The following is a 59,987-nucleotide window of genomic DNA, read 5'->3' as shown; positions in this document are numbered from 1 at the left end:
CCTCCAATCTGACAGCATGGCACAGTAAGGATCAAGGTGCAAAACACAGGAGCAGTGCTCCACAGGAGACTACAGTCCTGGTCAATGGGTCACTGTTGCTACATTTTTGTTTTTGCTCTTATCATGACACAGCATCCCTTTCCCTAGATTTGTATAATCTGCAACTGCTTTCAGGACAATCTTGGAAGTAACTCATATTGTGCTCCTTGGTGCTTGGACTCACGTGGCAAGTCATTATGGCCATACCTGGACTGGCAATCTGTGGATTCTGGCAAATGCCAGAGGGGCTGCTGTAAGATGCCATAGGCAGTCACTAATTTGGGGCTGTTTGGGCCTCTGTACTTAAAATATCAGGGCCTATTTTATATCGCAGTCCAGGCCTGATTACAGCACTTTACTGGGTAAAACCCTGTCCCTGCATTTTGCGGTAAGTGTAGGGGCATTTAGTCAGCCCCCTCTAGAAGACTGGTTTGGCAGTGTAAAATGCATAATGGCGCTTTGTATAATACAGTGGGCCACATACACTACCTTACCAGAGGGTGCCTGCCGCCAAATACAATAGACAAGCTTTACGCTCCAATACTGCAATTACTGCTGCAATATGTTATCTACTATTTCATAGTGTTGCAAGAATAGTGATGCCTACCTTTCTAATGTAAATATGTAGTGCAGCCAATGGAATTACTTAATGTAGAGTACAGGGTCAACCCCAATGAACCTCAACCTTGGAAGTTTTTAAGCTGAAATATATTTAGTAGGGTTGCAACACTATTATTCTATGAGTAGTTCAATGGATGCCCTTAACTCAAGAAGCCCCCAAAATGTTGGGCCATGTTTCTGCTCCAGTAGCTTCACCAACAGTTGCAAACCCAGACTTGTTGTGTAACTCCCTTGTTTGTATGGTTACAGTTTCATGTAATAATTGATTGAACTTTCGTGCATATTAAAACATTAAAGGGGAACTCCACCCAAACACAACTACGTTTTTTTTTGAAAATTAAACATAATTTCAAGCAACTTTGCAATATACATCAGTTACAAATATGCAGCCTTTTCATGATTTTTAATGTAATAATATGGTTTGGAACAGTTCCCTAAGCCCCACCCCCTGTTCCCCTGCTGATCTGGCTGACTGACAAATAAAATGCCTTCAGCCTGCATCTTCCAAATCCCACAATTCCCTGCACATGTGATGTCAATAATGAAAGGCACATTGCAGTGCAATGCAGTGTGGGTTATGTAGTTCCTGAATGCTATGAAGAAGTTGTAACAATTTGTAACATCAGTTTTAGTCCCTCCTCCCCTGTCAAATGATGCAGAAAGAAAAGAACTGTTTTACAGCTGGATTTACGCATTTAAAAATTGTATTTATTCACACTTTTTGAAGGAACAGATTACAGTGATTATGGGTTTCTGTGTTGTGTGGGGCTCTTTGGTTCAGAAGCTGGAGTAGATCATCTCCATCCACAATAGGCAGGATCATCTGATCAGTTACTGGGCCAGATTTATCATGGAGTATAGGAGTAATTAACAAAGGGCTAGGCAAGGTGCAAATTGCCATGTCTTTTGCACTTGTGTGCCCTGCAAAGTGCCCCGAAATAGAGAGGAGAAACCCATGTGCCACATGAATACAGTGTTGCTTGCATTTGGCAGCACTGTATTCATGAGAGACCATCATACTTCTTAACTTGAGTGTCATTCATTTTCCATCTGGTGCTAGGTGCAAAGCACAGCCAGGCCCTGGTAGCAAGTGCTTTTGTGAATGAGTGTGCCAATTAGTGCCGAGCATCCCTGGTCATAGTAAATGGCCCCTTTTAACCAAAATAACTCCCTTGAGCAAGCAAAAGGGAAACAATAGTGATGGGCTTGCTTGAAAAGAAAGACCTATGTTTATTCTTATATAACAGAATGGCATGCAACACAGACAGTGTCAGATTGGGGTGTCCTGGGACCAAAGCAGCTGCCACCCCAAGGCCCACCGTCCCAGTAGTGCCACCATTACTAACACTTTTGTCAGCGCACACACACCACATTGCTTTACTTTCCATCTGGGTGGAGTGCACAACTTCCAGGCAGGGAGCAGACCTGGGCCGGCGGGTTTTTTCCTAGTACCCCCCCCAGTCCAACCCTGCGTGCAGCAGAGCAAAATAAACCCTGTGTGCCATATCCAGTACATCCAGATATGTCTTAGAATAGCAGCTTTGATACGGAGGGACTAAGGACATATGTTATTTTCTTCTTTCCAGTCTATTTATAGAAAACAGAAGCACCCTGCCTCGCTGTGTTCTTTCCAAGCTCTTATCAGCACATTCAGCATGACTTCTCTGACATGTATCATTTGCCACCCTCGCAGTGACATAATAACGATAATAATAATAAGTAACATTTGGAATGTCTTAGGCAGAGGCCCTCAGCTTTTTCCACCCAAAAGGCTATTATTTTATAATAATTGTTGGAGCCAACTGAGCATTGAACTTAGGATATTACTGAGGTGTTTCATGTTACCATGCTGGCTGCCTTACTGCCAACATATAGGTCTTTATGGTGCATAATGAGCCATGGGTGCAGAGCTGCATCAGCGCAGTTAACAAAAAGCAGCCAATCAGCAACTAGTGCCACCTAAACCGCTATATTTATTCTGCAGAAAGCTTTACCATATCTGAGTAAACAGCCCTAGAACCTCCCTCTGTTTGTTTAAGATTGCAGCTGCCATTTCAGCTTGGTCGTACTGAAGCTCTAGCTGCTGGTAGCTCAAATCACACATTCTTATGGCAGGGTGAGTGAATTCTTATGGGAGGGGGAGAAAAAAAAGGGAGGGGGAGAGAGGAGATAGCTGTGCAGACTTGTGCCCTGACCCTGAAGGAGCCCTAATGGAGAGAAAGTCTGATACTGAAGAACATGTTTACACAAAAGAAGACAAGAAATCCTGTGTTTCTTTTATGGCTGCATTTACATAGAGCTTTCTGATAAAGCTTACTTAGTTTTACCTTTCTTTCTCCTTTAAGTATAAAAATGTGTCTGGCTAGACTGTTAAGGTCCCCATACACGGGCCGATAGTAGCTGCCGATATCGGTCCCTTGGAACGATTCGGCAGCTAATTGGCCCATGTATGGGCACTTCCGACGGGCCTGCGCGACCGATATCTGGCCTGAAATCAGCCAGATCTCGATTGGGCAGGTTAAAAAATCTAGTCGGATCGGGGACTGCATCGGCTCGTTGATGCGGTCCCCGGACCAACTTTTCCTATTGGCCGTTGTTATAATTCGATCGTTTGGCCCCAGGGCCAAACAATCTAATTAGCCTGGATTCTCCCGATGTTGCCCACCTGTAGGTGGGGATATCGGGAGAAGATCTGCTCGCTTGGCGTCATCGGCCAGTGTATGGGGACCTTAAGACATTACTAATTAGACTATACCCAACACCAACCAGTTGGTACTATGCTTATATTCCATGTGCAGAGAGGGTTGAGGGCAACTTTTTTTAACCTTATTCTCAGAAGTCCCATTTAGCCAGAAGTATCAGCTTTCTAGCCAATGACATAAATGTCACTGACAGCAGACAATGACAGATTCAGTTGGTTTTTGGGATTTTTCTGCAAAATGCCTACTGGCTATAGTAGTAGAGAACATTAGGTATTTGTTCTGGGTTTACAGCACCACAGGGCCTCTGATTAAAGCACAAGGGATGTACAAACAGCTGGCATACCAAAGTCATTTTACAATAATGATTTATTTTGGGCACCTACTATCTATTTATTATTTTAGTTGTCAGACTGAAGCATTGCACCCACTTTCTCTATAGGATTCCACAGCTGTTATATTACACTTTTATTGAGTCTCTTATACAGGTATAGAACCCGTTATCCAGAATGCTTGGGACCAAGGGTATTCCGGATAAGGGGTCTTTCCATAATTTGGATCTCCATACTCCATACTAAAAAATCAATAAATCATTAACTAAATCCAACAGGATTGTTTTGCCTCCAATAAGGATTAATTATATCTAAAATTCTGAATTATTTCATATAAATGGAGTCTATGGGAGACGGGCTTTCCATAATTCGGAGCTTTCTGGATAATGGGTTTCCGAATAATGGATCCCATACATGTATACTTATTTAAAGAGATACTAAACTCAACCGCTGTGTCCCCTAGTTCTGTATCAAAATTGAAGAAAACCTGTTTGCTCACCAATGAGATTTCTGCTGACCAAAAACTTAATGATACAGTAGATGCATCAAATGCACCAATGAGAATGCTGATTCCCAGCACTGTATAAGGAATCTTGCTCTTATCTTACATACTGAGCTTATTGTGTATTTTTGGCTTCATTTTATGTCACTGGAATTGGACATGGGAATAAACAACAGACGTGTTCAGTGCTTGGAAACTCTGCTTAAATTTAAAATCTCCAGTTGCAGGAACAAAGAACACGGAGCCAGATTTACACAGATCAGTTTGTATTCTCATTGGACGATTATTTTGCATTTTAATGCAGCCCCTGGAGAGCTGAGAAAAGTTTTACTGAGCAATATTGCTCCCAGCATGCCTTAACCTTGATAACATGTTAAGTGTCTTGTCATTTGTAGTTCAGCAACAACGAGTTAAGTTTGGTTGAACACTGCAGTACAGTAGGGTTAAGTGTCCCTTTAAAGGAGCTGTAGTTTAACAAACGATGGGTTGAAGGTTGGCAGTTGCTGAATTACATTATTGTTTCCCCTTAGTTTGGGTTCCTTCAGTGCCAGGACCCCCCCCCCCCCCCCCCCCCCACATGTCTAGTTCCTAATGTTCTTAATCAGGTCTCAAAAGACACAGACATCCCAGGCACCAGGGAGGTTAAGCATGAACTTGTTAGGGGGTTAAGAACAAAAAAGGCCACTTCAGCCTGACCCGGCGACACCGCTTGTGCTTTCACACACATCCACAAAGTCTTGCATTACATCCCATGCCATTTTCTGCTTCAGCAGCCAGAAGAATAGGAGGCGGGAGTAACAGAGAGAAGAAGGCAGGAAACATTGGGTTTAGGGAGAAAGAGGCTGGCTGGAACACAGACATGTATTTAGTCCCTGCCAAGCCAAAAGCAGAGCCGCCAGAGAGGGGAGAATGAGCAGCCCACCCTAACTGCCCACTCTAGCAGCCCACTCTAACTGCCCACCCTAACATGCCTCTTGCTGTCACCACCGGCTAATACGTGGAGCACAAGGTCGACCCCACAAGTACAGCATGACTTCTAACTTCCCACTCCCACGCACCCTCAGAAGATCCTGGAGTCTCGCCCCGGCACGGACCATGCGGATTGTAGTGTTGGGGCAAAGTGCTGTGGGCAAAACAGGTAACTCTCTCTTTTCTCATGTCATCAGGGCTTGGCAGTATTAAATTGCATGATTAAATAGCTAGTTTGATATGTATGTATGTATGTATGATGATGATAGATAGATAGATAGAGTTAGATAGAGACATAGATTGATTGATACAGATAGATATAGTTAGATGATGATAGATAGATAGATATAGATAAAATGATACATATAGATAGATAAAGAGATAGATTGATTGATACAGATAGCGATAGATGAATAGATAGATAGATAGATAGATAGATAGATACAGTTAGATTTATACAGATAGATGATAGATAGATAGATAGATAGATAGATAGATAGATAGACAGGCAGACAGATATAGATAGACAGATAGATAGATAGATAGATAGATAGATATAGATTGATACATATAGATACATATAGATAGATACATATATTTAGATAGATAGACAGAGAGACAGACATCCCCTCAAGATCGGAGTTGTACTATCTACCAGGGCTATCCCCAAATTTCTTGAAAGTAGATATAGCATGGGCTGATTATGTGTAATTATGTTATCAGTTCTTATGTCTAATTAAATGTTTGTTAAAAAATATTGCATCGACCTTTAGGCATTTTCTCTGCCAGTGTACCATGTGCCACCAACCGTATGGCATTGCCTTGAATTGCAACCTTCTGGCTCAGTGTGTGAAGTGCGCACTTCAGTGAAACCTACACATATGAGCAGGGACAAGTGATTGCCATTCCAGTCAGTGGCAGTCAGTATGGGCGCTGATAGGTGCATCTCCATTCCTTATGCCAGGCCAGCCTCACCCCAGCATCATCCGCCTGTATTAATAGGATCAAAACTGCTCTGGGGGTGATATTGGTTGTTGTTTCTCCGCCGTTGTGTGCCCTTTGCCTTGTCTGTGTGTTTATTTCATATGGGTGCCTCAATGATATGTATTTTATAATATGGGCAGGCTTCCGGCACAGGGATGCACAAGATGCAAGGTACTTACTCAGGTCAGCCATGCTGTTTGCCTTTAGTAGAACTTTGGATTTGGGCTAGTAAGTGACAGTATGTCTACAGGGCAGTGCCAGGCCAAAAGGTAAAAGCCCCAAGGCAATAATTCACCCTTAAGTGACCCCCCCTCGTCATCTAATAATCACCACAGTTTCCCCTATTCGTCATGCCTCCATCCCGCTTGCCAATGCATGCAACAGTTACAGATGGGCAGGCAGAAAAGGTATGTACCTAGCCCTAAGCCCATGCCCCTTCAGCCGACTGCTAGTCCCAACCCTGTTCCAGCATAGACATAGACAAGGTTAGTACTGCTGGCACTTACAAAGTAGAGCTGGCCAAATACTGGCTGTTAAAAACTGCCTGCCCAGCGCCACTAGACCAAGTTGGCAACTTATGGGGCGTTTATCGGGCACTTGGGACTTCCTGTCTGACAGGAAGGTTTGACAATCCCATTGGGCAAGGACCGCATCTACATATTGACGCGGTGCTCACCAACAATCAAAACTTCCAGATTTGGCCCATTGTGTGCGTGGCCAAAGTTTGTTGAGATCTGCTTTTTTGGCAACCTCGCCAAGCTGGTGTGGCTTTACTATAAATGAGAAATGATTGCTATTGATCACCATTAAGGAAAATGCACACTGGAAACCAGAACATCATTGGCTTCCAAAGTGTAAGCTCCTTCTCGGCAATCAATACCAGGGAGCCTGGGCACTGGAGACAGTCAGACATGGTGCTGCCATCCCCGCTGTGCTTCTCTGTGCTCTAATACAGAGACAAAAATGAAAGGGGGGGGGTTGAAGGTATTTATATTATACAAGAAAAACAATAGTTGCTTAATGGCAGCCAATAATTGTGACAAATGATCCTATCACTATGGATGTAAGGTTAACAAACCACCGGCAAATCCAGTGGCATTACTAAGTACACACACAGAGCTACTAGTAGAAGCTACTTGTCACGGCTACAAAAACAGACAATACTGATCATTTACTCATAATTGTCTCTGTATGTTTTAGCAGAGGTAATTCTCAGTACTGTGTATAGCAGGGTATTTACTGGCCTTTAGTAGCCATGAAAAGTAGCTGCTGCAAAGTAGTAGTGTATTTGCCCTTAGGGAGAAGGTGCAGACTTCCAATTACTGTGACCAAAATACTTCAGTTTACGCATAACGTTTCACTGGGCACTTTAGGTGATGTATCTTTAAGAAGAAACAAATTCTTAAAATCAGGGTAACATCTATACCATATCCTTACTATCATCTGAATAACAGGAGCAGACCAAGCTGCACATATTTCTTTATCTCTTTTTTTCTTCCCACTCCCCCTCCTCTCATTTGGAAGGTCCCAGCCAAAATCATCTCCCACTCAAAGGCAGTTTTACAGCACCAGGCTGCCTCGCCAGTACCACCCAGATTCCCAACTTCAGCTCTGTACAGAGACACATGCGTTCAGGGAATCCTAATTTTTAGAAAAACATTCTGTTTTATTTTGTTTATTCACTTAATTCCTTTGTGACTGTGAGTTAAATGGTGCCTATACGATTCCCATTCCATAAAATTAGATATTTCATTTGTAGTTTCTGTATTTCTTTTTACCTTTCCTAATTTCTTACAACACTAATAACTATAGGTCAGATAACCCCAAACAATGAATGCATTTAGGGTGAAGACACACAGAGCTACTAGTAGCAGCTACTTGTCACGGCTACTAAACACCAGAAAATATCCTGCCATAGACAATACTGAGAATTGCCTCTGCTAAAACACATGCAGAGACAATTATCAGTAAATGATCAACTTTGTCTATTTCTGTGTCAAGTAGCTGCTACTAGTAGCTCTGTGTGTCTTCACCTAAGGGCTGTGACACATGGGGAGATTAGTCACCATGTGACCTTAAGATCCGCTCGCTTGGCAATGTCACCAAGGGAGCAGATCTTCTCCCGATATCCCCCACCTACGGGTGGGCGATATCGGGGGAATTTAGGCTAATTCGATCATTTGGCCCTGGGGCCAAACAATCGAATTATAATGACGGGCATAGGCATACACGAGCCGATGCGGTCCCCGATCCGACTAGATTTTCTAACCTGCCCGATTGAGATTTCAGGCCAGATATCGGTCAGGCAGGCCCGTCGGGAGTGCCCATAAACGGGCCGATTAGAATCAGCCCTTGTATGGGGACCTTAAGACACCCAGTTGATGGGGCAGATATATTATTCAGTGGGGCTGGGAATGAACCTTCTGCTTGGCAGTGGTGTAACTAAGAAGTGCCCAAAAAGCCCCCTGTCTGGTCGTGTCCTGCTCTCCCAGCCTGCTTGCTCTCAGATAGAAGGTTGGGTGGGGTGGGGGATGTCTCTACAACTATAGAGGAATCAGGCACAGCAGTCCAGGCCCCCCATCCTTTCTTCCAAGCCCCCTAAAACTGTGGGGTCTGCTTCCCCTATAGCTATGCTACTGTGTCTTGGTACATGTTGGAATGAAAGACAAAAGGTAAATGGATACGTTTGGGAATTGAGGATCTTTTTTCTCATTTACTAAAAAACATTTTCCAGTGAAATTTTCCGGTAAATTGTTTGACAAATTGACTCATTAATTGCAGTAGACAAATGGTTAAGTTCATCAGATTCATCAGAGTTTAATTGTTCTGAGTAGTGGAACACCATTTTGTTCAGCAACAGCCCTGAGCTCTAACACCCTACTGAATTGCTAATCTTCAATGCAAAAATAATGGGGGCATTAGCAATTTGGGCAAAATCTTTTACCTGCAGGAGCACGAGCAGTGCTGCGAGTAGGTGTGTGCTCAACCCAACCTATGGTCCTGGGCTAGTGGCCATATTCCTGCTTGTCAGTCACCATCATTTAAGAACAGAAGTGACACCGCCATTAATGGCGGCCACCAACACTGCTGCAGTTCAGGGGGTGTTTTTGAGAAACATCAAGTTGAGAGACTTGGAGGTGGTGCAGGTGGGGACCAAAGGGCAAGTGTACTAGGGCTAACAGTTCAAAAATATGTAGTTAGGGTTTAGTTGCCCTTTTTAATGTTATTTTATATATTTAAAGCTAACAGTTGTATATTGTATAAAGTCAAATACAGCCTTTTAATTTATCACATTTAATTTGACACTAAGCACTCGCTTTTTCTGCATTTTGAAAGAAATTGACACAAGCTGTGAGTATTTAGCAACTGTTCTCCCATCTGCTGGCGGATTCTCATTAGCCGCACACACATGTGAAAACACAGACAGGAGCCGGCTGTTGGCTGATATGGAGATTTAAATGGGAGCGATCATCTTCTTTCAACTCAGCATACCTTGCTATTAATCAGAGGCTGGGATAGGCAGCTACATGGAGCACCCCCTCCCAATACAGCTGACTGAGGGATCCCAAACAGACTCTGATACTATGGCAGAAAGTAAGCATTCTCACGGAAGCTCAGACTATTTGTTATGGCTTCTCAGTGAAATTGCGTGGGGAGCTGCAGAAGAAAAGGAGAGACTTCTTTAGAGTAAGGGTGGCAGATACATGAAATAGCCTTCAGTTACATGTCACATACATGAAATAGCCTTCTGCTACATGTCAGATACATGAAATAGCCTTCTGCTACATGTCAGATACATGAAATAGCCTTCTGCTACATGTCAGATACATGAAATAGCCTTCTGCTACATGTTAGATACATGAAATAGCCTTCTGCTACATGTCAGATACATGAAATAGCCTTCTGCTACATGTTAGATGCATTAAATAGCCTTCTGCTACATGTCACATACATGAAATAGCCTTCTGCTACATGTCAGATACATGAAATAGCCTTCTGCTACATGTTAGATACATGAAATAGCCTTCTGCTACATGTCACATACATGAAATAGCCTTCTGCTACATGTGCTGGGGGCTCATGCAATAAAGATATCCAAACACAAGTATAACAGGCATAAATCAGAACTAAAATAAGCCATTTAATGGGAGAACTACCTGGTCTAAAGCTCATGTTTCTGTGAGTGTTTAGGTCAAACTGATTCACTGTCCTTTGCTGATCCTGTACCTTTCAGCATTATTCAAAGAAATAATGACAGCGCCAAATGGCAAGGGTGCCAAAGCAAGCCCAACTCATATTCGCCTCTCCCCTTCTAGTCATTATTGAGTGGGAAAAGTCCACACTGCTACCTCAGCCAGAGTTACAGAAGGACCTACCTAGGGGTAGAGAGACAGAGAAGATATGTGCTTGGTGCCCCCACTGTTGCACCCTTTGTACATGCCTCTTCTGCCCACCCCTAGTTCCCACCCTGACTAGAGCTTTTCTCAATACTACAGGTCTGTAGTGCTATAGTTGCAACCGCATAACGTCCAGTATTCCCAGAGCTGGGCCAAGGGGCTTTGGCCTCACTGCCAAGGTGGCAGTCAGAAAGCTAGCAGAGAAACAAGAAGCTGTTGTTGGTAGAGCATTGGATTTGGACAACAAAATAACAATAATCTCCCTTTCCCAAAATGCTGGCACCCTGGGCAAGTACCTCTGCTACCTGTGTCTACCTCTGGTTCTGAGTATTCCCCACTAAAACTCACCCCCAAAGCCATTCTCTTCACTTGTCTCTGCTCCAGGCCCAGAGATTTAGAGGGTCTCCATTAGGGGAAACCAACCAGGACTGGATCAGGGCCAGCCAGTACTATGGTAGGCAGAAGAGGCATGTGGCTAGGGCGCATATGGGGGGGAGGCTAAGACACTAGGCTAACTGTGCACGCGGTGGTTGGGTGGAATCAATGTCCTGTGGTGGTGAATTCACAGCCATCTAGCAGGGAGTGAGACCAAGGTGCTAGACAGCAGGGGAGGTATGGGGAGGAGTTGGTGGTGCAGGCAGTTTGTGGGGGCCAATTACTTTTGTCTTGGATGCCAATAATACTTGGCTTAGCATTGGATGGGATCCTTATTAGCAAGGGAAAAATTCCAGGCTACTGCTATTAATATTCTTAGTGAATTGCTTATTTAGGCACTGGCCTTGTTACTAGTGATGAGCGAATCTGTCCCGTTTCACTTTGCCGGAAAATCCGCGAAAATGTTCCATGTTAAAAAAAAAAATTGTTGTGCGCGTCATTTTTTCGACGCACACCGAATTTTTCCATACAAATCCATGCCTCACTGCATCACTACTTGTTACTGAGTCAGGAATGAATTATTTACTGGTCTGGGGCAAATTGCAGACAACTACCCAGGGTTCCTTGCTTCTCCCTATATTAGATGGTAGGCAGGGTTTTTTATGAGCAAATGGTGATGCTGACAGATGCAAATGTTTTGCAATTATGTAATTATGAAAGTAAGCTGATGTCTGATGAAGCACAGAATGATGGTGGTTTTTACATATCCAGGAGTCGGGTTCAGGGTCCCATAAAACAACAAGGGATTACAGTCAGCAGGCTGCAGTTATGTGGAATAATCCTTAAATCTGTTTGTACTATTGCCTCAGTTTAGGATTATGCTTACCAACCAATCATTTTAATCATCAGTCGTAATCATATTTATGTAAAGCAGGACTCTGTAGAAAGGAAATATAATAATGCCAAAGCTATTGCTCAATGCTTATTGTATTCACTGTACCCTTATGGTGTAGGTAAAATAGGCCCCTGTATGAGTGCCCTACACTAAGGTAATATAGGTAGATAGCACAACTAAGGGCAAACCTTGGCTTCACTAAGGACATATAGGCTCATTTATAACATGAAAGGCAAGGAGCAAATTGTAAAAAACAGGCACAAATCCTCCTGGCAACAGTGTTTTTATAAGGGCCATGGGGTGGCACATAGATACACCCCTTCCTGACGCCTATCCCTTCCCTACCTTGCTTGTCATTCAGACATTGAGCCCATGGATGCAAGTTACAATATGATTCTGTATTTACCTGCACTTCTGCACCTCAGTCACCCTAAGGGCGAAGATTTTTGCGTAAAAACGCGAGTTTTTCGTAGCCATTACGAAAGTTGCGTAAAATCTGGCGATTTTTCGTAGCGTTAAAACTTGCGCAAAAAGTTGCGCTTTTTTCGTAGCGTTAAAACTAACGCGAAACTTTGCACCTTTTAAGTTTTAACGCTACGAAAAATGCGCAACTTTTCGCGTAAGTTTTAACGCTACGAAAAAAGCGCAACTTTTTACGCAACTTTCGTAATGGATACGAAAAACTCGCGTTTTTACGCAAAAATCGTATTGGTAACGAAAAATTCGTAAAGAATCCGAAAAAATCGCAAAACATACGAAAAAGTCGCAAAATGTTCGTTTTCAAGTCGGAACTTTTCCAATTCGGGTCGGATTCGTGGGTTAGTAAATCAGCCCCTAAGTGAACTGCATAATATAGAATGAGCTTTCATAATCAGAGCAACTTTGTACAGGTATGGGACCTGTTATCCAGAATGGTCGGGACCTGGGGTTTTCTGGATAAGGGATCTTTCTGTAATTTGGATCTCCATAACTTAAGTCTTTTAAAAATCATTTAAACATTAAATAAACCCAATAAAAAGTACCCAAAAAGTACAGGTACTGTTTTATTATTACAGAGAAAAGGGAATCATTTAACCATTAAATAAACCCAATAGGGCTGTTCTGCCCCAATAAGGGGTAATTATATCTTAGTTGGGATCAAGTACAAGGTACTGTTGTATTATTACAGAGAAAAGGGAATCATTTAACCATTAAATAAACCCAATAGGGCTGTTCTGCCCCCAATAAGGGGTAATTATATCTTAGTTGGGATCAAGTACAATGTTCTGTTTTATTATTACAGAGAAAAAGGAAATCATTTTTAAAAATTAGAATTATTTGCTTATAATGGAGTCTATGGGAGATGGCCTTTCCGTAATTCGGAACTTTCTGGATAAGGAGTTTCCGGATAAGGGATCCCATACCTGTATATTGCCTTTCCTCTAATGCCACAAGATTCACCTTCTGGATTCACAAGATAATACAATATGCAGTTGGTTTTATTTTCCGCTCCGAGAGCGGATCTGATTACTAAATAATATAGCGACAAGAGCATAGAAGTAACAAGTGTAGATTTATGATCTGTTTCTGATTAGAGCTAATTCCTAGCAAAAAGCCTATTTCACATTTAATTAATTTAATTAGCAAATCAGTGTAACTGCGTTCTGGTTTTGATATTAGTAACAATATATTCCATCGCTGTCATTTGTCATAGCTTCACCCTTCTGTTCTGATTCACAAACGTGACGCGCCTTTTAGTTTGTACTCATCGGTAATTATTGCCTGACACGTTCGTTACTCCGCTCAGTAGATATAATCATTGGAATGTAGAAATGGTTCGTGGGCAGAATTGTATCCAGGGGCATATTCAGATGCTGCAGCTTTAATCTTCTTCTAAAAACCAAATAAAAAAATAGGCCACTGAACGGTAATATCTGTACAAGTTAACCAAGTGATGGCCTGTAAATCAGAGCTTTCCGGATAATGAGTTTCTGGATAATAGATCCTGTAAACCTATTACACTGTATCTGTGCTGTTGAAAGTCCTAAGCATCTTTGGATGACTAAGGCTATATATCATTATATATCATTGGGGTGACATTATTGGCTCTCTTTTTTATTGTACCCCTAGGACAACAATAGGCGGAACCACTTTTATCAAGCCAAAAGTATATTTTCACCTCCTCCAAGAGATGCTTAAAATCAGAAATAAAGAAAAGCAAAGAAGGGCTCACTTATAAAAGCAAAATTGACCCCACATTGATTCCATTCAGGGTCAGATTGGCCAACCTGGATGCTGGGAAAAATTGTGGAGGGTCGCAGCCTTGGCCCTCCCCAGCTAGTCCTGATGTCTCTACCTGTTATCTGCCACCAGTCCACAGCACCATAGTAAGAGGGGGCTTTGGCTGAAGTAGTTGCATATGGCAGGGGATGGCTTGTTGGGTTGGTGCAACGTGTGGGGGACCTGCATGGGTTAGTGAGGGCGTGGGGCCTGGTGGGTCCAAGTACATCAGTCTGACATTAATCCTATTCACAAAGATTTTGCATCCATACATGATAATTAACAACATATGGCTAATGCCAATGCAGTCTCAACAGGGTTCCCTTAGCAGCCTGGGGCCACTGACACAAATGACTTGCACCAAATTAATGGGACACTAATGACTTCATTAATGTTGCATGCATTCCAACTAGGGAAATTGTTGCCCGAGACAACAAGGCCCCAGTTAGAAGAGTACTCTAAATGGACAACCCCTTTAGTGAAGTCAGAAACAAGGACCCCATGAATAAGGTAACTAGACAACACTAGATGGACTACCTCTCCATAGACATAAGAGTGTAAGTAAGACATAGAAACAGCAGCACTAAGCTCCAACGTAGGATTGACATCTGGGGGTAACTCTTACAAGGTGATACTGGCCTTATAGAATAGGGACCGCAGTCATGGAAAGGGGCTCAGGCTTGAATCTACTCCCTGAGGTTTCTGCTGGAGGGGATTTGGACCACTAGCTGGTATTTCATACAAGATGTACATTAAGCCTGCCGAGCCGCCTCAACAATGGTGCCAGTGTTCAACTCTGTACTTAAATATTGATTCTACCTCTATAATAATATTAATACTATGTGAGTACTTATCCCTGTATGCTAAATAAACCTGTTTCATGTTTAAGAGCCTCTGGCATCCTAAAAATCTCATTTGTGCAGCTGAGTGAAATAGTTTGCCCCAGTCCCTTCCTCCATATAACATCGTAAGGGCCCAGCTGATAGAGTAATCTATTGTATCCAATGCTCCATCCATTGCTCCATCCAGCTAAGCTAGAATCACATTCTGGGCCAAGGGTTATGCTGCCTTCTGATATACACTTGGAAGTAAAAGAACAGGCCTACTTCTACATGAAAATATACAGTTTCTGAATGATAATATACTTTAGCGTGCAACATGCTAAACATTCTTGTGAAAATGTGATGAATGAATTTTCCACTGATCATATTAACTTTGCTGGAATGTGCATTTCTCTAGGCGAATAGGAAAAGTGCCAGGAGTCCATGTGTTTTTGGTGGTTGATAAAGTGAACTAATAGCAATGACTATCAGCACTATGTTTCCTGGTGGTGAAATTTCTAAAAAGAGAATTTTGTTAATTAGGAGTTATTCAAAAAATGAAAGATGTTAATAAAATAATCAAATCATTGAATACTGTGTAAAATATATACAACTTTCCTTCAGTATTTATGCCTGCAGCACAATGAGGTGCATTCTTCACCTAATTCTCACTCTTAAATAATATTTTGCAAAAAAGATTTCTTTACAGCAGTGATTCCCCAAATGTAGTGGCTATTCCCCACTAGGTGTATCTGAGAGCAATAAATGGGGAGGTCAGCAGGAAGAACAAAAAGAAAGACTTTCAATGTGACTGTTTTTGTCTGTGCTGGATACTGCTGGAACCTCACTAGGACCTTTGCAAGAATAGCAGAGGATCTCTAATGAGCCCTGGATACTGCTGGAACCTCACTAGGACCTTTGCAAGAATAGCAGAGGATCTCCAATGAGCCCAGGATACAGCTGGAACCTCACTAGGACCTTTGCAAGAATAGCAGAGGATCTCTAATGAGCCCTGGATACAGCTGGAACCTCACTAGGACCTTTGCAAGAATAGCAGAGGATCTCCAATGAGCCCAGGATACAGCTGGAACCTCACTAGGACCTTTGCAAGAATAGCAGAGGATCTCTAATGAGCCCTGGATACTACTGGAACCTCACTAGGACCTTTGCAAGAATAGCAGAGGATCTCTAATGAGCCCTGGACACTGCTGGAACCTCACTAGGACCTTTGCAAGAATAGCAGAGGATCTCCAATGAGCCCAGGATACAGCTGGAACCTCACTAAGACCTTTGCAAGAATAGCAGAGGATCTCTAATGAGCCCTGGATACTGCTGGAACCTCACTAGGACCTTTGCAAGAATAGCAGAGGATCTCCAATGAGCCCAGGATACAGCTGGAACCTTACTAAGACCTTTGCAAGAATAGCAGAGGATCTCCAATGAGCCCTGGATACTGCTGGAACCTCACTAGGACCTTTGCAAGAATAGCAGAGGATCTCTAATGAGCCCTGGATACTGCTGGAACCTCACTAGGACCTTTGCAAGAATAGCAGAGGATCTCTAATGAGCCCTGGACACTGCTGGAACCTCACTAGGACCTTTGCAAGAATAGCAGAGGATCTCTAATGAGCCCTGGATACTGCTGGAACCTCACTAGGACCTTTGCAAGAATAGCAGAGGATCTCCAATGAGCCCAGGATACAGCTGGAACCTCACTAAGACCTTTGCAAGAAAAGCAGAGGATCTCTAATGAGCTCTGGATACTGCTGGAACCTCACTAGGACCTTTGCAAGAATAGCAGAGGATCTCCAATGAGCCCTGGACACTGCTGGAACCTCACTAGGACCTTTGCAAGAATAGCAGAGGATCTCTAATGAGCCCTGGACACTGCTGGAACCTCACTAGGACCTTTGCAAGAATAGCAGAGGAGCTCTAATGAGCCCTGGATACTGCTGGAACCTCTGAAGGGTTAGTGCTAAAGTATCAGAGGATCTCCCATGGGTCATGCGTCTTAAACCTATTACACAGCCATACAAATGTCTATCCCTTCTGCGGAAAATCAAAATGTAATTTCTTTTATTCACTCTCATAAAAAGGACATTCTCTTGGTTTTTCTTCAGATAAATACCAAATTACAAGTGATTTGCTTTAAAAGAGAAAAAGAAAAAGACACTCTTGGAAATTTCTAGGAAGAAGAGCGTAATAAAATTAAAAAAAAGAACAAAAAGAACACAGTGCAGATATTGTCCAATCATGTGACCTGGTAAATGCTAAGCGGCAGATGACTCACTGTTTGATAAATAGCAGCTTGTTGGTGCGCTATGAATTGGCACAGTCTGGAGATAGCCAGCCTTGGGAAGGAATGCGTGACTGGTCACCAGGAGATAGCCGTGGAATCAGCTGACAAACTGACTATAGATAGACATGTTGTGGTGTATTCGCTGGGTTGTGTGGCCATCAGTACAGAAACAGAACTAAAAAGGAACATCATTTAGAAAGGGCTTGTGATTAGAAAGGGCTTGTGGCCCTTCAGTTTCCTATCTGTTCTCTCTAGACTACAATCTATATAAATGTAGCAGAACCAGTTCTCCATCATTTAAAGCTGCTTACAAACAACATTCTTTAATCTTTTGAAGTCCTGATCTCCAATTCATAATCCTACATTCCATCATTTGTCTCACTATGCTTTCCTGGATATCATTTACAGGCCACTGAACCTGGAACCTTAAATCACTATATATATATTGCTTTGTAATACTGTACCTATCTCATCAACTGAGCAGACAAAAAATTTGTTAATTAACACAGTATTTGTGGCTGTTATTTATCATTGGATTATTCATGTTGCCTTGCAGTGCTGGGGTACTCAGTTCAATCCCAGCCATGGGCCCTTTATGCCTGCTGCGTATAGTTGAATAGAGTGGAATTGTCACAACTGTTATATAATGTATTCCTGCCAAGGCTTACTACAGGGTAGGGTATGGGCATCGCTGGCACACCCCTGTCCTGTGTGTCATTAGGGTTTAGGATTTCTATGTATGGGCCCTAAGGGATGCAATGTATGCCCTCTTAGTACCTTGCACCCTGTACCTGTACTCACAAGAACTGAGCCCTTAGGAGTTACCAGGCCTGACAGCAAAACAATTTTTAAAGGGGCACTCAACCCTAGAACCATTTGAAGTAGGATTTATTTTACACATATTGAAACTGCACATCAGGCAGGGTGAGCACACTTAAGTAATTAAAGGGGAACAGAGGTGGAACCCCTATGCTTGGTACATCTGATATCAGGAGCTACATTGCAGGCAGACATAGGGGGTTACATATACATCCTAAGGCTAATGCCAGACGAGGCGTAGGGCGGATATTTTCGGCAAGCGGAAAATCGATTGCTGAAAATACTGCCCTATGCCTCCTACTTGTGCCTGCACCCGAATTAATGCAATACGCTCGGGTGCAGGCACATGTAGCCAAAATACGCATAAAAATGCGAGACTTTCAAACTCTTGCTTTTATGCGTATTTCCGCTACATGTGTCTGTACCCGAGCGTATTCCATTCATTCTGGTGCAGGCACATGTAGGAGGCGTAGGGCGGAATTTTCGGCAATCGTTTTTCCACTTGCAGAAAATATCCGCCCTGCGCCTCGTCTGACATCAGCCTTAAGGTGGCCATACACGGGCAGATTTCAAATGCCAATTTGGGTCCTTTAGCCCGATTTGCCAGCTTATCTGCTCATGTATGTGCACCCCGATGGGCCGAAAATTGGTCACTGGTCCTTAGTAAGGGAATTATGGCACAATAGAAGAGTCTTTTCTCCTCACTCTCCAGGGCACATGTAGTGCTGTCTTGGGGATCAGAGAACCCTGGGTAAAAGCTTAACTAACAAACTGCATCCTGCCCTGAACTATAAAAAATTGCTGCCCAGAGACCTGCATTCCCCCCAAATAATATAGCGCTTGGCTGTGTTGTATTCATGAGGGGTTGACGGAGGGAGGCATATACAGTAGGTAGGGGCAGTAATAAATGACCTATACAGTTTCTTACATCGAGAACGATTAAACAACATTCCTGGTGATACACAAAGACGGGTTTCAAATTAATTGTTACTTATTCACATACCTAGAGAGCAGAGGAAAACTGGAGCAACTCACTGGTCACGGAGGAAACCACCTCGGTGTGTCATGAAATGCATAGATTCGGCTTTCTGATATCTGAATTCTGCCTTTTAATTGGCATGCTGGTGCCCATATGTCTGGCTGTGCCTCGGTGTGTGCGGCTGAAGATCAGGTTTAATTAGCCACTGCCTTAACAGGTCACCGTTTCTGCAGGGGATTACCAGATCCAAGCAATCATTGCTGCTTCTGCTAATGGATATGAACTCAAATATGCAGATACATGAGAAGAACTTGTTCCAATATTCCAGGAAATAAATGTAAAGTCTAATTATAAACTGAAGAGTTTCCCATAGGAGATAATTTTCAAAACCATATACAAAATATTATTAAATACCAGGCTTATAAAGACCATGAAAGGCAAATCTGGGGCCACATGGAAGTCACCCAGAGCAGTGGCACGACTACAGAGGAAACAGACTGGGGCCTGTGGGACCGGGGGGCCTGGACCCGTAGGTCTGCTTCCTCTATAGTTGTAGCAACTATAGTACCCCATGTGCCCCAGTAAAACTGCAGCTATATTGGCTGCCTTGGCTTGCCTTACTTTAAAAGACCAATAACAAAAAGAATCAATATACAATATGAAGGGTTGCCACATTTTCTTCTGTTGAAAGCCAGAGACCAGGGTTGCGAAACCAGAAAAGTCAATATGGTGAGCTAAAAACCTAGGGAACTTTCTAAATATAATACATGTTCTAGGCACCTTCTGAGATCAGTCTTTCAAAATAACTGCTCTGATGGGAACCCTGTTTCTCTGCATGCAGGGTGTGTACTAGATCAGTTATTTGTTATTTAGACGTATTACACCTACCTGTCAAAATCAAATCAAAATCGGACACAGACCTCAGCATGAAGAGAGACTGACAGGTTGCTGAGATTGAGATACTGAAGAATAACTTGATTTCATAAACAGTACAGAATATTCAATTGATTATATTTGCGAATCTTCTTATATCAGTGAGATTAAGCTTATATTAAATCTTCATTTTCGCATTAGATAAAGAGTACCTGTCACCATAAAAAATACTTTTCTGTCATTTTAGTGGAGCAATATAAATGTTACTTACACTGTATAAAGTATTACAATTTTGTTTCATTCTGCCCTGGAATTCACAACGTTAGCAAGCGCAATTTTGGGGGCACTGTTATTAAGGAAAGTTTTGTATCACCCCAAAATCTTGTGTATATGCCAGAATGGGGGACCTGATGGCCATGGAACATTTTCTAATTGGACCAGTGTTGTTAGTGGAGTACCGCAGGGGTCAGTCCTTGGTCCTTTGCTTTTTAACTTGTTTATTCATGACCTGGAGGTGGGCATAGAGAGTTCTCTTTCTATTTTTGCTGACGACACTAAATTGTGCAAAACTATACGTTCCATGCAGGATGCTGCCGCTTTGCAGAGCGATTTGACAAAATTGGAAAACTGGGCAGCAAACTGGAAAATAAGGTTCTATGTGGACATGGGCAAAGTTATGCTCTTTGGAAGAAATAATATAAATGCAGGTTGTATACAGTACTAAATGGTAGTGTGTTGGGGGCATCCTTAATGGAGAAGGATATGGGGTTTTTTGTAGATAACAAGTTGTCTAATTCCAGGCAGTGTCATTCTGTGGCTACTAAAGCAAACAGCAGACCCCACGGTCCTGGCCCTTCAGTTGCCCGGCCTCCCCTGACCTCAGGGTCTGCTGTACAGATAGTTACGCCACTGCTAGAGGTTATCTTGTTTTTCACTGATAGGGCTGCTTTTGTAATGATCCTAAAACCTGACTGTCCCTTCTCAACCTGTCAGTTATAGTTTCTAATGCTAATGGACTCCTGCTGCACTAATATGGCAGCCCCCTCACAGAAGAACTTGGGGGATCTGATAGGTAATGGAAAAGCATCAGGAATCTCATGCAAAGACAATGTTATAATACTGTAACCCCTATTTGGCTGTGAAAACAGGCAACACCAGCTAGAATGGCTTTAGAGCATGGGGTACATAGGACTCTACACATCAGATGGGCTTTCGTTAATTGGAAATATCCCTGGGGTGTAGTGCAACTACAAATAACTTATGCTGTGTGCAAGCAAATGAAAGAATTGGCACCAGAAGGTTCTTTTGAGGTAAACCGGAATGTAACTTGTTTATTGTCCAAGACAATTATCCACAGGGTTATAGTAATACTCACACAGAGGAGATATCAGGCAATTGCTCAAGTAGAAAAATATGGAGTCCACCAGTTTAGCCCACCTCAGCCGAGGGTGGAAACGGCAAGGAGAGCCAACCAGCACGGCCTCTCTGCGGAGAGTAGGCTGGCCAAGTATCTGTATCCTCAGGGTGCCTGTAGGGAAGAGTATTTCCAGCTAATCTCTCCTGGTTGGAGCCAGAAACTCCCTTTCCTAGAAAGTGCTCTTATAAATTATCCTGATACTCACTACTCCTCATTCACAGGGTCCAACAGATGTCAACAGATGCAGCCAAAGAGGAAGACCCACCCCCCTGCTAAGCATTATATTGAAGTGCCAAGGGAGTGGTCTCCCTGTTAACCAATAAGGCACATATGCTAATGGCACACTAGATACATGGGTCTCTGCCCAGTAACAGGAAGATATAGGAAATAGTAGGGCTTAAAGCCGTAGGGACATATTAACCCTATGGGTCCCTACAATACATTTAAATAAGAGTTTAATTTCAGGTGTCAGTATCTCTTTAAATAAAGGGCTGTCTGGTGAATAGGCTGCAGGCTACGTGCCCCAGGAATGACTTACCAAGGATTCTGGTAACTAGTTGAAGGACACAAAAATTCATTTGTTTGACTCCGACGAAATAATGGTAAAAAAACTTGCAGGAAAAGTACAAAATAAAAAACCCTAACCCAACCAGCATAACAGAGGGAGCCAGTGCATGTTTTGAAAGAGTTAAGCTCAGCTTAAATTGTAGGATAATTAGTTACATAATTAAACAAATTGCTACACCAAACGTGGGTATGCAGTACATTTGTTAATGTTTAAACAGTGACATAGGAATTTAGGAGAGCAGCTGAAACTAAAGCCTGCTCGCTAATAGGCACGCATTTGTGGTTTTGGTGAAAATTTGGTTTTTTTTCCTGGTTTCTAAAGTGGTTTCTAAAACCACTAAAATCAGAATGTTAATTAATGGGCCACTAAATGTTAGCATTTAGCTGCATTGGTAATAAAAATGCCTGTAATTGACTTGCCTAGTTCCAAAGTAAATGAAAAAAAGACACATGATTATCAAGTTCAACCTTTCACCCAAATGAAACCTGTATAACTTCTAGTTGATCCAGGTTCAAAATCCAATCCATGCAGTTATCGTCAGTTAAGATGGCCATACCTGGTAATATCTGCTCATTTGGTAAAGGTTGCCAGTGTTGGAGCAGTAGTCAAAAAATCAGTGGCCAGATCAGGTAAGGATCTGCTCGAGTGGTGATTTCATCCAATGAGCAGATCCTTACTCGATTTGACCACCTATATGGTTGGAAAATCCCAGTTGGGATAATCCAATTATTTGGCTACTGCGCCAACAATTGGATCATAATGGGATGGGTCTGTGAAGGTTCATAGGGAGAGGCACCGATTAGTGATGTGCGGGTTGGCCCAATACCCAAGGGACCCACAGGTCGGGCAGGTTCAGGCTGACCTCTATAATTTGTGGATTGTGGGCAGGGAGAGCAAGCAGAAGAGCTCAACCCGAACCTTCCTCTAACAAGGAAACCTGCACGCGACCCACAAATGTGGTGCCAAGGTTGGGCCAAAGCTGCCCGACCTCAGGGTCCTGTGGGTATCAGGCCGGCCCGCACAACACTGCCGGCTTCCATGTTCTGGCTCTCTGATTTATGGGTGCGCTTTCGCCTCTGGCCTTTTTGTGACATCATCGGTGGGCAGGTCGGGCTCAGGTCTATAAATAGAGGGGACTAGCCGGGTCAGGTCCTGGCTGGGAGTGGGTTAGGTTTGGGTGCGGGCCAAGTTTTAGTCGACCCACACATCACTAGCACTGATGTAGTCCTCATCCAACAGGATTTTCAAACCTGTTAATCAATATCTAGCTGATTTTCAGCCAGCTATATCGATCAGGCAGGTCCAAACACAGGGAGATAAACTGGCAACTTGATTTTGACCCAAGCTGGCAGCTTTTAAATGCACTGGAGTGAAACATTTTGTTGTAAAACTGCGGCGCTCTAATGCATGCTCCTTTATAAACTGTGCACTAGGCCTTAATATTGCAGAATTTATGCAACAAGAAAAGCTCAGCATTAGTGTAACCCTTGCATCTTTACTTAATTAGAAAAACAATTCAATTAAATTGTTTTTTTTGGGGGGATAAAATAAAAAAGCAGCACTCGTGTTTGCAATCACCCCATTTGAGTTTGAGACCTCAGTTATTTTTGGATTAAGGGAATGGCGTTGTTTGGGCAGACTCCTTATTAATCTATCAGATAAGAGATGTCCTTGTCAGAGTCCATATTGCATTGCTTTGATCTAAAAGCTCATTATTTCTTAAATTTGAAGGTGTCTTTAATGTTCCAACAATGTTATGAATTTTCTTTTGATTTTCTGTTTTTTAATTAAGAGAATATTTCTGTCTCTGAGCAATGAGACTGCAGAAAAAATGATTTCCGTGCTGCCCCTGGAACAGTCTCCTATGTGGTCTCCCTCCACTGCCATAGTCATAGTAATTTGGGTCTTTCAGACACATTTGGCATCTTATCTGACGTATATGGGCACCCCTGACCAGCCTACCCAACCACCATCTGGCCTAAAATTGGGCAGATCTCATTTTACGCAGATTTCGGAGACCGCATCGGCTGGTTGGTGTTGTCTTTGGTCCGATGGCACCTATGCCCACTTTTTTAATTTGAGCCAAATGATCAAATTACCCCAATATTGCTCACCTTAGCTGGGCATATTGAGAGAAGATCTGCTCGAGTGGATTGCAGCATGTATGGCCATATGAAAATTGACACAGACAGAGTATTTAAGACCAAAGGAGCCAATAGTTATTCAAACTTAATTAGCTGATGTAAACATGATTAACCTATCCGAGACAAGAGTCAACCACTCTTGTCTCGGATTGGTTAATCATGTTTACATCAGCTAATTAAGTTTGAATAACTATTGGCTCCTTTGGTCTTAAATACTCTGTCTGTGTCAATTTTCATTCAGCCTATGATTAAGTACCAGGAAGTACGAAACGCGTAAGGCTCTTTTTGTATCATGTGTTAAATAAAAGGTTTTTGATTTTACTTTTACCTCTCATGAACAATCGCTATTCATATTTGACTATACCGGAGTGCCTGCCCTCATTCTATATCTGAGATGTATCCATGATGGCTCCCTTTGGCTGAAGGTCTGGGGCATGAGCACCTGGGCCCACCTATACTATGGGTGAGATCTATTCCTATAAGCATATGTACCACTACAATATGTTATTTGTCTATAGCATGTATGGCCACCTTATGTAGCATGGGACAACCAACTCTTTCTCCTCAGGTGCCAAATTCTTAAAGGAGCTGCACAGATGTGCGGGCAGCTGCCATGTTTGCCTGCCATCATTTCCGAGCCCCCACTGCTGTCATTGCCAAGCTGGAAGCATGTGCAAGGAAAGCCAGGACCCAAGTCAGCTAGTAGTACTTCTTCTCACTCCCCTTGGTCCACACCCCATCACTTGACCACCTCTCCCCACCTCGTCTGCCTACTACTTGTTGTGCATCTACTCCTGGTTGGTGATCACAGCAATGGGGGCTCTGATATGATGGACACAGCCAAAGCTGTCTGGGTCCTTAGGTCCAGAGGAACAGTACCCTTTTTAGCAGATGGGCCTGTTTAGAAGTTTAGACCACTTGTTTCAAGACCTGTTACCCATAATTATTGTAGAATTGTAAGTATAAAGGATTCATCATCCAATGGGCTGTTCTAATACTGCTCACCTGTACTCTTATGGATCTGCTTCACAATGTTAGATTTATAAATATGATCAGAAATTATTATTTTGAGACTCTGTTAAAGGTGGACTTTGGCTTTGCAAATAATGCAGTTTTTCATCCTTTCCCTACCCAGCACTCACCGTGAGGTTCATCACAAAGCGATTTATCGGGGATTACGACCCAACACTAGGTGAGTACATTAGCAATGCCTTTTACATCAGATGAATAAAGTAAATAAAATAAAGGTGCTCTGATGTAATGGTAATAATTCTATGACAATGGTTTCTATAAAGAAGGTGCAGACACCGCTCTGGTCTATAAAAAAAAGATAAAATCCCCACATATCAGCTCTCACGCATCTCTTAGAAAGTAAATTGCATTGTGATCTGACTGCCCACAAAGACGAGGATTGTGTATCCAGTTATTTTCCACTTGAGAACCACTCACTGCTTCTTTTGCCAGCTTCTCTGTGCTGATTAAATTATCATGCAATTGGGCACTTTCCCTGGGTAAAGCAGGAGCCAGCGCCTTCCCCTACCAACAAGTACTTTCCAGGGATGTAGAGGGCAGCAGGCACTTGAGATTTTATCGCTCCCATCCTCGTCTATATTTCTCAGTGCAGAGAGAGGCCAAGGGCTTAATTATGAGGGTTGCAATCACTTACAGGTCTGTAGGTCAGTGCTTATGTGCTAACAGAAGAATGTAGGAGCCTGGTAAAGTATTAACTACCTTGCAGGACTATTAGGAGCCAAGAGCTTAAGATGCCATAGAAAGTCTATCTTCATTAGGCCTACAAGGGGCTGTTTGGGTCTTATTGTATTTGAAATGCTAGGTCTTATATTAACTAGTGATGAGCAAATCTGTTCCGTTTCGCTTTGGCAAAAAATTCTTTCAAAAGATCCGCGAAACGGCGAAAAAGTTGTGCGGCAAAAAAAATTGTTGCACAGCTATTATTTTGTCGCCCGCGGCTATTATTTTGTTGCACGGCTATTCTTTTGTCCCCCGCGGCTATTATTTCGGCGCGCAGCTATTCTTTTGACGCCCGCGAATATTCTTTTTTGATGCCGGCGATTTTTGGACGTGCGCCGAATTTTTCTACGGCAAATTTTGTCAACCGTTTTGCGAAACAATCCGCCAAAGGCGAAACGCGGAAATTCCCCGCAAATCCATGCCTGGCGAAACATTTCGCCCATCACTAATATTAACTATTAATCTATTGCTGACACCATATTCAAAAAAGAAATGTGGGCTACCTACCTGAAGGCCTGGGGACTGGATGTAGCCTTCTACAAACTCTGTTCAAGAATTCCATACATAAAGGGAACTTAAGTGCTAAATTTCAAAAGTGCAGTTTCCAGTTTCAAGTTAGCACTTTCTTTAGTAAATGAGTTAAATATTTTTCTTACGACCAGTAAAAACACTTCCATTTTTCTGTCTCTTGTTACAACTTCCAAACATACAGCATACAGGGGGGTTGGAGCAAGGTTTGGATCACACCATTTTTGCTACCCTTGTGGTTCAAACCTTATTGTTGGGTTGCAGCACCGTGGTGTGCTGGGTACTGGTGCACATGTACACTTAATACCTGGTGCCTGGGGCCCAATTAGTTCGTTCTACCATTTAAAATGTTATTTTTGAATCAACAAATGTATTTTTAGCTGTAATATTGGTGTGTAGGCGCCATCTCAGCGCATTGTGCCTGAGTCTGAGCTTTCAGCCAGCGCTACACATTAGAACTGCTTTCAGGTAACCTATTGTTTCTCCTACTCCCATGTAACTGGAGGAGTCCCAAGCCGGACTTGGATTTCTTACTATTGAGTGCTATTCTGATATCTACTGGGAGCTGCTATCTTGCTCCCTTCCCATTGTTCTGCTGATCGGCTGAGGGGGGGGTGATATCACTCCAACTTGCAGCGCAGCAGTAAAGTGTGACTGAGTCTGAGCTTTCAGAAGGAGCAAGCGCTACACATTAGAACTGCGGCGGGGGCCATTGGGGGGGTGCAGGGGCCCCCGAGGCAGAAGCCCCGGTGGGCCCTGCACCTCCCAGTCCGACCCTGTATCAGAGCACAAGTCACATGGCTGAGGGCACCTAGGAAACTTCAAAATTAAATACAAAAAATCCATTTGCTCTTTTTAAACTGGGTTTTAGTGCAGGATTCTGCTAGAGGAGCTCTATCATGTTTCATGAAAACATGTTTTTCTGTGGCAGAATCCCTTTGACAATTTTAACTCATTTTTGTTTTGGGCAGAAATGATCTACAGACACACAGCGGCAATAGATGGAGAATATGTTCATTTTGAAATCTTGGACACTGCTGGTCAGGTAGGAATGTCATTATTAGTTCCTATGATTAATGTAGTACAGGTATGGGATCCCTTATCTGGAGACCCCTTATCCAGAAAGTTCAGAATTATGGAAAGGCCATCTCCCATAGACTCCATTATAACCAAATAATTCTAATTTTTAAAAATGACTTCCTCTTTCTGTGTAATAATAAAACAGTACCTGTATTTGATCCCAACTAAGATATAATTACCCCTTATTGGGGGCAGAACAGCCCTATTGGGTTTATTTAATGGTTAAATGATTCCCTTTTCTCTGTAATAATAAAACAGTACCTGTACTTGATCCCAACTAAGATATTATTACCCCTTATTGGGGGCAGAACAGCCCTATTGGGTTTATTTCATGGTTAAATGATTCCCTTTTCTCTGTAATAATAAAACAGTACCTGTATTTGATCCCAACTAAGATATAATTACCCCTTATTGGGGGCAGAACAGCCCTATTGGGTTTATTTAATGGTTAAATGATTCCCTTTTCTCTGTAATAATAAAACAGTACCTGTACTTGATCCCAACTAAGATATTATTACCCCTTATTGGGGGCAGAACAGCCCTATTGGGTTTATTTCATGGTTAAATGATTCCCTTTTCTCTGTAATAATAAAACAGTACCTGTACTTGATCCCAACTAAGATATAATTACCCCTTATTGGGGGCAGAACAGCCCTATTGGGTTTATTTCATGGTTAAATTATTCCCTTTTCTCTGTAATAATAAAACAGTACCTGTACTTGATCCCAACTAAGATATAATTACCCCTTATTGGGGGCAGAACAGCCCTATTGGGTTTATTTAATGGTTAAATGATTCCCTTTTCATTATAATAATAAAACAGTACCTGTACTTGATCCCAACTAAGATATAATTACCCCTTATTGGAGGCAGAACAGCCCTATTGGGTTTATTTCATGGTTAAATGATTCCCTTTTCTCTGTAATAATAAAACAGTACCTGTACTTGATCCCAACTAAGATATAATTACCCCTTATTGGGGCAGAACAGCCCTATTGGGATTATTTAATGGTTAAATGATTCCCTTTTCTCTGTAATAATAAAACAGTACCTGTATTTGATCCCAACTAAGATATAATTACCCCTTATTGGGGGCAGAACAGCCCTATTGGGATTATTTAATGGTTAAATAGTGCCAAGGTGCAATGCTGGCATCCAAACCCTCAAATAATCCCAACTATGCTTTAAAGGATAAGTGAAGCGTAACAAAATGTAATACAATATTGCTCCATACTGCCAATATAATACATTTGATAGCAGCCCCACCTGCTGGTCAGTTTCAGTATTTGTGCATTCAGAGAGTTTTACCTTCAGTGCAGTGTGATATCATAACAGTCTGGGGCCGATTCACTAAAGGTCGATAAAACGAGCGCTATTTATAGCATGCGTTAAAAATTTTATTGCCTCTTATTTTTTGCGACATAACACTCGATTAACTAAAAGGACACATGTCATAATTTAGAAGCGATGTTCTTTGCATTATTTAACTCGCAATGACCAATTTTACACAATATTTACCGCATGCGTGAAAATTTACGCTGCGCATGGAAAGGCACAAGCTATATTAGCCATACACACCATATTAGCGCTCGCTATTACGCACGTAGCAGTTACTTTCGGAAAAACTACTGTTTTAAAAATGCCAATTTCCCTGCAAACTGGCGGCTGCATCACTCTAGGGCAAACACAGACTTGAATAAATCCCACTGCAAAGTCCATATTGTGTTGCCAAAAGCTCATTAACTGTACTTTTCTATAATTACCGCCCCAAGTAGGAGTTAATTTTCGCACAATCTAATGCGATATTTAGTGCGTTTAACGCTTCATATGTGTTTGTGAATCATGCATTAGTACTATTTCTATTCGCTAAATTAAGGCGAGGTAAATAACACATTGCGATGTGCAATATGTGTCTTAACGCATGCGAAAATGACTTTGATGAATTGGGACTTAATTACTTTATAACGCAAAAAACCATGCGATAAGTGTTATCGACCTGAATCGGCCCCTCTGTCTTCTTTCTAAATGTATAACTCTCTGAATGTGCAGATACTGAAACTGACCAGCAGGTGGCTGTTTGGTTGTTACAAAATGCATTATATTTGCAGTTAAAAGCACCATGAACAATTTTACATAGCATTTTTTTCAACGTTTGGTTATCCTTCTGTGGAAACGAGGGCCAGAATTTTTCAGGCCTACATGGTGGAGGACCGATAATGGAAGCCAGTTGTGACCACACGCTTCAAACCACACCTATGTTATCACAAGAGCTTTTAAGAGCTATTATGACCATACCCAGATTAATGGTGGCAGCGCATCTAAAACCCAAATGGTTGGTGCTCGCTGTAGAGATATCACCCTTCATTCATATGTGAAATAATTATATTATGTCATATTAAGACACACCCTTAAATCCATATGCCGCCTCCTTCTCCCTTGTGGATAGCACAGCAACTCCCACCACACAATTACACACCTTAGGGACCATATAATGACTATTTCCAAATGCTAACAAACTCCCAAAAAAAACCCTGCCAGGTTCATCTCCCACAGGCAGCATAGGGCAGGCAGAGTATGGCACACACAGGCATCATAGGGAAGGCAGAGTATGGCACACACAGGTAGCATAGGACAGAAAGATTATGGCACACACAGGCAGCATAGGGCAGGTAGAGTATGGCACACACAGGCAGAATAGGGCAGGGAGAGTATGGCACTAACAGGCAGGGTAGGGCAGGCAGAATATGGCACACACAGACAGCGTAGGGCAGGCAGAGTATGGCACACACAGGCAGAATAGGGCAGGCAGAGTATGGCACACACAGGCAGCATAGGGGGCATAAATATGTCACATACAGGCAGAGTATGGCACACACAGGCAGCATGGGGCCGGCTGAGTGTGGCATACACAGGCAGGATAGAGCAGGCAGAGTATGGCACACACAGGCAGCATAGGGCAGGCAGAGTATGGCACACATAGGCAGCATAGGGCAGGCAGAGTATGGCACACACAGGTAGCATAAGGCAGGCAGAGTATGGCACACACAGGCAGCATAGGGGACATAAGTATGTCACATACAGGCAGAGTATGGCACACACAATGGCAGACAGATGTATAATTAGACAGAGAGTACAGTTCCGCCTTTCTGGAAAATCACAGAATTTTGGGCCAATCCCTAATTCTGCCTGGTTCTGTTCATCCTGCTTTACTGTGCCCATAATCTGCCCCTATAAAACCCAAGTCTAAGGGTGAAGACAAACAGAGCTACAGAACTACAGAGCTACGGCTACTAGACACCAGAAAATCCCCTGCCATTGGCAATACTGAGAATTGCCTCTGCTAAAACATACAGAGACAGTTATCAGTAAATGATCAGCATTGTCTATTTCTGTAGCCGTGACAAGTAGCTGCTACTAGTAGTTCTGTGTGTCTTTACCCTAAGGATATTCCTACTGATTTGTATCATTAATACATTTATTTTACTTTTTTCCCAAAGGAGGAGGACTCGCTGCAGATAGAAGAGAAAATAAAATGGGGAGATGGCTTTGCGGTGGTCTATTCTGTAACCGATCGGTGTAGCTTTGACGAAGTGATGAGGTTGTGCTTCCTCATTAACCATGTCCACTCCAACGCACGGAAAGGAGCCGGGGAACTGCCGCCTGTGGTTATTGTGGCCAACAAGAAGGACCTCGAGTTTGACCGCATGGTAACCACCGACGAAGGAGAAAAACTCTCCAAGTCCTTAAAGTATCCCTGTTATGAAATCTCCACCAGAGACAGCTATGAAGAGACAGCACTGGTCTTCAATAACTTATATTATGACCTGCTAAAACAAGGAACCGTTTCCCCTGGAACGTTTAAGAGGAGGGGCGTCTCCAAGCAGATGGAGAAGATTCCAAAACTTTATGCCAACTCAGCCATAAACGCCAGTGGGAGGAGTTTAAGTTTCAACTCATTTAGGGACTACATTCCAGAGTGAGCCATTGCTGCACACTATTATGCGTTATTCGGATAATCACGAAGGCGCTAAACCTTCGGAAAACAATTTTCTAGCGCCATAGTCGATAAAAGAAAGGAATTTGTGTCTCGGCTGCAAAAATTGTGGTCACATTTCCATGAATTCTGGAGATAATGTTTCACAGGCTTTCTTGCTATGGAATGGATCTTCTTCTAATGAATTCCAATATAACAGCCTTAAATGTACTGCTACTATAACACAGGGAATAATATATCTGGTAGGAGGTGGCCGGGGAGTGGGGATCTCTATAGTTAAAAAGGAAGCAGACCCCATAGTACGCACCCCCCCCCCCCCCCCCGCCACAACTGCTGGGTCTGTTTCCTCTATATTTTTGCCACTGGAATTTTTTATATAAATAAGCACACATTTGAGTATGGTAAGTTTCAGAGTTTATTCAAATTAGGAAAAGAAAAAAAAATCACACTTTGAATTTTGGTAAATAGGCCTTCCCATGTCAGATGAGGACAGGAATTTCAGTGTATTATAGAGGAATACAGAAGCATAATGGAGGGGGGACATTATAAGACAGGAAAGGGGATATAGTGTTGGATGCAGCTCAGGTATTAAGAGATACAATTGCTCATTTACCATGTGCAGGGCAGGGTCCAAAGTGCAAAGGAATGTGGAAAAATACTGTTTTTTCTTGAGTCCTGAGTCTGCCTCATGAATACAGTGCTGCCCATCTGTATTCATAAAGGGCAGATGGAAGACACTTGCTTGCAATTCAGATGCACATTGTGCTATGGACCCCTGTCCTTACCACCTGACCTAGTGCATTAGCCAATCAGAACCATATTTAGCACTACAGGCCTATATTGCTGATGTTGCCCCACACCCCTAATATAACAAACACTGTAATCTGTTCCTTCAAAAAGTATGAATAAATACAATTTTATATGCTGAAATCCAGCTGCAAAACAGTTCTTCTCTTTTTGCATCATTTAAAATCTGGTAAGGGAGGAGGGACTAAAACATTCATGTAACAAATTGTAACAACTTCTCTGCAGCTTACAGACAGCATGCAGGAACTACATAACCCACAATACATTGCACTGTGGTGTTCCTTTCCTTATTGACATCACAGGGGATTGTGGGATTGGGAGGATGCAGGCTGAAGGCAGGCTGAGTACAGGTGACTACTGTTTCATTTTATTTGAGTTTCGAAGTAGCCAGATCAGCAGGGGAACAGGGGCGGGGCTTAGGGAACTGTTCCAAACCATAGTTTTACATTAACAGTCATGAAAAGGCTGCATATTTTTTAATTTATGTATATTACAACGTTTCTTTAAATTATGTTTACTATTCAGAAAGTTTAAGTTGTGTTTGGTTGGAGTTCCCCTTTTATTTAATTGGAGCTAGCATTATAATATACTTGGAGATAGCATTATAACAATTATGTAGACATGTACACTGGAAATAATATAGTTTGGAAATAAAATACAAATTGATACTGGGTACATTTCCCTTTTAGTGAATGAGTACATGGATGGGATCTATTATTTGATTCAGGGCCAGATTTTAAAGTCCCCAGTGCAGAGGCGGTCAGCATACTGCCCCCAGATCTTTGTCAATCTAGGCCCGGGCCTTTGTGGCTTGCCCACAAATCCATGCCGGACTTGATTACATGCTTAAGACCTGGGGATTAACAGAAAATAGAGTCTTTCTGTAATATGGAGAAATAAGAACCCCAATAAGATAATTTTAACATTAAGTTGGGTTAATGCCAACTTCGTACAAAGAAAATGCAAACTACTCAAAAATGAAGAATTATTTGTTCAAATGGGACACTATAGGAAAAGGCATTGCCATCTTTGTGGGCTTACTGGGTAATGTTTTTATAGCTAAAAGATCCCATATTATAGTTTGAACTGCAGTTATCAGTGCAGCCTCACATTATAGCCAGCAAGTAGGCCTTACTCATTATAAAATCACTTCCAAAGTCACAGTGAGGTTGACAGGCGCCTGCTATTGTTTATATTTGAAAGGAGAGTGAAATCCTATACACTGGCTAGTGTCAATTTATTAGGCACCATCTTTGTTTAAAATTGCTTCCTATCTACCCTGGGCTGGTACCTGCCTCTTTAATTAGCCCTGCCTGGGGTAATTCCCTCCACAGTACTACACTGCCATTATCTCCCCCCTCCTGGGCATCCCTTGCATTCACTGAAGGTGGGAGCTAGAGTCCTGGGGTCAGGTACCTGTGGAATCCCTGCAAAAAGGTTAAGGTTTCAGGCAGAAAATCCCTGATTCCCTGACCATGCAGTCAGACAGAATTTCTGGGGAGATTAAGCTGTTGTTTAAATGATTGTTTTCATTTCATTAGTATTGAACATAAAACTATTATTCATAGGTACTCTAATGCTCTTAAAGGTGTTGTTCACAGACATCTGTATTTTGAGACAGTTTGATATTTTAGCAGCTATCTGGTTGCCAGGGTCTTGTTTACCTCAGTAACCAGGCAGTGGTTAGAATGAGAGACTGGAATATGAATAGGAGAGGAACTGAATATAAAAATAAGCTGAAAGATGTAGAAGAGTAAGGAAAATATTGTAAAAACTATAAAATAAATAATGAAGACCAGCTGCAGAGTCACTAAGAAAAGGACTTTCTATAATATACTAAAAGTATATTTATCAGCAAACAAGGTTTTACTAAGTAAGTGTAAGAGATATTTTTTCTATGAGCTGCACTTGCCTTAGGTTAAATAAATCATTGTCTGAATCAAGAGTATTTTTCTGTCCTGATTGTCATGAGCTCATCATTGAGTATATGTAGATAAAGTATTAAAATAGCAAATATTATATATGTGTGGTATTCTAACACTAACTAGAACTGTAGGTTGTAGGGGCAGTTCTGAGAGTCTTATATGTGGGGCAGACAAAATGCCCACAGCTGTCACAAGCACCACTGCCCTTGTGCAGACATTAGTATAATTCCCATCATTCCCTGTCCCAGCAGAGTCTGCAACAGAAGGTCCCTTGGGTGCAGGCCCGGATTTGTGGCAAGGCCACAAGGGCCTGGGCCAAGGGCGGCACAAATTTAGGGGCGGCATGCCGCCCCGCCGCAACAAAATTTTGGCTCCCATACGGAGCAATGGGGACCTCTCCCCACTGCTCCGTATGGGACTTTAAATGTTTGCGCTCGCGGCCGCGCGGGGGGGGGTTGGGGGTGGCCGGGGTTGGGGGTGACCGATGGAGGCGGCCTAGGGGCGGCCTAGGGGTGTCTGTAAGACAAATCCGGCGCTGCTTGGGTGCCCAGGTAAGAATCATAAATCAGGACCCCAGCACTGCAAAGTAGGAATGCTAACTAATGCTTTACTTGTGGTGACACAGTAAAAAGGGAATTAACTGTAAGTAAATTAAACATACACTAAGTTAGATTAATAGGTGAAAGAAAGAATTTAATTTTTGGAGGTTTTTTTTGCTATGTTGGGGAATTTATTTGTAAACTGATAGCTTGATTCTGCTGTTTAAATGAGGTTTAAGCAATATAGTACAGCACTTTGGGATAAAGATACAGCAGAAAAGACCTGCACTAGATGCCAGGATAGCAAATACCTCTACAGCGACCATGTATTTGCCTTTAGCACTCAGATAGGCTGGGATAAAGGAGATCCAGACACTGCAAAAGAGCAGCATGCTGAATGTGATATAATGAGCTTCATTAAACCTATCAGGTAGTTTCCTCACCAAGAATGCCAGGGCAAAATTAAAGAGTGACAGAGTGAGAATATAACCATGTGTTGTATAAAATCCCATGCTGGAAGTTGCAATGCATTGCAGGATGATTCTGTCAGTGTAAGTCTTTGTGTCTCTGTTGGGGAATGGGGGGAATTGAACCAAAGACCATGTGCAGATACCAAGTTCCACCAAGGTGCACAGAATGATAATAAAGGCGGATAATTTCTTCCCAGTCCATTTACTCAACTTACTGCCTGGTTTTGTGGACCTGAAAGCTATTAGAACTGTAATGGTCTTTGCCACAATTGAAGAAATAGCCACTGTGAAGATGAGGCTGAAGGCAACTTGTCTCAGTAGGCAAATCGCAGTTGTTGGGTGGCCAATAAATGAGAAGGTACAGAGGAAAGACAACATGAGGCAAATGAGGAGAGTGTAGCTCAGGTCTCTGTTATTGGCTCTTACTATAGGTGTGTCCCTGTATATAATGAAGATCACTAACACTGATAAAGTCATGAAGATAAGTAACAGGGCAAAGGCTACTAATGTGGCTCCTAACGCATCCTGACTTGACAAGAAGTCAATATTCTTCCTTACACAAGTATCTTTTTTTGAGTTTGCCCATTCTTCTTCTGGACACGACATGCAGGTTTCCATATCTGAAACAAAGACATACAGATATTTTCAGACATAATATCTCAGTACATTTCAGATAAGGCTAGCCAAGCCATATAATAACATAATTATAATTGATTTTAATAACAAATTTTAAAATAACTAGCACTTTACAAAAAAGGCAGATATTTTGGGTATTCCAAAGATAGCTGTCTGTGTTTCTCATTTGATACAAGCTTGGCAGGGGTGCCTTAATCAGGTTCTGTGTAAAAAAATAATTATATCAATGTCTGTTATGGGGAACACTATAACCCTTGAGTTTTTGCTATTCTACTGTTACTATTCTATTATTTATATATTGTGGTTCATCGCCTAAAGCCCAGATTCCAACTGACGTTGGGCAGTCTGTTGGAAGAAATGGCATCAGGGTGTTCTTCCTTTTGCCAAAAAAAAGAGTCAAAGGCAATTTCACAGCTTTACTTACTGGTTACATTTGAAATTTCTCCCTCTGCGCAGGGAATGCAGTCATAGCAACATGATGGATTTCCATCTGGAATAACTTTCCTATATCCTGGGGAGCAGCTTTCACTACAGGTAGATTGGGGCACCTTAAAGAAAAAAAATATTCCTGCAGTTTTTAACAGCCCAATAGCATAATACTGTTGAATAATATCTTAATAATGTTTGTAAATCTGATCTTATCATCATTAAAGCACATTTTATTAAATTGAAACTTTTCTAGAAAAAAAGGCAATTACTAACATTCATAATTGATTTTTTTTCATGATTTTGGTTTTTTGTGCTCATACTCAACTTTTTTTTGGTAACAAAAAAACTGGGGGGATTTATTAAGCGCCAGAACCACAAAAACTTTGCCATCTAAAAGCTGCCAAGGTTATGTAGAAGTCATTGGGTAGCTGTCCTGTTTCCAACTGGAAGATCTTTTTTTGCTTTGGGGTATTAGAGGTTATAGTTTTTGAATGAGTTGACTTGTTTTTCTGACTCTTTCCAGCTTTCAAATAGGGCTCACTGATCCCAGATCCCAGTTGTTGTTGTTATTTTTTATTGCTTATCTTTCTATGCAGGGCCTTTCCAATTTATATTATAGTCATTCAAACCACTGCCTGGTTGCTAGGGTAATTTGGATATAGAATTACTGTTTCTGACCCCTTACATCCTGCTCAGTGGAGCCTCAGCTGCCCAGCTACTCTGCTCCTGCTCTCTTCCACCACTTACAGTGTGCTCCACTGAATCTGGCCTACTACTAGCTTGACTACCTATGTAGTTTTTCTTAGGCCCCTTGGATTCAATATATTCTTCATCAGCCAAGAGAGAATGTCACTGCTACAAACTCCCTTATAGAGACTTCTCAGGGCAACTACCTTGCTTCCTGATTGATACAGAGGCACCACTTCCTACCAGAACCTTCTACTCGGGAGTCCCTGCCCGTTTAATTACTGCCCTATGTAATAATAAAATAACATAATATTAACTACTTTCAGGATGTACTTATATGGTTGCATGGAACTCGGGGCCCCAATTTGTTTTTGATTGATTTATGATATGTAACCACTTTTTGGCTGTAAAATAGACAATGTACAGGTAGATTGGTTAGAGCAGTGATCCCCAACCAGTGGCTCATCAGCAACATGTTGCTCGCCAACCCTTTGGATGTTGCTCCCAGTGGCCTCAAACCAGGTGCTTATTTTCAGATTTCTGGTTAGAAGGCAAGCTTTGATTGAATAAAAACCCAGTGTAATTGCCAAACAGAGCCTTCTGTAGGCTTCCAGTCAACATAGGGACTACTAGATAGCCAATTATAGCTCTCATTGGCATCTTCAGGAATTTTTTTCATGCTTGTGTTGCTCTCCAAAAACTTTTCCATTTGAATGTGGCTCACATGTATAAAAGGTTGGGGATCCTTGGGTTAGAGCATGGGGTACACGTACGCACGGTACAGGCCTTGGCTATGTGGAAAGATTGAAGGGGAGGGGTAGTGCAACTTCAATTCACTTATGATGTGTGCAAAAATAAATGAAGTATGCCATAAGGTTCTTGCTGCAAACAGAACTCAATTTATTGTCCAAGACAATAAAAGGCAGGGTTCATAATATTTACAGTCCAGAGTGGCAAGATACGATCAATAAATAAATGATGATACAATTGTCATGACAGTAGAGGAGACAGCACAATGTCACACCATGCAGAGACAGCTAGGGAAGTTTAAAGGTTCACCTTTTAGGTTTTCAATGCCTCATGTGGTCTGGATTCTATACAGCAGACATGGATAGGGGAGTAGACTATGCCTGATTCTCTCAGCAGTACTGGAATTCCTTTACTTTGGCAAGCAGTGCCTAGGGGAGAGCTACTCCCTCCTATCAATCCTAAGTGGGAGCACTGGCTGCTCATACTAGCTAAATCTACCTATCTCACTTTCTTAGAAAGTGCTATTAGAGTTATTAACCTGTCAGTGTCTAAGCCTCGTTCACGGGGTCCCTGCTCCCTGACTTCATGAGAGGTAATGGTCAGTCTAGGGCAGCACAGTCTTACTGGGGCCTTTTTAATTCCAGGATCCCTGAAACATCCACCTGGTTCAACAGATGCAGCCCAAAGGAGAAAGGACCGCCCTTAACCAAACATTATATCAAAGTGTGGCAGGAAGAGGTTATAAACCTATGGGTCAATAATAGAGATATGCTAAATAGCAAAATAGAAACATGGGTATGTATCCAGAAGCAGAATTAGCACCTACCTTTTACAGTACTTTTGCAGATAGCAACAAAAAATAAGAACATACATGTGAGTTATAGAGTCTTATAGAAGGTGGGGTTGCACGCTTGGGTTAGGTGGGTTGCAGAGCAGCTCAGATCAGTACTGTAATTCACTATAAACATAGTTTTATTTATACCCAGTCTATGAACGCAGGCATGGAAATTGTCTGACTGCCCCACTGGAACTTTAAGCTAAAACATTATCATCATTGAGAGCTGATTGTTGTCTCTTTTTTCAAAGCAAAAAGCAGTCACTTACCCCATTTATTTTTGTTTCCCATGTTATATCACTGTCATTAATAATAAACTGGTGTGTCCCACTGGCAGACATACGATAGTGCCCAACTTCAGTGACTGCTACCGTTTCATTAGGGTGCTGCACCCAGTTTAACAGATCCACTTGCGCCGGTCGGTTTCCTTCTTTATCAAATAGAATCTCATCTCCAGCAGACGTGATAAACTTCACACTCTTAAGGTACTGGCTCAACTGAGATGTGCAGAAATGGATTAATTAATACAATTAATAGCAGCAATGGTTGAGTAGTACAATAGGTGACTGAACATTATAAGTGAATATTTGAAATTTATGCTAAAGATAAATCATAGCAACAGTGGTGATTTGATTTATTGATGCATTAATCCTGAAACAAATATATTACATTTTCTTGGGGTCAGCTTTAAATTTGTGCTACATTTGTCCAGTGACCAGATGTGCAACTCCTACTCTCCCACTATATGGGTTCAAGGAACCAGTTCTGTAAATTAGACTTAGATGGTAACATTCTATCTTATTTCATTAGGGGAATATACTGTATAGAACACATGTTCCTGGTGTGATTCTGCAGTAGGATCTGGACATTTTTTCTATATTTAGTTGGTTGCTTTTATACTTATTACTGTAGATTTTTGTGACTAAGGGGCAGATTTCGTAACATTCTTATTTTCGTGGTTTTTAAAACCACATTTAAACTGACTTTCTCTAAAATCATGTATGCCAGGTGATTTCTCCCTAAAACATGTATGCCAAGTGATTTCTTAGAAAAAAGTACAAAAAAATTGTCACATAAATGAAAGCTTCAAGAAAAACCTGGAAACTTCTAAAACCACAAAGGAAATAAAGATATTCTAGTTGTAAAAAGAACTCCTGCCATTGGTTTCTCAATCACCTCGACAGCTTTTATAAATAATAAAAAATAACTGACGAAACAATAGCCAGTATTACAGAAACATCTGGTCACCCTGGATAGATTACCTACAGAAGTTAAGCCAATAAGGTTATACACAATACACTGCTATTTGCCCAGCTACAAAATGATTCCCCCCCTTTAGGGCTCTGGTACACGGGGGATTTCGCGCAAATCGCCGAAAAAGACTCACGAGGCTTTTTCTGCGATTTCCCGAAATCGCCCCACCGCATCTGCCATCCCGCCGGCGACTTACATGTTCGCCGGTGGGATGGCAGGGGGAAGGCAACTCGGGGAGATTAGTCGCCCGCGAGCAGGGAGTTTTGCCGCGGGCGACTAATCTCCCCGTGTACCAGAGCCCTAACAAAACATAGATAAAGGTATAATTTGAGTCGCACGAAAAGAGTACATTCAAACTGTTTGATTATGTTGAACTGATAATGTGAATGTGGAATAATACTTGACAGTAACGACTTGTTATCAGACTTTGCTTTAAGTCCACAAATGAACAATTATTTGTATATCTCTTACCCTCCCCTCCCTCCCTTTCCTTCTGTGCCCCCCACCCCAAATTCATTGTTAAAACCAAAATAAAGAATTATATTAAAAAAAAAAATAATAATTAATGGTAAAAAAATTGGCTAAAACAAGATGAATTGAAAAACAAACCAACAACCTGTAGTAAATGCCCCCCTAAGTATTGCTATTCCTCCACTGTTATTAATAGCTGCTGGGTATATTGCTTCACCAGCACATAAAAGGGCTCATTTACATCTGTAGAGGCATTGGGGTAACTTGTGCTTTTTTTCCTGCTGTTGGGTCTAAAACCATTTTCATTAAAGGTACTTGTGTCTAAATGCACTCTTTGCAATTATAATATAATTATATAATTGAGCTCAACACTGCTGAGTCCTTCCTGCCTTCCGTTGTGATTTGGGAGCTACTGAACCTATTGATGCAGGGAATCCCTGGAGGTACCACCACCTCCAGACCAGGAGATAGCTCCAGAGTTCCATCAGCCCCCTGTGTCAAAAAACCCTGCACACTTGTATCATTCACACACATCACTTGCACACCAAACACCGCAAATAGTACAAGCAAACACCAGGTAGGTACACCAGGTAGACTTAAATAGACTAAAAAAGATGGTGCAACTGTGCCCAATTTGCTATAAAGCTCATGCGCAGTTGGGTCCATTTTGGACTCCGCTTGCCGCCACAATAAAGGTTGCATTGTGGGAAAAAAACATGGCAGCTGTGATCAAAATTGCACTTTTCTCACTTTGTGGATGCAAATGAGCCCTATATTATGTCATTTATCATTGTCGTTCTCACTTATGTCTCTTTTTAATTATTTAAAATGTGTTGTTTTGAAGCTACAGACCAGGATCAGTGCTGCTAAGCTCTCGCCCATCTCTCTCTGCTCTCAGTAAGGGATTTCTCAGATTCATTGAACTGGAAACTGCACATGCCTTCCATCTCCTGCTTTATTTGCATATCTGTGATACAACTGGCAGCCAATCAGATCAGTGAAATGCAATTGAAGCAGGAGAGGGAAGGTGTGCACAGTATCCAGTTCAGTGCCAACTCCTTGTTTTGAGCAGAAAGCAAGCTGGAGTCGGCAATCCCTTCAGGAGACAGAGGAGATCCTATCAGCAGCACTGATCCTGGTCTTTAGCTTCAAAACTAAACATTTTAAATAGTAAAGAGGAAATACAAAAATGTTTTTTTTCTAACAGGAGCTGTTTAAATTCAGACTGAAGGTGAACATCCCCTTTAAAGGAACAGTAACACCAAAAAATGAAAATGTATAAAAGTAATTACAATATAATTTACTGTTGCCCTGCATTGCTACAACTGGTATGTTTGCCTCAGAAAGACTACTATAGTTTATATAAGTTAGCTGCTGTGCAGCCATTCAAAGGAGAAAAGGCACAGGTTACTTAGCAGATAACAGATAAACCCCCATTATATGGGGCTTATCTACTAGTTATCTGCTATGTAACCTGTGCCTTTTCTCCTTTTTTCCAGCTTGAATGGCTGCCCCCATGGCTACACAGCAGCTCATTTATATAGTAGCTTTTCTGTAGCAAAAACACCAGTTTTTTGCAGAGCAACAGCACATTATATTTTAATTACTTTAAAACACTTTAATTTTTTGATGTTACTGTTCCTTTAACAATAAATTACAAAAGAACCTCCTATTTTACCATCGTTGTGTAACTGTAATCCCAAAAAACGAAGGAGTGCGAAATAACTGCAGAGATATATCCAAATTTATAGAGAGCCTCATTCATTTTCCATTTTCATCATGGGTTTTATGCTTATGGGCAGTTTATGCTTATACATACCCTCCAGATTTATAGGCACAAACAAAGGCAGGTGCAGTGTATTATGGGGGAAAAAACATGTGTAGTTTTATAGGCAGAAAAAGGGCATTATTATTATCTGTAATAATTATCTGTAATAATTCAGAGAAAAGCTAAGTGCAAACATACAGTGCGATTCTGTGCCAAACATTGTAACTAGTAACTCCCTTTCTTGTTAGATCTCATCATTGCAAGGTACTGGAACTTGACATTTAACATGTACAATTCAGAGAGTAACCAGAGGACGATTGGTTTATGGTGAGATAAAGAAAAAAAAACATAAAAAAAGCCAAAAAAAGAACCAGTATTAGTATGTACTTGTCTCATGCTATACACACAGCAGTGTCTTAAATTTTATCAGCTTTATCAGCTTTCTGAATAAACACGCAGGGGCTTTGCCCCGCTTGCACTTTACTTGTTATGCCGGCTGATTCAATTTTTTGTCAGACTGTATTGAGAGTGCCGACTCTCTCGGCCGTGCACCAAGTGGAAAATTCTCTGGAGGAGGTAAGGGTGTGCTGGTGTTTTGAACTTTTCTATTCAATTTTATCACCCCATTCCTTGTAACCAGTTACCTGTTTATAAATTGATACATTTAGAGCCATATATAGAAAATTGGTTGGACTTTTAAATTTGCACCAGTAAGATCTAACAAAAGGGCAGGGGGCATATAAAGCTGGATGTACCATCATATCTGGCTTTGTGCAGGCCAATGCACTATACAATAACCTCAAATGTTTTCATTCCTTTTTTGTGTTCTATGTAAATTTCATGAGTTCAGGTTTAGTGGCAGCAAAGGGACAAAACACATTAAAATTCCAGGTTCATGGTTCAGAGGCCTCATGTCAAATCACCTTTAAGTGCAGTAAGATGTAAAGGCCATGTGTTGTAGCATACAGTATGCCGTTACCCATAGCTATGAGCAGAAAATACCAGAACACTTGCTTACTTTCATATAATTGACCTCATGAAGATCTGATGCTGAAAATGGTTGTTTCTGGAAATGATCTAATAGCAACTGGTGCAAAGCGTGTGCCAGAGCATATACAGCTATGTACACATTGTATGTAAGTCTGAAATTGTCAACATCAAAGTGAAATGCAGGTAAAGTTCTAAAATATTCATATCCGGAGCAGGTAACATTATCTTCAAACTGATTATCTGGGACAGAACACTTAAATAATCGTTGCCAGGTATTCTTCAGTATATAATTTGGGTATGTGTCTGGCGTCACTCTGTAAAGAAATTCCTTGAGGCCTGGAATGACGCCTTTAGAAGGACGGAGCAATAAACAAGCACTTATGGGAGGCAACTTGAACTCAGGATCAGGAAATGCGGCGGCAGGCAAGCAGTCAATAAGTATCAGAACCTTCTCCCTGATCATGGGACCAAGAACTTGTGCTACAAATGATGATAAATACAATGTATACTCTGTGGGGAAGTTGACAATGATCACTTTGGCTAAAGACTTAACTATCATATCCATCTCTTTTATATAGTATAGCATATCTTTTTTCTTTCCCAGTGACAGCTTGAGTACATAAGCAACACAGTTCCCATTTGCAACAATTCTGTCTCTTAGGTCCTCACTGGATCTCTCATAACTGTCCTCTGCAACTGTTATAATCCCAACCCAAGTCCAACCAAAGTGTATCAGCAGCATGGCAATGGCTTCATTCTGGTCTTGATGGGTGTGAATGGTACGGAAAAAATATGGAAACCTCCTCTTGTCATTAAAAATAGTATCAGTGGCTCCATAACTGACCTATGAGATAAAAAGGAACATTTATGGGGGAACTCCACCCAAACACAACTTGAGCTTTTTTTTTTTAAAGTAAACATACATTCAGGCAATTTTGCAATATACATCAACTGAAAAATATGCAGCCTTTTCATGATTTTTAATGTAATAATATGGTTTGGAACAATGCCCTAAGCCCCGCCCCCTGTTCTCCTGCTGATCTGACTGACTACGTTTAGACTCACATAAAATGAACAGTAGCCGACTGTCCTCAGCCTGCCTTTGCCCTGCATCCTCCCAATCCCATAATCTCCTGCACATCTGATGTCAATAAGAGAAGGAACATCACATTGCAATGTATTGTGGGTTATGTAGTCCCTGCATGATGTCTGTAATCTGAGAAGTTGTTACAATTTGTAACATAAATGTTTTAGTCCCTCCTCCCCTGCCAGGTTTTCTAATGATGCAGAAAGGGAAGAATTGCTCTGAATCTGGGTTTAAGCATATAAAAATATTTTTTTTCATTATTTTTCATATTGCCCCTATACATTTCATGCATAAACTAATGAAATACCTAATCTATTTCTGCAATCTCTGTCATATATGATATCTAGCCTAATGGCATCAAACAGAGAACAACTTCATCATATTCCAGTAGCCATTACCTGTGGGTAGTGATAAACTTGCAATATATTTGAAATGATTAGAGATGAAGAAGAGTAGAGATCTCCAATGAAAGCAATGGCCTTTCCCTGCTGGCGGCAGTTATAATTAGGATAGAGTGGATCCACTCCAGATAAACCCTGTAAGGTTGTCACCACAGCCCCAAAATCCATACTGCAGGTGTCAAATATGTCATAGCCCAGGGAAATATTGGGTAAAATAGCCATATTCATGTTTATCTCATTCACCGCATATTCAAAGGTTAAAAAGTGTCTAATAAACTGTGTGGAAAAACTAAGAGAAAGATTGAATGCAATTCAGTACTCCATCCTATCCCATAATAGGCCTCATACTGCTTGATATTATGGATGAACTAAACCACATGGATGATCAAGGAAGACAACCACAACCAGTAATCAACATGACCAGTGTTAGTGAGTCTACTTTGGGGGGAAATTATACATATACATTCATAATTGGTGAATTAACTGATTTGATAATATCATGATATATTGGGTATGGTAATACAATTTAATAATCATATATATAAACTATTTATTAATCTTGCAATAGTTATTGGTTAATTGTTTAGCGATTTTAAAAAGTAGCTTGGCCTCTGTTTTTAGAGCAATTAGTTTAACCAAAGTTAACATAGACATGCACTGTATTTAGAGTGTGATGGTCTTTGTGTTGAGCAGACATTTAGGGAAAGATTCATGAGATCACGAGTTCGAATCTCGATGGGAATGGGATAAATTCGGATTGGATAAGATAATTTCTTAAGATCGCAAATATCACGAATATGCTTACGAAAAAATCATATTAGTCATGATAATATTGTATTGCCGATCCGAAATTTTCGTACCGAACAATCGTAAAATGCAGGAAAACTTTTCCGACTTTGATCCTTCTGTGCATGATTTTGGAAGCCTCCCATAGGACTCAATGGCACTGTACAGCTCCAACCCGGCCCAAGGAAAGTCTCCCATAGGGCTCAATGGCACTCTGCAGCTCCAACCCGTCCCAAGGAAAGTCTCCCATAGGGCTCAATGGCACTCTGCAGCTCCAACCTGGCCCAAGGAAAGTCTCCCATAGGGCTCAATGGCACTCTGCAGCTCCAACCCGGCCCAAGGAAAGTCTCCCATAGGGCTCAATGGCACTCTGCAGCTCCAACCCGGCCCAAGGAAAGTCTCCCATAGGGCTCAATGGCACTCTGCAGCTCCAACCTGGCCCAAGGAAAGTCTCCCATAGGGCTCAATGGCACTCTGCAGCTCCAACCTGGCCCAAGGAAAGTCTCCCATAGGGCTCAATGGCACTCTGCAGCTCCAACCCGGCCCAGGGAAAGTCTCCCATAGGGCTCAATGGCACTCTGCAGCTCCAACCCGGCCCAAGGAAAGTCTCCCATAGGGCTCAATGGCACTCTGCAGCTCCAACCCGGCCCAAGGAAAGTCTCCCATAGGGCTCAATGGCACTCTGCAGCTACAACCCGGCCCAAGGAAAGTCTCCCATAGGGCTCAATGGCTCTCTGCAGCTCCAACCCGGCCCAAGGAAAGTCTCCCATAGGGCTCAATGGCACTGTGCTGTTCAAACTTGGCCCAAGGAAAGTCACGATAATGAAGCTAGAGTGAATCCAAAACTTTCATACTCTGCGCAACAATACGATTTTGTCGCACAAATTTTGTCGCAAAGTGCGAAAAAGTTGCGCAAAATACGAATACGCTCAGAGAGTTCGTGGATTAGTAAATCTGCCCCTTAATGTCCCATAAAGTCGTAACAAATGCAATAAAACTGATTACTTGCATTTCTCCTATAATAACTTCCAGCAATTAAGAAAATTCCCATTTGACTTATTGCTGGAGAAATGCCATGTTTCTATGGCTCAAGTGCTGAGATCCAAACTTCTACTGCCGTAGTTCTTTTTCTTAGAGATCAGAGGTCTTGCCATAATAGCTGGATATCAATTTTTATTGCTTCAATTTGGGCTGTTTTGTTTAAGTGTGTATTAATGACAGACAGCTGTTTGGCATGAGAGGGGTCTCTGGTTGTCTAATCAGTATTTGGTGTATCGAAGGATAGAAACCAACTTTTGGTTCTGTTCAGATCTAGCCTCTCAGGCTAGAAAGTGTAATAATTTCTTGTGGCCTAACACAAACTATTTGTGGTAGGCGTTGGCAGTTAGGTAACCATCTTGGCCAAGCCCCTAGAATTTCCACTGATTTTGACATCCTTTTATTGCTTTCACTGTCTTTGATTACCTACTATAATTGTAAAATTAATAATACTAAATCAGCCAACATGTTTATGCGATATATTGACCACTGCCATCTGCACAAGGACAGAAAACATATAGAACTGATGAACAAAAGGCATAATTCATTAACTGCCCATTAAAGGGATGCATGGAGTATTCTTTATCCCTTAAAAGCACAGCTCCAAAATAATAAAAAAAAATCATGTATTTCATTTGAAGAGATAAATGGAAATACTCACAAATTACATACGCCCTTTATAGGGTGACTAACAGTGTCTGTATTTTGATAAATATATTGTTCAATATTCTGGTAGACTGACAGTTGCAAGAGTCCTCCAAGAATGATGTCTCCCGCTCTTGTGTAATGGATGAGATTTGTGTTTTTAGGAGGCTCACATACATTATCTGATGCTGCTATTTCAGTAGCTTTGCAAAATATCATCAAAACTGCACTTACTTTCTGCAGTAGCCCATTCCTGCAATTAGATAGCACATGTACACTGTTTGGGCTAGGAACGACTGTTTTATCTTTTTATGAAAGTCTAAAAAAAAAGCCTCAGAAATCATTTCAATTACTTGCTAAATTCACATTTGGTTTCAGATACATGCCATTATCATTTAAGCTATTATAAACTATGGATGCATTACTCAATGCAGAAATGGGTAACTATATATACATAATTAGTCACATGTAAAGTAGGCACTCTCATATATATAAATAAATGACCTTGGGGCAGAACTGTATCAAGCAGAAATCTTGTCACTTTGAGAAAGGCTGTGGGAGCAGGCGAAACGTCAATCTTACAATAAAATAAACATCCTTTGTTTGCATAAGTGAGTGCAGCTCCTCTGAACCACTACATATATATTAAGGGCCCATTTATTAATAAGAAAAGCAGGGCTTACAGTGCCCTATAGAGAACTGACAGGAGCCTGATGGTGACCCGTAAGGGAAGAAGTGTGAAATCCTCAATTCTATACTTTTCTTATCACCCCGAAATGCCAGACAGAAGTACATTACCGGCAACAGCACAACCATCCAAGATAGAATCAGAGGCCTCCTCCTTTAAACCATTCAGCATAACTACACGGAACAAGACTCTAAATCCTTCTCTCCCAGATGCATCAGTTACTGCAAGGCAGTTAGCAAGAACAATATATTGGAAGCGTATAAAATGACTTCCTATCACCTCTCTGGATCGAACTTACAAAATGTATAAAGGGAATACTCTGGAAAGGAGATATCACAAGGCTCCGTGACTACAGGGGTAAAACCCAACAAAACATATTTCACTACAAACAGTCATTCACGACCTGCAAGCTGTAGCTGCCGATTGTAGCTGCTGATATCGGTCCGGCTTGTTTATCAATTTTCCAGTCTGTGAATTCAAATTGTTCTTTTTTTTGTTATTTTGAATAAACTTGCATATCGAATGCACACTTATTAATTAATAAAGAAAACTTATTTGAATAAGAAACTTGAAAACACCAATTTTTTCAAGTTCACAGAAATTTGAGTTTGAATATATGGCTTGACTTCTATAGAAACTCACAAGCTTTTAGAGGGCACATTTTTGCATTCCAGTTTTCAGGCTTTTTGCACATTGAAGTTTCTGAACCAAAAACACGAATTGCGAAAAAAAAAAAAATTATAACTGGAATGTTGATAAATCACCTCCTTAATGTACACTTGTAATTTTTGCAATGTAGAGATAGCAACAGCCAAAACCATTGCATCTAATGTAGCTCTTCAGTTCAATATACAGTTTTATAATCAGCTTACAAATACCTTTTTCCCCATCATATCTGAACCACAGTATGTTTAAAAACGTGCACGGACATTAACAGGACACAGAGTGATGCTGAAAGTTGTGTTTGGGCTCCAGGCATCAGTATCCTAATATTGTAATAGCTGTGATGCACCTTGTTAGCTATGTATGTGAACTGCTAAATTCCACTTGTAAAATTCCTACTGTGTGTGCAAATAAATAGTTAAATAAAAAAGAAAATAAGAAAAGCTCACAAACCTACAACATTTGTCTTCTGCTCTTATATGGAGTCAGAGAGTCTTCCCCTGTGGGCCTTTAGATCTTATGCTCTTTCTTGTACTTTTAAGTTACAGTTTATTGCTAATTCATATAAACAATTCGTTAGTGTTGTCTTTTTGAACATGGAGTTAGCCTTAATGGACAACACAAAAAAGGATGAAGACATTACAAATTATTAATTATATAGCACAGGTACAGGATCCGTTTTGCAAAATGCTATTTTTTTTGAGATAAGAGATCTTTCTATAATGTGTTTTTAAATTAACCCAATAGGATTGTTTTACTACCAGTAGGGATTCATACTGTACCTCTTAGTTACCATCAAGTACAAGCTACTTTTTTTTATTACAGAGAAAAGAGAAATCATTTTAAAATCATTTAAAAATTAGAAAAAATTGTTTATGTCTAAAAGTTAAGTCTATGGGAAATGGCATTCCCTTAATTCAGAGCTTTCTGGATAATGAGTTTCTGGTTAAGGGATCTCTGAAATAAAAAATAAAAATAATTACATATAGGACAAGTGTGTGTATAACGATGTTTCTTGAAAAGCAAAATGGATTAATTTCATAGACAACTGGCTATGAGAGTGGAACTGGGGTCATTTTGGCCCTCTGATCCTGGCATAATGATAAGGAGGATTCAGCCAAGTAGAATGAGGCCATTCTTGCCAAGAGGAGCAATGCATTAGTACCGGTATCTCTGCTGATTATAAAGTAAAGCTGGGTATCAACCTGCAGATCTGGCCAGTTGGCAGTAACCAAAAGGGGCGATGAACAATGATCAAATGTTCCTACTCTCTGTGAATAGCTTCCCATTCACCATGATGGGACAATTATACCTTAAAAGTTCTGATCACAGATACTGAGCTTCCCACAGTGTGTAGCAATGTTTTGCTTATGACCACAAGTATTGGTGGTGCCCTAGCCCGTAAAGCCCATAAAGTACCCATAAACAATACATTCCAGTATTTTAGATCTCACCTGTTATTAAACATGTATTGTAGTAGAATGGAAGCAGTAGCCACGAGTTTTAAAATATTAAAAAATTGCCGGGAATACAGAATTCTGCACTGTAAAGAGCTGTAGAAGATCTGCTGCTTTGGAACCATTCCTTATAGTATGTTTATATTCCTTAATATGTTAATATCTTGCCAAAATACAAAGCATGCGATGGACAGAGACACTGTTACAGGGCCCTGCAACAGCACATTAAGTTGTTATTGCAAGGAGTTTTTAAAGGCTTGATACAGTCTTTAGATGGAACAGGCAAGATTTATGTCCACTGGGAGTTTTTACTCTTAGAACTTAGAAATCCTAATTAAGTCAGTGATAAAATTACAGCCTGGAAAATAAAAAGCTGCAAATATTCCATCTATAAATTTGGTTTATCCTTGTGTTTATAAATATTGCAATATTGTTTGCATCAGAATAAGTATTTTTGTTAAAGGGGACCTGTCACCCTAAGAAATAACTCCAACTTATTTTCTATTTTCTTAGTTGAGCAAAATAAACTTTACTTACTCTTTATAAATAATATAAATCTTGTTTCCTTCCGTCTTGGAATTATTCAATCACAGCAAGCAGGCAGCTGCCATTTTGTGGACACTGTTATGAAGGCAAGCTTTGCATCATGCGAAATCTTGTTTCTGTACCACAATGGGGTATCAGATCTCCAGGCCCATGCACTGGCTACACAATTAGATGATGAGGAGGGAGATGTGCAGTGACATCTACGTAGTGCTGAATGGAAAACTAAAGTTATCGTCTGCCCCGCCTCTATGCCTAAGGCATAGAGGTGGGGCAAGCAATATATGATTGCCTTTATAATGGGTTTGGATGTGTTAATATAAAAATGAATTTGGATTTCATGTTTAATTTGAAAAGGACTTTTATAGTACAGCTTTTTATGCCTGGGTGACAGGTCCACTTTAAAGCATAAACGTTTCATTTACCAGACACATCTTTCATTTAACAGACAACATCTGTTCCCCTCAGAGCCAGACTTATTGTAAACATTCTGTGCACTCTCATTTTTGGGGCATTTACTGGGGGGGGGGCTGAGCTTTCTACTTCTGTAACAAGATTTAGAGCTATTATTATTTTTTTTTGTGGACAAAAATTCAACTGATTTGGAGAGCCTCATGTCTCCTGAACGTGCCAATACCTGATATGTATAGCTTTATGGAGATTTCTGACTTCTATAGATCAAAAACTCCCAGCAGTAACTTAATTTTACTTAATTTTTGGAAAGTAAATATTTGGCTGAATTCAAAATAGGCACCCATGTCTTTCTACTCCAAGTTACAGAGTCGCAATACTTTCCCACAATTGGCGGTTGTGATGAAATACTTGAAAATGGCAACAAACATTCCACTATCTCCCACATAATATTAGGTACCAAAAAAACACATCCTCAACATGAAAGCCAAGGGTCCAATGAACAGTTTGATGCCCATTGTGCATAGGATTACCACTGTATGTGGCATTTAGAGAACCCAAAAGAAGTTAGTGCATACAAAGTGCATAAGACCCCCCTAACAGTACGAAGAACCTAGAAAACCATACATTTTCTGAAAGTACACATTCTGACGAAACAAAAATGGGTAAATACATCTTCCTACTGCAAACAACAAAGCTATGCTTAACAGAACATTTTTTATGACACTTCTGAAAATTGTCACAAAGCTTCCATTTTACCCCATTATGTGCCCCCACATTTTGTAACGTATGAACATAAAACTTTCTAAATATGAACGCAAAGGGTCTACTGAACAGCTTGATGCCCTATATGCATAGATTTACCAAACTATGGGGGGTACAGGGGCACCCAAATGAAAATAGTGCATATGAATTTTCACAAATGACGCTCCGGCTCGTGCAATTTTTGCACCCGGTATGTGTATTATGTCCCCTAACATTATGGAGACCCTAGAAAACCAAATATTTTCCAAAAGTACACATTCTGACAAAACAAAAATGGGTAAATACATCTTTCTACTACAAACTACCAAACTACAAAGCTATACTAAACAGAATAGTTTTCATAACATTTCTGAAAATCATCACAAAGCTTGCATTTTGCCCCAGTATGTACCCCACATTTTGTAGCCTATCAACATTATTCAGTTTTCCAAATTGAAATACAGAAGACAAAATGTCCATGTGCAAAGACAAGTAACAAAGAACAATGTGAAATGCAATAAAATCGCTAAAATCCAAAAAAAAATCACTAAAATCAATGTATTTTTTGCCTAGTGATATCTGCAGTCAGAATAACAGTTTGAGTATTTTGGCTTGGGCAAATTAGTTTTACAGACAAAGTCAAGTGAACAACAACTATGCATAACTGAAAATGCAATAAAATGGACAAAAAGTTCAATAAAATTACTAAAGCATGATAAAGGGGTTATTCTGCCCCGAAACGTTGCACCTCCGCAATAACATTCTGAAGAGTAAACACAAATCAGAGAAACTGGGGTATAATAGTAATAAGGATCGGCTTGATTTACTGGTAAACGTACTATATTATTTAGAAATGATTCTCTTCCTCTTCCATGTTGAGATACCTGTTTTTGAGTTTCCCAATAATCTGATTGCTCTTCTCTTCATTGCTCCATCTCATAGGATAAGAAAGGGCTGACACTGGGGATTCAGGTATAATCATTTCTCAGGATCACAATATATTTTTCGAATATAGAAATGTAAAGGGAGTTCCGTGGTTTCCAAATAAATATCTTGGCTGTTGAGAAGCAACATAACCCAGGGAACGGCAAAAGGAGCTATACAAATCCATGTTCAACATGAAGAACACAAAGAAGTGCTCCCATGCCCATACTTGTGCTGATGTACTTAACGACCCAACTGGCAGATCACTGACCTGCTTTTATATACACAAACTGGATGCCAATGTGGCCTTACAGGCCCTAATGTTCCTATTCCTGAGTTGTCCAAATGTTCTGGTTATTTGGTTCTGGAGTTGTCATCTCCTTTGGTTAAATATTGGGCAAATTATCTGCCCACGTACACAGATTAACACAGTGTAGAATAACATTTCAAGTGGCTGCCATCCTGGGCCACATTCTATTGAAGATTGTGTAGAACGTCTTAAATATGAACATGATATTCTTATTGCTACTGCAAGTTTTGGCCACTGCAGCAGATTGGGTAGAGGAATAGCAGATTTTATTCCATGTAAATAAAAAAAAATCTGTGGTTTTTGTGGTTTTTGTGATTCTTGATCTAAACTAGACCAAACAGGGAAATTGAAGCTACTCCATATTTGATGCTTGCAAGACTCATAATTACATTTCCAATATACGACCCTTCCCTTTATTCTTTATGTTGTGACTTTTTTGTTAGCAGGAGTCCAGGAGATTATGTTTGCACTAGTAATCTATTGATGAACCTTTGCATGGGCCAAACATGGAGTAGGTTTAATTTTCCTGTCTACTTCAAGAGATAACAATAAACATAGGTTGCGCTCATGTTGAACAAAGGGGTATACTGCTCTTTTTAAAAGCATCTGGTGGCTAGGTATTGTAGCGATCTAGAGGAGAGTTACACCATGTTAATGGCTGTGGTAGTGTGACATAATAGTGACAATTATGGAAATGGAGCGATGTTTAGGCCCCCTAATAGTAGGGTTGGGGCCTAATTCACAATATAGCTTGTAAGACAGTGAAACTACTTACTTATTCTGTCAGTACAGAGACAGTTACTGAATGTGTCACAGTTATAGACAAAATGAATTCTGGCGGTAGGGAGAGATGAAGCTGGGTACTGGCAAGACATTCCTTATATAATAACACAGTTCTTCATATCTAAAACAGATGCTTTATTGCAGAAATTCAACTAGACATATGCATACTTTTTAATATAAATAAGAAGCTCCTTTTCTAATGATTTTTCTTTGCCTCTTTCTATAACCCACAGTCCCGGGATCGGAAGGTGATTGGAGACAGGATTGGAGCCATGAGCTACGGTTCTACTACCCGCAACATTGCCGCTACTATGTTCACCGTCATTACTTTTATTGTTGTGTTAATCATGTTACTTTCTGCACCCCGGTCACAGAGAATAGGCTAATAGTAAAGATGATCGAGCAGCCACAGCACGTACCCATCCTTCATCCTCATCAGTTGGAAGGAAAGTCCACTTCTGGAGTTCTTTTTATATGTTGCAACGTTAAGATCCAAAAATAAATGACAGTTTCCACATTTACCATTTGAATTTCTTATTTAGCATTAAAGTGGATGTTCATCTTTATATTGTACAATTTAGATGGACCTAGGCAGAAGAGGCATGAGTCTAGCATGCAACGGTGGCCCTTCTGCCTATCGCTAGTCCAGGTTTTCATCTCTCTAGGACCGATTGTCACCTTGCAATTTGTCAAGTGGGGGAGGGGATAGGGGCGCCCTAGGTAACCCAGCTAGCTTGGCCCTCCTCTGCAATCATTATGTATATAACGCTAGCAAGTAATACAATATTTGACAATAATTTATAACAAACAGTGGTCTTAACAGTTTAACAAAAAAAAAGTTTAATAGAATGAAAAGAGGACTGGACTTTATTCCCATGTTATCACTATTTTAAACACTAATGCAAAACCAGCAATTATTTTGAGTGTATTTATGTGCAGGGCATTTCCCTTTGTTTTAATGACAAATTTAACTTTCAGATCTTGATGTTTGGATAGCCCAGAAATATACTCAGGCACATTTCATGCATTTATGAATGTTTCAATTGGTTTTTGGGGCTATAATGGGATTGGTCTGTGTTACTGTTTGTAGCATTGCTTGCAGCTGTTGAGTAGAACCTAGCCTGAGCAAAGGCCCATTGTCGGTTTGGGGTACCTGGCTGAGAACCTAACATAAAGAACCTCTAAATAATCATAATCACACAGCTCTGCTCTGTTCCACACCTCTCCCACCATGAAGGAATATCAACAGGTCAGCTGACGTCAGGGCTGCTGCTGTCCCGTTTAACCCTGGGCCCACCAGAACCGCGGGCCACCGAATTTTACCTGGGCCAATCTGACTATGCACCCTTCCACCCACAATTTATTTTGTAATTAAGGGTTGAATCTTAACTCTCAATCTTATTCGATGTGTTTTACAAAATGGGAAATATAAAATATTGGCTAATGCCAGCTTTAAGGCAATGGAAAACAGATTTTGGTTGGAAGTCTAGCAATGGTGCTTCCCTGATTGATAAACAGGCCTCTGACTGTGTTGGAACAAGATTGTGCTTAACCTTAATCTCAGCTCAACCTTAATCTGCGGCACACTGCACTGGAAAAACTGGGAAAAACTAGGCTGACCTGATAGGGAACCCGTGTGCCCGTGTGCCAGAGCCCTAACATTGCAGATAGGGAACATGAACAGGGTCGGACTGGCCCATCTGGATACATGGAAAATCCTGGTGGGCCCCAGTCCTGCTGAGCCCTGCTGACAAAGTACCGTAACCAGTATAAGGCTGAAGTTGCTATAGAAACATGCAAGGTTATCAGGTTGAGCCAAAGAATCTGCAGATTGTAAAAGCCATTATTAGGACCTGGGGTTCTCTGCATGAAAGTAAAAACTCCAAGGGGGAAGGCAAGTGGCCTATCACCTCTAGACTCATGTGGGCACAATCTGCCCTGGCTTAGCCAAAACTGGCACCATTCGGGGTCAGGTAAGGGACTATTAACAAATAAGTTTGGCCTCAGCAGGATGGAAAGACAGATGGACAATTATAGAAACACTTTATATATATACTTTATATTTCTTATGCATTTCTGCACAGATAGTGCTGCAGGCTGCACTGGTAACACCGTCGGGCAGTATTTGACATCACTGGGTTGGGCAGTGGTCAGTCTTGCCTGGTTTTATAAATTATGGAAACCAGGCAGGCAGTTTTGACCTAGATAGCCCTTCCGAAAGCCAGACAGGTTGCACCGGTAATGCGTATCCGTTATCTTCTGGGAAAAGTGAGAGGAAGCTGCTGTTATTAAGCAAATGTGCAATCTGGAATCCCATACATTGTTTGTAGCATTGCTTGCAGCTGTTGAGTAAAACTTGGCCTTTACCCCTCATGTAACTGTAACCCTATTTTGCTACTCAAGGAAATCCTGCCTGATTTTTTGGCTACACCTTCGGCCTTTCTACCTGTCAATTTATCTGCCAGCACTTCTTCTGGAGCAGGGTTTCCAGATTTATTTTTCCAAACCAGACTAAATCAGTTCTAAAACCAGCCCAAAACTAGACAAAAGCCACTTTGAAAGTAGCCCAAAAATAGCTCAATATGCGGCATGAAAACACGTTTTTTAAAAAAAATAAAATAAAAGTATATGTAGGAAAATATGCCTTTTTAAAGTGTATAATCACTACCCATACCCTTTGCCCCCTCTCCAGTTACTGGGATGGCTGATGTTTCCCTGCCCTCTGTGCCCTTCTGTGCCCAGTCCATGCAGGTTATAGTAGTTTTGCTGCTTCAGGTTCAGCAAAGAGGAATAAAAAATGGAGTGTCTGTCTATAATTGCATGCTGGGTTTTGTAGTTTTATATTAATTTTAGCTGTATGCTAATTGTAAGATACAAACTACATTACCCAGCATGCACTGGGATAGGCATGTCAGAGGAAAAAAAACTTTAGCTAGTTTCCAAATTACAAACCCGCCAACCTGGCAACCCTGTTCTGGAGGCCTTCATTCCTGTCAGCTTCTCTGCCAGCACTTCCTATGCAGGCCTTTCCTTCCTGTCAGCTTCTCTGCCAGCGCTTCCTATGCAGGCCTTTCCTTCCTGTCAGCTTCTCTGCCAGCACTTCCTATGCAGGCCTTTCCTTCCTGTCAGCTTCTCTGCCAGCGCTTCCTATGCAGGCCTTTCCTTCCTGTCAGCTTCTCTGCCAGCGCTTCCTATGCAGGCCTTTCCTTCCTGTCAGCTTCTCTGCCAGCGCTTCCTATGCAGGCCTTTCCTTCCTGTCAGCTTCTCTGCCAGCGCTTCCTATGCAGGCCTTTCCTTCCTGTCAGCTTCTCTGCCAGCGCTTCCTATGCAGGCCTTTCCTTCCTGTCAGCTTCTCTGCCAGCGCTTCCTATGCAGGCCTTTCCTTCCTGTCAGCTTCTCTGCCAGCGCTTCCTATGCAGGCCTTTCCTTCCTGTCAGCTTCTCTGCCAGCGCTTCCTCTGCAGGCCTTTCCTTCCTGTCAGCTTCTCTGCCAGCGCTTCCTATGCAGGCCTTTCCTTCCTGTCAGCTTCTCTGCCAGCGCTTCCTATGCAGGCCTTTCCTTCCTGTCAGCTTCTCTGCCAGCGCTTCCTATGCAGGCCTTTCCTTCCTGTCAGCTTCTCTGCCAGCACTTCCTCTGCAGGCCTTTCCTTCCTGTCAGCTTCTCTGCCAGCGCTTCCTATGCAGGCCTTTCCTTCCTGTCAGCTTCTCTGCCAGCGCTTCCTATGCAGGCCTTTCCTTCCTGTCAGCTTCTCTGCCAGCGCTTCCTATGCAGGCCTTTCCTTCCTGTCAGCTTCTCTGCCAGCGCTTCCTATGCAGGCCTTTCCTTCCTGTCAGCTTCTCTGCCAGCGCTTCCTCTGCAGGCCTTTCCTTCCTGTCAGCTTCTCTGCCAGCGCTTCCTCTGCAGGCCTTTCCTTCCTGTCAGCTTCTCTGCCAGCGCTTCCTCTGCAGGCCTTTCCTTCCTGTCAGCTTCTCTGCCAGCGCTTCCTATGCAGGCCTTTCCTTCCTGTCAGCTTCTCTGCCAGCGCTTCCTATGCAGGCCTTTCCTTCCTGTCAGCTTCTCTGCCAGCGCTTCCTATGCAGGCCTTTCCTTCCTGTCAGCTTCTCTGCCAGCGCTTCCTATGCAGGCCTTTCCTTCCTGTCAGCTTCTCTGCCAGCACTTCCTATGCAGGCCTTTCCTTCCTGTCAGCTTCTCTGCCAGCACTTCCTCTGCAGGCCTTTCCTTCCTGTCAGCTTCTCTGCCAGCGCTTCCAATGCAGGCCTTTCCTTCCTGTCAGCTTCTCTGCCAGCGCTTCCTATGCAGGCCTTTCCTTCCTGTCAGCTTCTCTGCCAGCGCTTCCTATGCAGGCCTTTCCTTCCTGTCAGCTTTTCTGCCAGCACTTCCTATGCAGGCCTTTCCTTCCTGTCAGCTTCTCTGCCAGCACTTCCTATGCAGGCCTTTCCTTCCGGTCAGCTTCTCTGCCAGCACTTCCTATGCAGGCCTTTCCTTCCTGTCAGCTCACAGGTATCCACTGCGTCTAGTTCCAAGCTGCTAATTTTCACTGCCCCCCTATTTCACACTTACCAACTTTTCTTATTTCCGTGGGGCAGTTCCCATTCTGAGGGCTTATCACTGCTCATTCCTTTTCCTTCTCACTAGTGGGTTTCCGGTTTGTTACAAATGAGAGAGCAGCGTGTAGTGGATAAGTGGCAGGTGATTAGTAGAACCCGCACCCAGTCCATGTACATTGGCACGAGAAAGGTAATTCTGTGCTGCTGCTTTATTTGCTATATGTGCATTCTGGTTTAGCAAAAGAAACTGCTCAGTGAGGAGCCCCGGCCCACAGTTCGGTAACCCCCACTGTTACTGGGACATGTTATGTGTTTCATTCTCTGGAGCCATTAAAAACTAAAATCACCAGTGCTGAGGGGAGTAAGAAACCAATGCAACTAATAATATTGCACAGTGATATGGTTTTCTAAGTTGTACTTTAGTTTAAATGACTTTACAGTGTTTGGCCATTCTTCAGGAGCCCATGGCCCCCAGCAGGAGGTCAAACATGTAACTGACCCACAGTTAAAGCTGCATTTTTAGCTGCACCGGGCTGATTGGCGCTGTAGCAGTGAGTGTGAAATTTCAAAATGGAATGCAGAATTGTGCTGAGTATATGGGATTAACGGTGCTGCCATAGTGTCTTGCTGTCTTTCTCTATAAGCGATCAGCAAACTGAGGGGATTGATTCTGCTGTAACTCTGCATTTATAAATCCATTATCTGGTGTTTCCCATAGGCCTCATCCCCTGCTGTCCTCATGGAGACTGATTATTACACATGGTGGGCCTATGGGAGGTGAGAGGGTTGTAGCCAGTTTGTACCCCTCACCCCATTGTGCTGGATATAGGGTGACAGCTATGAGCCATGGGTTACTTGCAGCCCTTGCCATTGCTGTCAGTGGGAAGCTGCTCTCAACAATCACTTTCTCTGCTTTAGCCTTTAATTAAAAATTGCCAAATGTAGAGATGAGTTACTAAATAACTCACCCTGAATCTACCACTTCTTTACGGAAGTGCTCCCTATAGGAAGTGTCTGCATCAGACTAAAATACCTAAATAATTATATATATATATATATATATATATAGACTGCTTTAGGAATAAAGTCAATGCAAGAATAAAAGTGTTAATCCCTACCCCTTGATATGTCACAGAACAAATATAAGAAAGTCTCCTACTACTATTTAACATTCTTTTCTGTGTAGCAGCGTTGTTACCCTCTGGCACCCCGGCCCTAACAGCAGGTTGCCCAGTCACTTGCAGCATATCCGACGCTGAGCCAGAGAGTGGCTGTGACACTGTGAAATGCGAATGGCTCCTCATGATCTGATTCTGCAGGGCAGGACAACCCATTTAAGAGCAGCTTTGTTAGAGATTCCAATCAGAACAGTCTCGGACTCCATCAGGATAGAAAATTGCCTCTTTAACTCTCATCACGCATCAAATAAAGGTAAAACCATTCCTCACTAGCAATATCTCTTATTTAATCTCAAAATACTACACATCATTTACAGGAAATATTAATCAGGCTTGCATTTAATAGAAGGAAATCATCTGTCACATTGAATCTGACCCATTAGAACTCATTTCTGTGCCTTAGAGCTCCCCATTGCTTGCATCTTCCATTAATGGAAGCAAATGGTACTGGACACAATAATTATTATTTAGTTGTATTAGTAGTAATGATATAATAATTATTAATTAAATTAATTTGTGGTAGAAGCTGCAATCAATAAGCAAGCACTCAGAGAAATTATTGGTATACCTTAACCTTGTGTTCATCATTTTGAAGGCATTCAAAGACCTCAGAGTCTCACCAGTAAATCCCAAATCACTCATTACCTCCTCTCTTGTTAGTTTGTTCCAGACTGTGAGTGGCCTGACAGTGGAGAAACCCTTCCTGTACTGACCACATAATTGCCTTTCCCCTAGTTTCAATTGGATGTCCAAAATGAAGAGCATTAACCTTTTTATTTTGACCTTTTATATTTTTAGATATAATGATCATCGTCTTATTTTTCGCGTCTTAATGCATAATTCACTAAAAGGATATTTGCGTTAATTTAGACGCG

General features: G+C 41.5%; 2 protein-coding genes across 2 annotated transcripts; one reads left to right on the top strand and one right to left on the bottom strand.

Annotated features, from left to right (window-relative positions):
- Window positions 1-5,120: 5,120 nt before the first annotated feature.
- Window positions 5,121-32,289, top strand: LOC100145332 (uncharacterized loc100145332). The gene is given in 4 exon segments (NM_001126805.1): window positions 5,121-5,331; window positions 25,128-25,184; window positions 27,244-27,317; window positions 30,850-32,289. Coding segments are annotated over 4 exon segments (657 nt in total). The 5' UTR covers window positions 5,121-5,288; the 3' UTR covers window positions 31,333-32,289.
- Window positions 32,290-34,593: 2,304 nt separating this feature from the next.
- LOC116410323 (vomeronasal type-2 receptor 26-like) lies at window positions 34,594-38,922 on the bottom strand. Its single transcript, XM_031900574.1, has 3 exons — window positions 38,694-38,922; window positions 36,148-36,271; window positions 34,594-35,707 (listed from the first exon to the last, which is right to left on the bottom strand). Exons 1-3 carry the CDS (start codon window positions 38,763-38,765, stop codon window positions 34,809-34,811), a joined length of 1,095 nt encoding a protein of 364 aa, XP_031756434.1. The 5' UTR covers window positions 38,766-38,922; the 3' UTR covers window positions 34,594-34,808.
- Between the last annotated feature and the right edge of the window lie 21,065 nt (window positions 38,923-59,987).

This window comes from Xenopus tropicalis, chromosome 4, assembly GCF_000004195.4.
Source record: "Xenopus tropicalis strain Nigerian chromosome 4, UCB_Xtro_10.0, whole genome shotgun sequence".
Lineage (NCBI taxonomy): Eukaryota > Metazoa > Chordata > Amphibia > Anura > Pipidae > Xenopus > Xenopus tropicalis.
Note: the sequence above shows the minus strand (reverse complement) of the source record. Positions and strands in the feature narration are given on the sequence as shown.

What these genes read in the sequence shown, in the direction of transcription:
- LOC116410323 (XM_031900574.1), bottom strand. Translation starts at nt 38,765, where the DNA reads ATGTCTGCCAGTGGGACACACCAGTTTATTATTAATGACAGTGATATA. An exon ending in GGGAAACAAAAATAAATGGG is followed by an intron (nt 36,272 to 38,693) that starts GTAAGTGACTGC and finishes TTTTTCTTTAAG; the next exon opens with GTGCCCCAATCTACCTGTAG. An exon ending in AGAAATTTCAAATGTAACCA is followed by an intron (nt 35,708 to 36,147) that starts GTAAGTAAAGCT and finishes TCTTTGTTTCAG; the next exon opens with ATATGGAAACCTGCATGTCG.